The following is a 68,859-nucleotide window of genomic DNA, read 5'->3' as shown; positions in this document are numbered from 1 at the left end:
CAATTTACAAAAAAAAACTTTAATGTATTTTTTGCAAAGAATTATGCATATTTTGAAACTTTATCTATGGGGAGGGTAAATTATGTCAGCATGAGACAACTTCATTATGAAGAAGTTGCGCATGCATGACACAACTATGAATTTATTAAAGTGAAGTTGTGTCATGCTATCACAATTTCAGTTGTTTTAAACTAAAGTCGTGTCAGTTATGCACAACTTTAGTATAATCTGATTTAAACTAAAGTTGTGTCATCTTTGCAGACTTCAGTGTAATCTGATTTGAACTAAAGCACTAAACTCGTGTTACCATGTCACAACTTTAGTTTAAATAAAAAATTAAAATAAATATCGACTCCCACTACAAGAAAATCATGAAATAAAAACTAATTTTTAGTGACAAAAAATAATTAGTTTCTATAGTGACTAAATTAGAAACCATTTTAGAAACTAAAAAATTTTTGGTTTCTAAATTAGTTTCTATTATTGTTGAATGATTTCTATATTGATATCTAATTAGCAACCAAGGTTTTTGCTACCAAATTTAGAAGCTAAATAATTGGTAGTTAAAACCTTGATTGCTAATTAGATATTAATTTAGAAATCATTTAACAATAATAGAAACTAATTTAGAAACCAATTTTTTTTAGTTTCTAAAATGGTCTCTAGTTTAGTTACTATAACAACTAATTATTTTTTGTCTCTAAAATTGATTTTTATTTCATGTTTTTCTTGATGTGTCCTCTCACACTGAAATCATATCAAGCCAATACATCTTCACTTTCACAATTTCAAAATCGTGCCATACATGTTCATAATGAAGTTTTGTCATTCTGGATTACTTATCCAAATGAAAACACTCATTTTGATAATTTTTTTTAGAAATTGTACAACTTTTAAATTTTTTCATAATTTACAACCTTATGAGTACATAATCATATCATTGTCCAAATCTTAGCTGGCTAAAGGTTCATAATTCATCTCCTCCTTTAAGATCACATGGCCATGAGACACATTTTCTTTCCAAAAACTACAATCAATAAGAGATTGTTGGTTGCACATCATATTTCATGTATTTAACCATTTCCAACTCTTCTTGTTCATGTGAGCAAAATCTTGCATACACATGGGAGAGTGAAGCACATAAATTAGCGTGTTGAAATTCACTTCATTGAGAGGGGAAAGTAATAATAAATACCAATATTTTAATTGATGAATATGATTGCATGAGTCCTTTTTGTTTGCTTGTTATGTACAATAGGTCACCATCTGTTTGGCTACCAAAACCTACAAGGACTACTCACCTAAATGCCCTAAACTAGTACCCGTGTTTATTAAAAAAAAGAAAAAAAGAAGGAAATATAAGGAGATAAGAAAAAAAAAATCTCAGAACAGCTATTATTTAATTAAAAAGATATGAGTGAAGAAAAATTGCTATTAATAATTTATTTGTTATCATCTACTAATATCAATATTATTTTTTAAATCATTTACTATACTATAATAAAAAAATTAGAACTCTTAGTAAAAAAACCACTTATTTGTCTTTCATTTTAACAAAATTATGAATGTAATTAACATAATAATGAATTACTCATTCATCACATGTATCTTTAAAATATGTATAACATATATTAATTATGCTTTCCTTTATAAGTATTTTACGTGTCAATAAATTTTTTCATGCATTTTTAAGTGTGGAAAGTTTCAACCATCACTCACCTTCTTTGTCACACTTTTCCTCTCATTTCCATATCCATAGCAGTACATCTCTATCTCTGTTTTTTTTTTTGTTTTCTCCATCCCTGTTTCAATGGTGACAAACGAAGTCTAAATAAATGGTCCCTGAAATGGCGTGTTGAATATGCTTGCATGTAGGGTTTCCACCTATTCTACATTATATGACTTGCTTCCAAATCACATAAATGCGTTTTAGAACAAAACTGGGTGAGCATGGAGTTTAGGTTACTGTTTTAATTTAACCATTAATTTAAAATTGGAATACAGTTGTGTTAAATATGCGAGAGAAAAAATAAAAAATAAAAACCTGTCTTTAAAAAAAGTGCCCACGACATTACAGTTTTCCATATGTTACAAATATTACGAATCTATAATAAAATGTGTATATACTTTAACCATAGTTTTTTAGAATAATCTTATTAATTATATTCCAAATATATAATAAATCAATAAAATATGCTAGTCATAAAAATGGCAAGAAAATTAAAAAATAAACAAATATAAAAAAATAGTATTAGTACAAGAAATTCATTAGTTATTACATTAAATTAACTAAGTAATACTATCTTATAAACTAAAGAAACTCATTAGTTATTACATTAACTAAGTTAGATACTATCTTATAAACTAAAAAAAATTAGAAAACTATTGGTATCTAAAGTAATTTATATTATTAATAAAAAATTATAAATTAGTCTTTAAATTACATACTAAGATTTTATTTCCTAACTATTTTGGATTCTAAATTAATCTTTATATGATTGATTATAATACAATTGAGGAATTATACTAGTTAAGTAAAAGTAATTCAATAATGATTTATAATGTGTTATTTATAGAAAACAGAAAAAAAAAACATAAGAAAGGAGGCTTGGATTTTGTTTGAAAACGAAAGACACAATTTCATAATTTTACAAATTTATTTGTTTAAAGTGTTTCAAAAATTGTTTTTTTACAATGATTCTCATTCTTAGGTTAGTGTAGATAATAATAACATGCAATGTAAGTGATATAGAAAGAGAGAGAAATACACAATAGATTTTTATAGTGGTTTGTATAATAAAATAGTCTACGTCTAATTATCAATAAACGAATTGAGTTTCACTAAGCAGATTGATGTTGTGAAGTACAAAACTTATGTTGCATAACCACTTTTAACTAACATGTACAAGTATTGTTTTGTATCGTAACCACCTTTGACTAATCCGTTGAGTATTATTTGACTCGTAGTATCTCATGGCTAACCCATTTGAGTAATTTTTTTGGGAATGTAGTCACTCTTGACTAACCCCTTATATTATTATTTGGGCTCATAGTCATTGATGACTAACCCCTTTGAGTATTTTTTGGGCTCTTAGTCACTCCTGACTAGCCTTATTCAAGTATTCTTTGACATTTAGTCACTCTTGGCCAAAATCAAGTATTCTTTTAGATTCTAGTCATTCTCGACTATGTTTGTTGGAGATCCCACATCGACTAGAGATTAGAGCCTTTCATTGTATATAAGTGGGTGCAAACTTCAACCTTATGAGCCAGTTTTATGGGGTTGAGTTAGGCTTAAAGTCCATTTTCGTAATATGGTATCAGAGCTCTAATTAGAGCTCTGGTTGCTACATTTATCTATGGGTGAAATTGTTGATCCCTCACAAGATCTTTGTTCACCTTACCATGTTAGTTTATCAGATAATTCATCCTTGAATAGAGTTTACTCTCTCATTACACAACAAGAGAGGCAAGTTTTTGGTGATCAATCTAAGGCAATGATTGCTACTAGCAAAGGAGGTTATAATAACAATGCTATGATCTATGGCATGGGTGGTGGATATGGAAGAGGAAGCTATACTTCCAAAATTTGCAGTTATTGTGGAAATACAGGGCTTTTTTTTTTATGAAGGATACGGATACCAGAATTATAGAAGGATCCTAATATTAATTAAGTGTCGTTTCTGATTATCAGTTGTTTCTCTTTATAGAGGTGAATAACCTTTATTTTGTCTGGTTTGTTATGATTCTAGTATTTAATTATTGATTCTTTTCCTCTTTAGTTAAACCTAGAATGAGTTTACTACTTGTATATATTCATACCATTTGTTTTGATTTGAATAACAAGAAAGAAGAAATATTCATTCTCATATCCTTTGTCTTCAGTTTACTCTTTTGTTCATCTCTGTTCTCTTTTGTTCATCTTTATTCAATTTTGTAATATGGTATCAGAGCCATTTCGAGCCTATCCTAGCGAGTATTTGTTGGGCTTATCAGGCCACCCGCTATCGGGCCGCTATCGAACCACCCATAATATATAGTCCCCACGCATGAGTTGGCAGTCTCGGCGTGAGGGGGGTGTGTTGGAGATCCCACATCGACTAGAGATTAAAGCCTTTCATTGTATATAAGTGGGTGAAAACCTCAACCTTATGAGCCGGTTTTATGGGGTTGAGTTAGGCTTAAAGTCCATTTTCGTAATAATGTTTAAGAATATTCTTTGAATAACAACCACTCATGGCCAATAACCAAATATTATTTTCCAAACAACCACTTCTAAATATGATAAATAAATTATTTAAGTAGTGATAAGTAAATCATATGGTTGTTCACTATAGAGCGATAATGTCACATATACATGGTTTACGCATTTTCTATTAGTTTGCTAAACGCGAATAATGTTTTCTATGATACTTTTTGGGACATAGAGAGTTGGAGTAGAGTTTCAACACTATGCAATGTTGTCTGTTTAATCTTCTTCTTGGTGAATGAATTTAAATAGGCATTGAAGAATATTAATAAAGTTGTTGCAAATATGTTTTTAGTCGTTAGGTAGCTTCAACTCACTTAAATGTCTTCATTGTGTCTGATAAACTTGAACATGAAGGATGCATTACATGTACTCCATGCAACATTAATTTCTCTTTTCTTCTTTACGCAACATTTCAATAACTTTATGTACTTATCTCTTCTTAGACAATGTATATTTACTTGAATTTGTGTAAAACATAGAGTCATACGAAACATAGTTTTTTCAGTTGACAATACTACCATTAGTGAGTTGTTCAAGAAAACTACTTTAACTCTTGATCTAAGAGATCATTGATGTAACTTAATCTTTTAAATGGATATTCTTGACATGCGAGATAAAGAACATTCCTTGTATCATATAATAAATATATAAATATTTATGTAGTACGAAATTAACTTAAATCTATGTATGGTCTAAACATGCAATACTTTACCATGTGTAAAAGAAGATAATATAATGTTACATCGTCTAATAAACAAAATATTTATTTTTTACATAATCTTTTTGAATAAAAATTATGAAAGACGAAATATGACTATATTTTATATTTAATAATTAATGAAAATTATGAGTGTTGAACTTTTTTCTCACATTATCTAATACAAAATTTATATGATATTTAGTATGAAATGTAAATGATATTAATGTATTAATTATGTATTTATAGGAACATTAAATTTGCATTACTTTGATATTGATATTAACACTACAAGAAAAAATGATTTTAATGGGGTTTATTTTTACATTATCCAGGATTAAAACTTCTATTAAGTCATTTACACAAGGTTGCAGTTTCCCACTCTAAACCATCATTGGGAAAGGTGTTCCTAGGGTTTTCTTAAACCTCAGGAAAAGTCTTTCAGAACCCCTGTTAAATATCATGGGTTTAAGAACCTCCGTAAAATACCACGAGTTTCAAAACCTGCATAAAATATCATGAGTTTCAAAACCTCCGTAAAATATAATGGGTTTCAAAACTTTTGTTAAATACCATGGGTTTAAAAACCTCCGTTAAATATCATGGGTTTAAGAACCTCTGTAAAATACCATGAGTTTTAAAATTTTCGTAATGACTTGCTGTTTGAAATAACCTTCAACCCCATTTTCCACCATCTCTAACGATTCTCCTAACTTCTCTCTTCCACCGTAGACGCATTGCTCTCCGACAAAGACTCAGTGGCCGACGACGACAGTCCTAGCAAGGAATCACAATTCAGCTAAACTTATGTCTATTATATCTAAGGAGAAGAAACACTAACACTAGTACAAAAGCTTAAAACAAAGACACATTATTTAATGTGATTTTAGGGTTAGACGTTGTCTTTCCAAACACGGTGACATTTTTTAAATTAAATTGATTTAAGAATGCGGCTATTACAAATAGTTTCCTTCTTAAATCATTTTTTACCCTAATTCTGAAGTGTGCCACTTACGCTTTCATAGTTTCTTTCTTCTTGGCGCTTTAGTTTTCTCTCTGTTTCTGCTCTGGTGTTCCTATTTTCTTATGCGGGCTTCATTGTGTTCTCATGCCATTGTAAGTTCGTTTTGATCAACTCTCTTTCTTCTTCACCAATGTTTCCTCTCGTCTTTTGCGATCCTTCATTGTCTTCTTCGTGCCATTGTATGTACGTTTCGAGCTCTCTCCGTTGTTGCTGCCTTAGGGTTTAGGGTTTAGAGTTTTATTTTTTTTTTAATTTAAATAAGAATGCGGCTATTTTACCATAGCTACATTTATAAATGGTATTTAAGAATGCAGCTAAATAGTCGCATTCTTATCTCTTGTATTTACGACTACGTGTACAACAAATGCGGCTATAAAGCCGTTGTCTTTTAATATTTTTGCACCAGTGTAAATAATGCATTATCTTCTTCTTAGTCCAATATTGCTTCTTTCATCACCTTATTGCCCTAACTTGGGTCACAAGCCAATGTTTCCTAGCTCGGCAACAACTGATGTTTATCATTGTTTTATATATCTTAAACAACTGCATTATTTATCAGATGTGGGTTTCAAAACCATGTGTGTTCTTGGCTAAAGATTGCAAGAACATATTTTGAGGAGAAATTAATTTTCACTTTCAAAATGAATTAATTATTACATTCATTTTAAAATAAAGACCTTAATATAAAATGTTTCAAAATTATGAGAATTAAATATTTGCAATTATAACTAAAACTAAAATTATGCATAAAATATACGTACATCAAAAGTTAAAACAAAATAAGTCAGGTTTTTTGAAGTATAAGCTCGTAACAAAAAAAAACTATGAATTATATAAACCAAATACCATCAATCATAAGAAATATGCAAATACTTATTATCCAATATTAGTTGTTGAAATACTTATTATCCAATGTTATTTTGAGGAGTTTATAAAATAATTTTTTGGAACTTTAGAAAACCTATTTAATGTAAAGTTACACTTTCAAAATTTTAGAAAATTTAGTTATAAAATATATAAATATATTAAAACTATACAATTTTTAATTATTTATTTATTGAAGTTTGAAAAATCTAGAGTGTTTTATTGAGGTTTTATAATAAAACTTTGAAATTTACCGAAGGTTAAAAAAAAACATCTATTATTTTGTTGAGATTTTAGAATAAACCTTTGAAACTTAACAAAGGTTAAAAAGACTTTCGTTAATTTGCTAATGTTGTAAGAATAAACATTTTGAACTTATTGAAAGTTAAAAAAAGACCTCTGTTATTTTGCTGAGATTTTAGAATAAACCTCCGTTATTTTGCCGAGGTTTTAGATTAAACCTTTAGAATTTAACGAATGTTAAAAAAAACCTCCATTATTTTGCTAAGGTTTAAAATAAACCTTTGACATTTAACAAAGGTTAAAACACCTCCACTATTTCGCTTAGGTTTTAAAATAAACCTTTGAAATTTAACAAAAGTTAAAAAAAACCTTTGTTAATTTGTTGAGGTTTTAGAATAAAGTTTTGAACTTAACAAAGGTTAAAAAAACCTTTATTAATTAAATCAGTTTCTAAGATTATATTAATCTCCGCTAAATAACCCGTTAAATTTTTTTTTCTTGTTGTGTAATAGTTATTAAATTAGTTTAACTAATATACGTGTAATATGAACTTATATAGTTATACTTATTACAAGTGGAGGTAATCTAATTAAAGATAGTAAAAGGAATAACACAACCAAATTTGTTCTTCTATCGATACTTTAGTTATTTGTGAACATGTTGTTTGAGGATAATTGTAATAAGATATATGTTTATGTCAATAATTAGACTATGTATCCTTAATTTTTTTCAATTCCTGAATAATTTTTGTAGTGTATAATAGATACAAATAATTTCTTTGACTAATTATTACTAACTTTTATTTGAATATTTTTTAAATTTAAACAATCAAATAAACTTATTGATAAGAAAAAACATTAATGTATTTGTATATACAAAGTGAGCTTAGATAATATCTTAGATTGATTGTAACAATTGTTGTAGGTGTCGGTCGCTTGGTCGAGCTGCAGAAGGTTCTTTGATGATCAAATAAGTGCTCTGGGTGTTTTTGGATTAGGAAATGAATGTGTGAGAATTTGAGGGAGTGAATGTAAGAGGATGTGAGAGAAAAGTGTGAAGAAAGGGATGGTGTTTGGATTGGATGTGTGAGAAAAATTTATGGGAATTTGTGAGTGATGTGATGGTTATGAGAGATTTTTCATTTTTTTTAAAGATGTAAAATGTTACTTTACAAATTTAACCTTACCTATTAAAAAATTTAATAATGCAATGAGGTTTTTTTTTGTTTAAAACATATTCATAAATTTAAAAATTATAATTAAAAAAAATAAATATGTATTAAATGTAAATAGGTATAATTTAAAAATCATAATTAAAAAAAATTATGTATTCAACAAATCAAATAAAAGCAGGGACTTCACGTAATTTCTTAAAATATTAAACATATATTATAAAATTTGAAAATAAATAAGAAAATACCAGTTATTATATAAATAAATAAAAATATTTGTTGGATATAAGTGGGTGCAAACCTTATCCCCATGAGCCAGTTTTATGGGGTTGAGTTAGGCTTAAAGTCCACTTTATAATATGGTATCAGAGCCAGGTTCGAGCCTATCCTAGCGAGAGAGTTGGCAGTCTCGGCATGAGGGGTGTGTTGGAGATCCCACATCGACTAGAGATTATAGTCTTTCATAATATATAAGTGGGTGCAAACCTCACCTCATTGAGCTGATTTTATGGGGTTGAGTTAGGCATAAAGTCCACTTCGTAATATGGTATCAGAGCCATTTCGAGCCTATCCTAGCGGTCGTTCTGGTTTTATGAGGTTGAGTTAGACTTAAAGTCCACTTCGTAATATGGGGATGAGGTTTGCACCCAGTTATATACAATGAATTGTCCTCATCTCTAGTCGATGTGGGATCTCCAACAATATTATTTTTTAATATTAAAAACTTGTAATAATGAAAAATAAAAAATATTACAACAAAAAATATAAGGTAATTAACAATGGGAAAAAGTTTCATAAAAAATTATAATTAAATAATTTATAACTCATAAACATAATAATTATACACAAAAATATATTAATATAAATACAAAAAATTAAATAAAAATAGAAATTCAAGTAATTTCTTAAAATATTAAACATATATTATTAAATTAGAAAATAAATCACATCTTATAAATAAATAAAAATATTATTTTGAATATTGAAAAACTTTGCAATAATGAAAAATAACAAATATTATAACAGTAGAATAAATGAGGGCAAATTTGGAAATGATACATGCTGACGTGACTTTCCCTCTATATCTCTTCATCTTGAGAAGAGAAGATATTTACTGTTCACAGGATATCCTCTTCTTCTCTTCCCCACAAAACCCTGGATCCAAATAGCTGATATCCCCTCACTTCTTTGCCTGTGAAGAGTACATCCACTAAAACAAATATACCCTTATGTGTTAAGAGAGTGTAGAGTGTATTGTAAAACTGATAAAAACATACCTTATTCCATTTCAGAAGACTTATTTATAACATTAGTAATAGGCCATCTAGCATATATTTTCACTAAATCAGTGTTAGTTGATTTTTTAGGAGATAACCCTGATTTATAGAGAGGTATGTTTGGAGCATATCTTCAATAAATCAATATTAGTTGACTTCTCGAGAGATAACCCTAATTTATATAAATATAAGTATGAAACATATCTTCAATAAATTAGTGTTAGTTGATTTATCGAGTTGTCATATGATTAATGGGGTGTGACCCTGATTTGTAAGATGTTTTCTTAACCAATATTTATTATAATTGTGTTTTTAATGTAGTTAACAGTTACTAAAGTGACGTGACTCACCTGTCCGGACCGGAACAATTAATAATTAAAAGTTAGTTTATAGTGTAATTTTATAAATTTATATTTTTTTATTTACACATATAAAATTAAAGTTATTTTAAAAAAATAGTCATATTATTTTTGAAAGAAATAGTTAACATATGATTAATAAGGCGGTTAGTTTTACGTTGACGAAAGCAGTAGGAAAAGAAGTTATTGAAATCCGAGAATGGATATTTATTTCTACGTACCAATAATGACGATATATTAATCTCTTTTTGTTTTTCCTCGTTTGTTAACCAATTAATTATTTTCTCACCTGCATCTCTCTTGCCTTGTCCTTTTCTGTGTTCCTACGTAGCTGGGTAGGAGTTGGTACCACCTTTTATTGCACCACCACTTTTCAAACTCGTGTGAACCAAATTATAGTCCTAAACACATGTAAAAATCATACAATATCTGTTTTTTAAGTTTTCTGAAATAAATAATCTCCTTTTTATTAAGACAGAAAAAAATTTATTTGAAAACTGAAAATGTTAGTTAATTTAAATTTTAAAAGTAAGATAAATAATATGTTGAATATAACATCATCTTATGAATGAATTAATTTTATAAAATTAAATAAATGATTCTGTTCTAATAAGAATTTGTTAGATATTATTTGCAAAAATAACAAAGATTATTAATTTCATACAATTTACTAAAACTATTTTATCTCTTAGGCACATCCAACATTTATTAATAATTTTTTTTTTGCATAGTTAGATTTATATTTAATATTACATGTTTGACAACAGAAAACAGATTAGTTTCTCTTTAAATTAAAATTAATTCATTAGATAATTTTTTTAGTTTATGCATAAGTTTATTTTAATTTCTAAAAAAATTATTTCATTTTTCTTATTTATTTTTATCTTAGAAACTGTTATATTGGGACCCGAAAAATATCCCATTAATTCAATTACTAATAGTAGAAGAAATCTTATTTTGTTGTTAGTTGTAGATATTAAGGAAGAAACCCCTCTTCTAATTGTGTGTGATAACGTGTGTAAAATGTTATTTTTTTATGAATAATAAAATAAATTTGAGATTTCAAGAATGTTTCAATTTTTATAAAATATTTATTTTAAAAATAATGTTCTCATGGATAAGAATAACAATAATGATAAAAGAAATTTAGATAAAAACAATAGCTATAAATATTAAAAAGTGTTGTGTTTTTGTCTTTGTAAAAAGGAGCTAGTCATCTTTTCCCTATGGTGGAAGGAACATGTTTATGATTCTTGGATGTTTGTTGAAGTGATTAATGACAATATAACATGCTTTGTTGTACAATGATGGCTTGGAAATCATGAATCATTGTTTTATTATCTTTCCTATTTTATAATGTTTGTTGGATATTATAGAATATGCTGAAAATAAGGGATTGTGATTTATCGAAAATAGATGATTCAAGGAAAATTTATACGCAGAATCATTACCTGTAATAGGACCATATTCCCTTACATGCATATGTCATCATTGTGTGGCATTAATTTTTACTATTTATATTTGGTATGCTTTTTATTGAAGCACACATGAATATTATGAAACATTATTGTTTTACAAATTTTTTTAATAGTTTTTTTTTTTGTGTCTGTACATTATAGCATATTAAATCGTATTTTCACGGACTAATTTAACTTAAAGTTTTAAGAGTATCTCCTATGTGGGTAGTTCTTATTTCCAACGTTTAAGCAAAATACTTTTTTTTTTCTTTAAATATGACTCGTTATATTACATTATTTAAATAGATCATATAATTTTTTTTCAAGTTTTGCTCTAATTAATAGTTTTTAATCACATAAATAAGCTTTAGTATATAGCTTCTTATGAAACATAGTTTTTTTGTGTGTCAAGCAATATGTATTAGAGATATTTTAATACTTAAAAAAAAATTAACCAAATAAGCTCTTATTAAAAAATGATTATTTTTACTTAAAACAAATAAAGGTTTGTTAGAGTTTAGTTCTAAAGGCATGAAAATGAAAGGGTCGGAGAATATTATACTTTTGCATTGAAAATAAGCGGATAAATGAAAGATTACGAAAAAAAATATTAAGATAAAAATGAAAAACAGAATACGTTACCTTATACGGTGTCGTGGGTAGTTGTTAGGTGGTGGTTCAAAATTATATAAAAGAATACAAAAAAACTACAAAGAATTTGTCCACATAACAAGTTCTTTTCAAGAAAACAGTAATGGGAGTTTGAACACTTAACCGTCCACCCAAACGATATTAATAACTCATAAGAAACACGAAATATGATGTTTTTTAGAAGAAAGTTTAGAACATGGAAAGTGAGAAAGAAGTACTATGTAAGGATTTATACTAATTAAAACTACATACTATCAAATTCAACCTTTACATGAAACGCGTGTGTAAGGTCGACGAGATGAGTCAAAGCAGTACTGGTAAAAGCTTTTAAGAAGGTGCTATAATGGTGTAAAAGTTGCAAAATCTTGCTACATTATTTGGTATTTATTGACTTTCCTGGTCCATACAATGTATACAGAAAAAAAAATACTAAACCACTATTTACTGCATAATACCTAAGTTCCAAGATATTAAACTATGACCAACAGCTTGCGTACACTCCATCTCATAAATGCTACATGCCGAATTCTGTGCTTATATATGAAGCGTGCAAATGGCCATAACATATCGACCACCCCCTTCTGTCTGCAACTGCATCATTTGAAACTCCTAGTTTCAGCTCTCTTTCACTAACATTCATAGTATTGTCATACACCCTTTCTGCAATGGAGTTGGGGAGCGTACTGCACTTTCTTCAGGACAAGACCATTTTGATCACTGGAGCCACTGGCTTTCTTGCCAAAGGTATGTTATACTGCTAACTCCCTTTCTATGTTTTTGCAATCTTCTTTTTCATTTTTTTGTTCAAAGGGCACACAACAATTATATGTTACATGCAGTTTTCATGATATACTATATACTGTCATGATGTTGTACTTGGGTCAATGTGTGTTGCAGTTTTATTGGAGAAGATACTGAGGGTCCAACCAAATGTTAAGAAGCTCTACCTTCTCTTAAGAGCTGCAGACGCCAAATCTGCTACTCATCGCTTGCACAATGAGGTAACTGAACAAGATCAGTTTCTGCTCTGTGCAGAAATTACTTAAGGCCTATTCAGCTGGCCCTTTCCCTCTGTTTGAAAATTCATGGCATTCTTTTTAACCTTTTTCTCATAGTTATAAGCATCAACAGTTATTTATGATTATTATAAGCCACTAATTAAGGCTTCAAGTAGATACACAAGTGTTGCTATGTGTTGAATAACCATTTTCAACAACTAAATGTAACTTTTGAAGAAGTGCATTATTTAAACATACTTCTAGAAAGGGTTGTCTCACACAGTAGCAACCTTTCTCTCACCTGTCATAATATAATTAAGAGCTCGTGGCTAATAACTCCTAATTTTGTTGTTTTGGTGTAGATCATAGCGAAGGATCTGTTTAGGGTATTAAAGGAAAAAATGGGTGCAAATTTTAACTCTCTTATCTTGGAAAAGTTGACTCTGGTGCCTGGGGACATTTCTCGTGAAGATTTAGGATTGGAGGATACCATTCTAAGGGAAGAAATTTATGATCAAACAGACGTCATCATTAATTTAGCTGCAACAACAAACTTTGACGAAAGGTTGTATATAGTAAAAGTTCATAGTCTTTAGGTCTATTTAATGTTTTATTGTCTCGACTTGATCATTAATTATTTTCTTTCATTTCACATATACTTGCAGGTATGATATATCTTTGGGTCTAAATACCTTTGGTGTTAAGTATGTCATCAACTTCGCCAAAAAGTGTACTAAACTTGAGGTTCTTGTGCATGTATCAACAGGTTCGTATCAATTGATGAGCATAAATATTAGAAGTTAGGAGAAGTACTTAAGGTCACGTGCATAGATTATAATAATTATTGTTGCATCTTAATTGATTTCAGCCTATGTAAGTGGTGAGGGAGGAGAGGAAGGACTGATATTAGAGAAACCGTATCATTTGGGTGATTCTCTGAATGGAGTTTCTGGATTAGACATTAATGCAGAAGACAAGTTGGTTCGTGAAAAACTGACCGAGTTACAACAACTGGGGGCCACAGAAAAGGAAATTAAAGAGGTTATGAAGGACTTGGGTCTTAGCAGGTTTGTCAAAATCATTCTAAACCAATTTGTAGTTATTCCAATATTTAGTTCCTTAAATGTTTTTTAATGCTTCGAGTGATTGATGTTGAAGTTTAGTATATATTTGGTCAACCATGAAATTTCTGTAGGAGTTCCTCGTATGTGATCACAAGGAAAAATAAGAGTTTCTGTAATATGGAATACCAGACATTGTAGGACTCTTTATAAAGAGTTGATTCAGTTCTCATTACAAAGAGTGTGGAATAATTTAATGAAGAATATATTCAATTCTTAAGGTCATATAGATAAATAAATATATAAGTACATATAAGTGAAACTATCAAACCTGCCACTACTTACAAAGAACACATTTATATATATACAAGATTAGGTTATGTAGGGTCCCAATGCTGTATATATATATCTCAATTCACCAATCCTACACATGAATTATGTCGGCAATGACTAGTTTACACATATATAGTAGGAACACACACAAATGAAGGAATGATGTGATGAGAGTTTGTTTTTGTTTGTTTCATGTCTATGTGAACCACCAATAATAGGAATTAAGAAATGTTAAATTCACTATAGATTCTACTAGGTGTTTTCAAGAGAAACAAGTGTATAGAGTTTATGTCATAGACATAATAAATGTTGTGTTTTAGTAAGAAGATATTTTCATTTTCTTAAATAGCGTCTAAGCATTATTTGCACCATTCATTCGTGGGTGGTTGATTGAAAAAGAGTATGAAAGTAAAATAGCTATTATGCAGTAATATTGTTCTTATAATATTGATTTGAGTGTATGAAAGAGTGTGGAAGTACGTGTAATGAATTAATGTGGGGTTGTTTGGCTTGGTCCATTAAAACCCCGAATTGATTTCTTACCAAACCGTACTAACTCAGCTTTTCCCCATTGAAGAAGAAAGATGGGTGAACTTATGGGTAGCTATATCTTCTTACATAGGAGATGGAGAGTGATGTTAATTACAAATGCTGGTTCAAATAAATAATGAAGGAGATACAGAAACATAAATTGACCTACTAAACCCCACCACCCTCTCTTTCATTTATGGTTCCTTCATTAATAACCTTTACACTCCAACATGTGCTCAAGGGTCATCTCCAAAATTTATCTTTTGATGTTACCAATCAGTTGGAAAATTAATGACTTCTCACATGGTTCATTTCCTCACTCGTACGGATATAAATATTGCTTTTCAACATCATCTTGGTTGAAAAAAAATTCAAGATTTCACTTCTTTACTTTTGTTAAAATAATAAAACACATGTATTTCTATTATAATTTTATGAAAATAAAAAATATTATCCATGTATATTGTACTAGTTGGAAGTCGTGACATATTATCATTCTTTTCCTTTTTCTTTGCTTTAAAATACATGTATTGGAAAGTGAGTTTTTATCTTTGATATGTATTATTTTATGCTATTATTCTTTATTATTGATTAAAAATCTTTTGATACGTATTAATATAAATAAACCTAAATTTTTTCACCTTAATTAGGTTTTGTTAATTATTTTTTCAAATAAGTTGTGTTAACTATATTTTTTATGAGAAAAAATATATATTAAACGAAGGATTATTGGATTGTACAACTCTTGTCCACATGTATGTCCAAAGAATATAGCTAAAAAAATATCCTTCTCTTAAAGCATCGACCTATTTCAACATAAACCTGCCTTACACATTAAACTAAACTACATAACCGGTGGCACGAGTGTCTTATGAAAGAGTTTATTTTTTTATCAGAAAAAATAAATAAGTATGAAGTATTTGAAGAATAATAATACTCTCAATGAAGTGGAAGTACATTTACACCAGACATATTTTCAAAGAAAACATACATATATATATATATATATACTTATGCAATCAACAGCACATCATCATCACATGAATAGATGGATGGTAAGGTTTTTTCTAGCAAAACTACTAGATTTTCTCTTCAGCTTAGTTCCGACCACCGCTGCATATATGTATAGATTGTAGCAGTATATGCATAAGAAATTTGTAAATATGATATATATGCTGGTATAATGCAAAGCGAAGAGAGATACATAAAGAGAAATCATGGAAGTGTTGTAAGTGTCCAAATACAAGGAAAATGAGATATGAACACTTTTTTCATACTAGGACCCAGAGAGAGAAACATATATTTGATACAAAACATAAGTACAAAAGATAAATTTAATGACCCAATTATATAGAGAAGAATATATATAATACCTTCATGATAATTTGTGACCAATCCATAACAGATATAGACAGTTATTTTGGGGTTCGTTGAGAATCAAAATAAGTAGTTTAGTCTGAGTAGCTGTTCTGAAAACCAAATTGTTGTGTATAACTTATCAGGGCAAAGTTGTATGGATGGCCAAACACATATGTATTCACCAAGGCCATGGGAGAGATGCTTGTGGAGCAACTAAAGGGAAACTTATCTGTTGTCATCATTCGTCCTACTATTGTTACCAGCACATTCAAAGAACCTTTCCCTGGTTGGGCTGAAGGTGTAAGGTAAATCTTTGTTTTAATTTCTCACTCAACATATGCAAAGTATTTACATAGTCACACTTTATGTAAGTTTTGAAAAGAAATTAAAATAATGACACCTTTTATGCTATAGTCCAATTCAAATGACAAATTTCTTGTATTTTTTTGTTTTGGTGGTTCTTGTAACAGAACCATTGACAGTTTAGCTGTAGCTTATGGGAAAGGAAAATTAACATGCTTCCTTGGAGATCTCAAAGCAATTGTTGATGCGGTGAGGTTCTGCATGAAGCCCTTTGTTGTGATTTTAATTTATTATTTTTCTCCATATTCTGAACATCATTCAATAAGCAGATACCAGCTGACATGGTGGTGAATGCAATACTTGTGGCTATGGCGGCTCATGCAAATCGTCCTACCGATGATGTTATATATCATGTTGGTTCCTCTGTTAGAAAACCACTGAGATACAACAATCTTCAAGATTATGGCTTCAGATATTTCACAGCAAAACCATGGATAAACAAGGATGGAAGTCCAGTTAAGGTTGACAAAGTTACAGTATTGAACAACATGGACAGCTTCAGAAGATATATGTTTCGCTACCTGCTTGTGCTGAAGGTAAATGTTATAGACTTATAGTAGAGATCATCATAAATATTTCATCATCACTCAAACTTCATTGCAAGTTTTTACAATGAAAGGAGCTTACATTTTTTGCATCTATAGGGACTTGAGATAGCCAATACTGCATTTTGCCAGTATTTCCAAGGAACATATCTTAATCTCAATAGGAAGGTTCAGATCGTGATGCGGTTGGTGGACCTTTACAAGCCCTACTTGTTCTTCAGAGCTGCGTAAGTGTTGATTACTAGAATCAATCTCCATGGTTACATAGATATGATTCATATGATTATGATTTTGTTACTGCTACACGTTTATTCTAAAAATAGATAGTGTATAATACTAATCTCATCAAATTCAAGTGAGTTTGAGTTAAGAAGGTTTCCACTATGCATGCCCTCGTGTCTTATTTTGTCATTTTTTAAAGGCTTGAATGCTTCATATATATATATATATTGATAGATAGATAGATAGATTCATAAAGTATATAATTATTAGATATGCATAGCTATAGTTAAAGTAAATTTATGGTTTCTTTATTATGTACTAACTATGAATGTTGTGTAAGGTATGAACTTAAACAAAATGAATGCTATGACACAGGTTTGATGATATGAACACAGAGAAATTGCGAATGGCAGCAAGACAAGGAGGGGTGGAGACAGATTTGTTTTACTTTGATCCACAACACATAGAATGGGATGATTACTTTTTGAACATCCACCTTCCTGGTGTGGTTAAGTACATTTTCAAGTGATGAGATTATAATTTAAGTGATATATTATATTGTTTCAGTGAATTTGTACTAGATGATGAGTCACATCACGATTCTTAGGTTCTTGAGGGCAGCATAAATGGTGTTAGAGTTGGCAAATATGTTTCAAAAACTTTGATAAAGTGTATCCAATATCTCATATCATATATATTTTAATTTACTTGTCTCTTACAACAAGTATAACAGTGCACATGTCTTATGGATAAATCAGTTTTTCACCTTTCCCAGTTTTCTTTCTTCCTGAGAATTTTAAGGGAAGGCTATAGTAAACGTTCCTTTAAACAATCAGAATTTTATGGTAGTGTGGAAATAAAAAATTGTAGAAAATATAAAAATTATGATTAGTTCCAAGACTCAAATTCAATGAGTGTCTAATTAATAAGAATTTTATGGTAGTGTAGAAATAAAAAGTTCTCAAAAATATTAAAAGTATGATGAGTTCCAAAGACTCAAATTCAATGAGTGTCTAATTAATAAGCAAATGGTTTTTCTTTGTATTATCTCTCTTCACACTTCTTATTTTTCTTTAAAAACATATTCATTCGATAAATAAAAACTAATATTAGAGGTAAAAAATAATTAATTATTATAATAAATAAATTAGATATTATTTTATAAATTAATAATAAAAATATCACTAATTTTTTAATTTATAAAATAATATCTAATTTAATCAATATAATAATTTATTATTTTTTGTGTCTAAAATTATTTTTTATTTTTAAATATTTTATTGCAGTGGTTTGTTCCCTCTCTCTATTTCTACTTTGCAATTTGTTTCTATTTACTTCCCCTCTCATTTAAGTACGTGTATTTAGAGAAATATAGGGGTGAGAAAGCAATTTATTTATTGGTCCTTTATATCTGGCTATAATTAAATCCATCCATTACAAAATATAAAAATAACCATATATTAAATTAGTTATTTAATATTATTAATAGTTAATACTTTTCAACAATGGGTAATCTTATCCATGCATAATAAATCAACATTAATCAAACCAATTTTTCATTATTATATCTTAAATTTATCTTTTTGATATATTTTTTAAAACTATACCTTTAATGCTTTTTCTGGGTTCTGGGTGAGCGTGAGAGTAAAGTGAGTGTCAAATTTTTTCAGCTCCATACCAATTTGAATTTGCATTCTATCATTTTTTAAAAAAATTAAAATTATTCTCAACACTGGATTTAAAAAGTCGGAATTTAGAAAATATATTTAAAAAATTAAAATCTCTAAAAAACTAAATTTAGAATGCAAAAAATATGTTTTAGGAAAAAAAACTCCGTAACGCAAAATCTAAAAATACATTTAAAAAAGAATTTTCAAAAATGTATTCTAAATAAAAAGTTGCAGAAATATTTTTTTATCCACACTCACTTTTTATTTATATTTTTATCATTTTACTAATAAATCGGATGGATACTGAATTTGATATGACACAGAAAGAATATGACATTTTTGGATTTGAGTGTCTGAATGGAGGTGTGAGAGAGAGGGAGCAGAGAAGTGCAGTCAGAGGGTGTGAGTCAGAAAAAGTGGGGTGTCATGAGAGAGTAGCCAAGGGGGTAAAAAAGTGAGAAAGAGGGTATGAAGAGTAAAGAAATCAAGGTGGGCTATGGAGTACCTGACATGAGAGGGGGAGTGAACATTAGAACGTGAAAATAGACTAGGCAATTGCTTCCTGCACCCGATCAATTGTGATTGGCACCCGACACATTTTTGAAAATCCTAAAATGCCCTTATCTTCTTCATTTATGAAAACATTGAATGGTGAGGAAGAAGAAGTTCATGAATGTGTGAAGCTTTGGTTTGAGCTGCAAAAGAGAAGGTTGTGCTTCGTTCATTGTTGCTAAGTTGAGTGTAAGCTTCGTTTGCCAAGTTAATGAGGTAAGTAATCCATTTTCGTTCGATTTTGGTTTTTTTCTCGAGCTCAGCTGGTCCTGGATATCGGAATCCGGAATTATTTGTTTTCTGCCTATGGATATTAATATCCGGAAGTCAAAATTTTCAATATGGATATTAATATCCGGAACTAGTATTTGCCTCCGGACGCTGATATCCGTAGTTCATATTTGGCTTATGGATGAAAATATCCGGAACTAGTATTTGCCTTACGGATGAAAATATCCGTAGTTCATAATATTGCCTTACGGATATATATATCCGGAAGTTAACTGTTGATATTTTTTTGGTTATAATTTTTCCGGAAGTGAAGTGTTCATTTTTTTCAGCAACCGAATGGATACAACAGAGTCATACATGGGAGTTTTAGGGGAGATTGATGTGTGGGATGGATTAGATGATGTTGATCTGGAGCAGTCAACAAGTATAACGCATTAGATAATGAACACATGGCACATGAATGTAGTGAGGCATTTTCTACAAATGAGGTATGGTCAATGTTGGGTTGTGAATGTTTTTTTTATGAATTATTTTTAAATTTGGCATGATGATCAAGATGTTCTTTTAAATTTTTAAGAATGTTATTGTAGGTATTTCGTGATCGAGATGAGCTGTTAGATTGGGCGAGAAGTGTTGGCTACAAGGGTTTGTCATTGTTATATTAAGGTCAGATACATGGACGGGCCAACGAGGAAGGATGACCTATGTATTGTTAGGTTGTGAGAGAGAAGGTAAATACAGACGGTATAAAAAAGAAGTAGATGTCAGTCAAACTGGAAGTAGGAAGTGTGAGTGTCCTTTCAGATTGCGAGGCAAACCAGTCAAAGGTGATCAAGGGTGGAAGGTTGAATTAATTTGTGGTTCTTACAATCATGACTTGGCAGAGACAATGGTGGGTCATCCCTATGCTGGAAGGTTAAGTATAGAGGAAAAGGTTATGGTTGAGGATATGAGTAAAACTGCGGTGAAGCCAAGAAATATTTTACTAACCATGAAAGAGAGAAATGAGAAGAATGTGACAACGATTAAGCAGGTTTATAATGCATGCAATCACTGTTCACCGAAGATCACAACGAGGTCACAGAACAGAAATGCAACAAGTAATGTTGTTACTAGAGCGAGACAGGTACGTGCATTGGTGTAGGTGTGATGAGGTCTCTAATATTGTGCAAGATATATTTTGGACAAACCCAGACTCAGTAAAATTGGTGAACTCATTTAACATTGTCATATTAATGGATAGTACGTACAAGACGAACAAGTATAGGATGCCGTTACTTGAGGTTGTTGGGATTACGTCTACAGGTTTGACTTTCTCTGTTGCATTTTGTTTACTAGCAGCACAAAAAGGAAAATAATTTTTTTTGGGCCCTTGACAGACTTAAAGGGTTGTTTTTAAGAGTTGATTCATGCCCTAGGGTGGTGGTATGTGATAGAGATGTTGCCTTAATGAATGCAATTAGAATGGTGTTTCCTGAAGCTTATAATTTGCTATGTCGGTTTCACATTGATAAAAATGTGAAAGCAAAATGTAAAATGTTGGTGCATCCAAGAGAGGCATGGGATCAAGTAATGGAAGTGTGGGGATCTGTAGTGGATTGTGATATTGTTGAGGCCTTTGAAGATCGTGTCAATGCTTTTCGAGTTGTCTGTTCTCCATGGCCTATATTTGTTGATTATGTGATGGATACATGGTTGCGTCCACATAAAGAAAAATTTGTCAAGGCATGGATAGATAAGGTGATGCACTTAGGAAACACAACAAGTAACAGAGTTGAGGCGGCACACTGGAGCCTAAAGAGAGTTCTTCAGAATTCGATGGGGGATTTATGTTTCTGATGGGATTCCATCAATAAGATGATTATTTTACAACATAATGCAATCAAAGATTCATTCCAAAAGAGTTTGCATGTGGTTGGACATTGGTTCAAGGTTACAGCTTACAAAAAATTGTTAGGTTTTGTGTCTAAATATGCTTTGAACGTTATTTCAGAAGAACTTGATAGGGTTAAATCAGTGGGGTTTGATAAAAGTAGGTGTGGATGTAGTCTTACATGTACTCATGGTCTTCCTTGTGCGTGTCAATTGGCTTCATTTGGTGTTGGTAGCATACCACTTAAATCAATACATGTGATGTGGACTCGTTTAAGTTTTGAAGACATTGCTACTGAACAATCTTCAACTGAGTTGTCAATTGATAAAGAGTTTGAGGTCATCGCGAAGCGGTTTAAAGAGTTGGATGTTGCAGGTAAGGTTAACATCAAAAGCAAATTGCAGGATATTGCCTTTCCAGAGAAAACATCTATTTACGCACCAGATCATAAGGTGAAAACAAAAGGTGCTGTAAAGATGTCTCGTCCTACCAAATTCATGAGAAAGCGAATCCCTTCTTATTTTGAACATGTGGATTTCTTACACTCACAACATGATAGTTGTGCAAGCAAAAAATCTAATGAAGAAAGCTTACCAGAAATTGTACCAGCAAAATATATTCCTTTCCTTGATCAGTTCCCTGTAGGGTATCATCCATATATTGTTGATGTTGTTGACGTTAAGGCTGATGGCCATTGTGGCTACCGTGCTGTTGCTGCCCAATTGGGAATGGGAGAGGAGTCATGGGCTGTTGTTCGAATGAATTTGTTAAAAGAACTAAGTGAATGGAGACAAGAATATGTTCAACTCTTTGGTGGTGATGATAGATATGAATACTTGAAGAAGTCACTTCTAGTGGAACACATGTCTATGGTACCAACCACTAACACCATTTCATTTTTACATTGCATTTCTTTATTTAACTTTGTTTCTCAATTGTACTTGCAGGCAGTAACAGATAAGTGGATGACAATTCCAAACATGGGATATGTTATTGCAAATCGGTATAATGTCATTCTTGTTTCTTTGTCCATGTTACAATCATTGAGTATTTTTCCTTTAAGAACCCAAGCACCAAGTAACTTCCGTCAACACCGAATCATTGCAATTGGACATGTCCACAGAAATCATTTTGTCCAGGTATAAACTAAACCAATCAAGATTGATGTGGTAAATCAAGATTTGTGTACCTTATATTTATTACCTTTATAGGTCAAGCTCAAAGATGGTTGTCCAATTCCACCTACGGATATATTGTGGGCATCACATCGTTATCTGGCGGCCCAAACTTGGTCAACATACTACACTAGCCGAATACAAGTTTATACCCAACTAATGTCCATTAGACGATATTTGTAATTATAACATTTGTAATAGCATAATTTAGATTTATGGATGTTTAGTACATTTGCAATTGTCCTACACACAATGTTGAATTCACTGAAGTTTGTGAATACGGATATAAAAATCCGGAACTGCTCGTTGCTTACGGATAAAAATATCCGTAAGTCACACTTGTGCCTACGGATAAAAATATCCGGAAGTCGCAGTTATGCATACGGATAAAAATATCCGGAACCCACATTTGTGCATACGGATAAATAAATTCGAAAGTGTGTAAATTGTCTACGGATAAAAATATGCGTAAGCCAGTGATTTGTGTACTAAAATAAAAGTAACGTGAAGCAAGAACCGATAAGGATCATATTGAAACATATAAATAAGTTTCAGATACATTGTCATGGATAAAAATATTACATAAAAAGAAATCGTAATACATTTGACATATTGAGAAATCCTAATCAATCATTCCTACGTGCATGTCTCCTGACATAAACAGCTCTTTCATCAGTCGCTCCTCGTGCTAACATAATGGCTGCTTGTATGCCTTCCCAAACAGGGCTGCCCTCCACGACATCGCCATGATCAAGTAATGGCTGCAATGTCTCTATAATTCTACGACAAATACCCTACAAGCATGAATGACATACTATTAGAAAAAAACAATAGAAATTAATATGTTAACAAGGTTAGAGCATACCAGAGCAGGATGTGACTCCTCATGATGACTTGGCACTGCTTCGTGATGACGTGCATCTGAGGGTACCGGTACAGGACGGTCATCCTCATCTGTATTAATCACATATGGATGTGATACAGATCTAAACCAACCCATGTACTCTTGAACGCAAGCGTCAGGATGACGTGCTATGGCATAGTCATGTATGACATAATCATTGAAATGTAACCATCGACGGTCCATTTCATTTGTATCCGGATGACCATGTCCAATTACAGATGGGTTGCGAGGGATGATCTGTGTATAGCCATACTAACGCAGAACACGTTCTGGCATGTGCAGTTGTGTCCAATTTTCAAGCCTCAAATAAACACAGAATAAGGAAATCCACTCGAATGGACGTTCTTCCCTGTGCTCGTTGTATGGACAAAACCGAATGGAAGCTGGTGTCAATGTATCCAACTGTGATCGAACAACAACAATTGAAGTACCTTTTCCAGCATCATACAGCCTGCACCGAGGTTGATCTTCAGAATACAATGCTTGCATACATCTCATCCCTATAGACGGGAAATGCTCATAAATCCACCCCTGCAACAATGTTGCATAACCAGCTAGTTGCTTTGTGTTTGCATAACTACAATCTCCTAGCTGCTCATACATGTGAGTTAGGGCAGCTGCTGCCCAAGAATATCCTCCGGTAAGCCTCAAATCAACAAAAAATTCAAGATAAAACACACTTACTGATGTAGCACTCTTGTCCGCAAAAATAGTGCAACCGACAAGGTGAAGTAAGTATGCTCTGGCAGCCACAGTCCACTGCCTCCTTGAGCATGCATCTTGATACACTTCTCTTAACCAGCTCAGGTGCACATGAGCTCCCCGGCAGTGTCTTGTTTCTTCAGATGCAAGTGCACGGTCAACACGGAGGGCTTCTACCAACAAATCAGTCGCCGAATCAGAATCTAAGGTTTCATGCGTGTAAAACTGACCGACAATGGGTAAATGTAACAAATTTGACACATCATCAAGAGTGATGGTCATCTCCCCAACCGGTAAATGAAAACTGTTTGTCTCTGCATGCCACCTCTCTACAAAAGCACACAGCAGTCCTCGGTCTAGACTCTCATAACTAGCATGAAGCAGGCCACCTAAGCCAGACAATTCTACAACAGCTTCTATGCGCTCATGAGGTGCTCCTAACTTATTTATCTTCCTCCCATGTGAAACGACCTTCAGCTCACCACGATCCTACAATAATCAACATATATCATCAATAATCAGGAATACATAACAAATACAAAAATTTATTTTTCATTACTTACCAAACCATCCCACAACTGTTTGGTTACGTGATGTTCATAATTAACAAGTAAGGACTTATCCAATGACCCTCCTGGATAGCCTTCATCATCAACTTCAACTTCTTCTTGTTCAATATAATCTTCAAACTCTTCATTTGGAATTGAAGTACTAAGCCCACCCCGTTTTCTTCTAATCGATGCAGTTGGACGCACACGATCCAAATTAGAACTTTCTCCACCTCTAGTCCGCACCATCTTACATTTCATAAAAGTAACATTCAATCCAACATATATAACAAAATTATAACACATATAGTTTAAAACACTTGTGAAAAATTTCACACTAATACGGATATTAATATCCGCAGAACAATAACAACATTCCGGATAAAAATATCCGCAAGTCAAACGTAGCTTACGGATAAAAATATCCGAAACCCACTTTTGAATTACGAACAAAAATATCCGGAACCTATTCTTGGACTACGGACAAAAATATCCGCAAGCCACTATTCAAGTGCGGATGAAAAAATCCGGATGCCAATATTCATGTGCGGATAAATTTATCCGTAAGCTAATTCTAATCTACGGATAAAATTATCCGGAAGCAAATGGTGATCTGCGGATAAAATTATCCAGAATGCACTACTCTACGAAGAAAAAACGATGAACGGTGCCTTGACTTCTTTGACGATGAAGCTCACTCACGACGAAGCAAACCAACTCTGCGAAGGTGGCTCACGGTGGCTGACAGTGTCTCCCTGCAACTTCACGGTGGCTCAAGGTGGCTGCTGCTGCTTCACGGTGAAAGGCACAACTGAAGAAGAAGAACCCTATTTGTTGGGTGCTTGCATTGGGTGCAGATCATAATATATGTGTTTTTTATTTCATTAAGGATAATATGGTCTTTTCACAAATCTGATTGGGTGCAGGGAGAATGTGCCAATAGACTAAGGGGGTTTGTGTGAAGTAAGAGAAGGGATATGAGCAGAAGAAGATAAAGGTGGGCTAAGGTGGGTGCGCTGGGTAACAGTGGGGTGTGAGAAGGGAAGCAGTGAAGGTGGGCTGAGGGCTAAAAACAAAAGTAAGAAAAAAAGAGTGTGAGAAAAGGGGTGCGGGGGTGTATAAAGTAAAGGGGAAATTTTATTTTTTGTTTGTTTGTTTTTTTTTTTTTCCAACACTAAACAATCTTTTTGAGTTTTTGATGATTGTTTTTAAAAAAACAAATTTGATGGTATAGTTTTTTATTTTTCCATTTATAATTTTTTTCTTAACAACCAAATTTTAAATACTCGGTGTTTATAACTATGTAGTCAAATTTTGATTATTTAGTCAATATTTAACTGTTTTGTCAAGATTTAACCTATCTAAAGTCGTGTTAATAGGCCATTCTAAAGATTGATCTTTATTAATTTATTTTATAATTAAGACTCATTAAATAATTTTTTGTTTTGACAATTGTATAAACATTGTAACAAAAAAAATTTACAATCATAAAATATATTAGACGATGGGAACATTTAACATACTATAACTATATTTGAAAATATTATATATTGACGAGTATTACACTTGTAATTAATATATTGTATGCTGAAAATAGAGTAAATATATAAGTACAAAAATGGATTAGCTTATAACTTATATGTCCACTTAAAAAAGATTATCATAAATACTCATTAAGAAAATATGACGCAGAATACTAAAGAGTGATCACACTCAATTTTAAACCAAGATTTACATTATAGCATGCCCGTGATGCAGAATTATTTTAGAAGATTAGAGGAATCGTCACTATAGTTTTTTAAAGAAAATCTTTAAAAAAACAATCTTTGAAATTTGAATTTAAGTTAGTCAATTACATTTGAAAAAAATATTAACAATCTATAACCTTGTCTTAAGACAATTATTTTTAATTAAATGTATAAAATAAAGGTATTTTATAAAATATTTATTTTTTCTCAAAAATTAAAGAAAAATATATGTAAAAACTATTTAATATTACTTATTTTTTAAAACCATTAAAGTATTTATGAAATTATTGTTGATATTGTGTATTTTCTTTCATATACGAATTAGTATCTTTAGTTTTAACATTTTTAAGTAGCTTAATTAGATTTTATGTCTTTAATCAATGTCATTTGGAATATAAGATACTTTAAATGACTATATTTTATATCCTTAGTGTGAAGATACTGTAAATTATATATAGTATTATATATTGTTGTGTTAGTTTTATTTAGAAAAAAATTATTTATATTAGACTTATCGTGTCTAAAGTATATTTTATAATTAAATATAGTGAATAAGACGATACACATGATCACACATATATATAGGTCATACATACATTTTAAATAATTCATCTTTTAAATTTATCAACTTTAAATAATTTCTAAATACTATATTTAAATAACTATTATTAAGGTCATAAAGTTAAATTACTTAGTACATAGATACTCTGTAAAAACAAATTTAAAAAACTTATTAATTTTTATTTTTATCTATTTTAATAAAGATACATATTTTAATTGATAAACACTATATATGGTGGGTTGGACAAAGGTACCAGGGGTGGGTTGGACAAAGGTATCAGGGGTGGGATGCCAAATGGAGCATGAGTGGGTTGGAGTGGTGAACTCCAAGTCTGGTGGAGTGGTGCAGGGACACTGTGGTGGTAAGTCGGAATAGAGAATGATGGCCCTAGTGGTAGTGGAATACTAGGGGGTGAGAAAATGGTGAAATATGTGTGTGATGAGGTGATATAGTGGAGTGGGGTAAGCATACCAAAAATGCTGATGGATGGAGGAGAAGGAGTGGAGGAAGATGGGCTAGAAGACGGTGTCAATGAATGAAATGAAAAACGTGGACTCCCATCATCATACGCTGATAACAGATCGGAATAAAGGATGCTTCCTAAGTCTATAGTTAGTTGACCATGCATCAATGTGGGAAATCCACACCTTGCTGGACACGCCTAACAATGGAACCATCCCTCCCTCTAGTCCTAACATTTTTCCTGAAAAAAAACATTTGTTGATAATATTAGTGTAATTATCTAATGATGATATGTTTGTTTATAGTTTATTGAAAGTATCATATGTTAGTCGTCATTGTTATCAAACTCTGAATCCTCATTGCCTATGTAGTTTTCTGAATAATCTTCATTTAAGAGGTTAAGATCTTTACCATTTTCGTGATTATGTGGTTCAATATCATCATCATCAAGTACTTCGACATTAGATGTGTTAGTTAAACATTCTAAATGTTCACTTCTCGTAATTGGTAAGACATTAGATGTCTCATCAACTTGATTTGCCAATTCATCGTTGATGTTGTCAACTTGCACATGTCCTCGGGGTTTTGTTTTGATTGGGACGCACCATCCACAAAGATTTTTACATATGTTTGGGTAACTAACATAATAAACTTGTATGACCTTCTATAGAAGAATAAATGGATCATAGGATCCATATCTTCCCCTTAACTTGATTTCAACTAGATTATACCATGGATGAAACCTAGTCCCAACATTAATTGTAGGATCAAACCATTCATAGTAGAATCGCGAGATCTTCTTATTTAGAAGCATACACCAATTCATATATATAATGAATTATAGCATAAAATTCTTCTTCTCCTACGTCAATGACACCTTTAACATACGAGTCAATATTGGTTGTTTTCATACCATCGACCCATGTCTTTGTATGAAACTTATTTCCATTAACCAAGTACATTTTCCCTAATGTTGTCTTTGAATTAGGTCTCAAAGAAAGTCCCTTCAAGTGTGTTACATTCCTTTCATCATAAACTTGTGTTGTAGTGATAAGAGAACATTACATTTATTTATGAAATTCTGATTAAATAAGAAGCACATATGGGTTGACGTTACACTTACGTAGCTCTTAAACCATTCAGGAAAATTGTTATGTATGACTGTTGAAGTGTCTTCGTCATTGATTGAGTAACTTGTAAGAACAATCTTCAAATATTATTAAAGTAGTTAGCGAACTACACAACCTACAATAATTTAATTTAAATTATGTACAATTAAACTTACTCAAGGAATGGTTTGACCTTATCGCAACTGATGAGGACATGAACATGGGATGAACGATTTTCTTTATCACTGAACCAATAGTCTTTGCTAGAACCACTTGGGCGTCCACCTTTATTCAAAATCGAAAATGTGTATTGGACTTCCTCATTTGTATCTGTTCGAGGATCATTTTCCAAACTTGTATTTGAAAACAAGCTGACACATTTGAAATAATGAGAGTAAAAATATGTTATCTCTCAGTGTAGGTAGAATGCACATGTTGATCCTTCTACCCGTTCCAAATTACCCATCGATCCCTTTGCATCTCCCATCATCCTAGAGCAAAGTAGTAATTGTTAAGGTGCTCCATTGAATCAAAGAAAGTTGGTGGAAATATTCTTTCTAAGGATGATTGGTATGTTTTCTTCCATTCTGACAAGATCATTCATCCTTAATGTATTAGAACATAAGTCTTTAAGGAATTGACTTAAGTCAGCAAGGGCACTCCAAACAAATTCTCACAATGACCGAAAACATTTTAGGAGTAAACACTCCATGAAAATATGACAGTCTTGACTTTTCATGCCATGCATACTTCCCTTGTCTTGATTTGCACACCTTGCAATGTTAGAGGCATAACCATTTGACATTTTTCAACTTGTTTGTCCATTTATAAATTGAATTAGCATCTTTCTTTGAGAATGTGTAGTTGGCCTTTGGCTTTGCTCACTTTTCATTTTGTAATTGAACCAACTCCAAGTCTCCATGGACATACAATTCAACAACATTCATTATGGCCTTTTGATTGTCCTTCATTTTGTTCTTAACGTCCATTATAGTGTTGAAGACATTATCAAAAAAATAAAAAATTCTATGTGCATAACATCAAGATTGTGCCTTAACAAATTGTCCTTCCAATATTGCAAAGCTCAAAATATTTCCCTTTTGTCCCAATTATGATATTGTTCATATCCAGACAAAGTTTCAAATGGATCATCTGTCACTTTTGGGAAGTCACGAAGAAACTTCCATAATTGATTTCCGTTTAAGAAATAAGATGGGTCATCAATTTCAGGTCTGTTTTTAAGGATTCTCCTCTGGCTCCTCCTGAAATGATGATTGGTTGGCAAAAATTGTCGATGATAGTCAAACCAACAACTCTTACCCTATGCTTTAGTGTAAATGCTTTTATGTCCTCCATACAATGAGGACAAGCTAATTTCCCTTTAGCCCCCCACCTAGACAACATCGCATATGCTAGAAAATTATTAATTGTCCACGTCAAATAAGCTCGCATGACAAAGTTCTCTTTTGTTGATATGTCATAAGTGAAGACACCCTCACTCCAAAGTTGTTGGAGGTCATCAATAAGTGCAAGTATACATCTATTTCTTTTTGTTGTGTTAGTAGGACCAGGTATGAGACAACTTAGAAACATATATGGCTTTTTCATACACATTTCATAGGGTAGGTTATAAGGAGTGACAAATATCGGTCAACAAGAACATGGAGATGTTGAAGCTTGTATATAAGGGGTGAACCCATTAAAACATAATCCCAATCTTATATTACGGGGCTCAACTACAAATTTTGGAAATACACTATCAAAATGTTTCCAAGATTTCCCATCAGATGGATGTTGCTATACACCATCATCAGCTATGTTTTGAAAATGTCATCGTATTTGGCTTGCTAACTCCATTGAGGTATATAGTCTTTGTAATTGTGGTATGATAGGCAAATAAAACATACTTTTTATTTACATTCTTTTGTATGTTTTGTTTTGACCTTTGAAGGCAAGTAACTGGGATGACCATAAAATTTTCACTCATTTAGTTCGATGTCCTCCTTGTAATACAACATGCATCCAACTTCACATCAATCAATCTTGACAACCTTCAAGCCGAGAGTAGAGACAACTTTTTTTGCTTCATAAAAAGTCTTGAGTATGCAATTCTCTGTTGGAGCTACATCAAGTAACATTTTAATGAAATAATCTAAACTCTTTTCAGTTGTGTGCCAATTGGTTCGAGTGCCCAAAAGCCTTATGGCTATTGACAATTTAGACTCAGTTGCTCCATCATAAATGGGTTGATGACCAAATGCTAAGATATAATAAAACTTTTGATAACATTGACATAACAACTTCTTGTATCACTTTTGTGTATGTATGCTTTGTTCACCATTTTGGCTAATGATCCAAAGTCATCATCACGCCTAATGCTATCATAACTGGTGGTGGATGTAATGTTTAAGTTAACCTCATTTGTCTTTGTCTCTCTGTGATAAACTTGTACCCTCTAGTTGGGTTGAAAACCATGTTGAAGCAGATAACTCCTGACATGAGAAAGTTTGGGAATTTTCTCACAACAACATTTCACACATAGACACCTTATCCTTCCATTTGGTATGTATGAAACTTGATCCATTGCCCTATAAACAAAATCATGAACATCATTTATGAAGGGTTGCCTCAATCTTTTTCAAAAATCAAGCATTTCATACATCCAATCTTGATCCATTGTTCTTCATGTTGATGATGAAATTATCAACACTCAATAGTATACTTATACCCTACAAACGACCTAATACACAAATCATGTGGATATTAGTGTCCAATGCACTACATCTGTCACATGTGAATTTTGTTGTTCAAACTTAGTGTAAATATTTAAGACATACTAATTCATGTAATTAACTATTAGGTTAGTGTAAGAATTTTGTATACGTAAATCCTATACGAATAAGATACAATAATGTTCGAGTTAAATATAATACAAATTCAATACATCTTGTGTAGTTTAAATCCAATTTTGTAATTCATACATCATCATTCATACAAAGTAATTTTATTTAACGTGTATGTATAAACACCTCTATAATTTTATTTAACGTGTCTATAATTTATACATCTTAATTTCATTTAACGTGTATGTATAAACATCATAATTTTATTTAACGTGTATGTGATTCATTCGCCATATTATTTTAGTATACATTGTATAAACTAATATACAAATATAAAAGTGTTTTATTTCATATTATTTTAATGTTTATATAACAATATCAAATAAAATATATGTTTTTTCTATTTTAAAATAACTTACCTTCATTTATGTGGCTTTATTAGTTTATAAAATAAATAAGTATCCTCATCTTTAAGAATTACATGTAGTATTCAGTTAGCATTGACACAAAACACTAATATAAATATAAAAAAGTGGATCAACATTTTTTAAATTAAATATATATAGTATGTATATTTAAAAAGTAATTATTAGCATATATAATTTGACAAAAGGTTTTCCAAACCAGTGGTTAAAAGTCACTGTGAAAAGAGAAAATTAAAGTGGATTTCAATAAAATTTGAAATCAAAATAATCAAAAATAAAATAAAATTTAATTTAATTTAATTATTTGATAAAAACAAAAAATATAATTAAATATAATAAAAATTAATAAAATTTATTTTCTTTCTTAATTTAATTTTTATCTATCATGATTTTTAATATATTTTAGTTAGTTGAAACTTGAAAATTAGTTCCATTCTCTTTTTTATACAGCCTACAAAGTTGTATTTTTACTTTATTAAAATGCACAAATTTTACCTAATAAAAACGATTAAAATATAAATATATACATGTATTAAATAATAAAAATTGAAAATAAATTGTTAAAAAAAATATCCAATAATAAATTTTTAATAAGAATTTAATTATTTTAAAAATGTAAAATTATTTCTAATTAGTACTTTAACTTTTCAGACCCTCTCTCTTTGATATTCCCACTCCTAGCACTTCACTATTTGCAACATGTTTTGAAAATTCTAAGCCCATTCTGCTGCCCATATGTTTTGCTCTCTGCCACACCTGTTTATTTTATACACCCACTAGCTTTTAATTTCTTTTTAAAAAATGTATATATATATATATATATATATATACTCACACATATATATAAAATAAATATTTCAAACAAAATAATTTTTTTTAAAATTCAGTACTAAATAATGTTTTGAAAATGCTTAATTATTTTGAAAAATCTAAAATTATTACTAATTTGTACATTAACTTTTAAGAACCCTTCTCTTTGATATTCCCATTCCCAGCACTTCACTATTTGCAAGCAAATGCTTCCTACACCCAATCATTTTTAACCTGCACCCAACATATTTTTTTAATTTCCAAAAATGCCCTTAATTCGGGAAATAAAAATCCGAAATTGAAAATAATATATTCTGAAAAAATAAATCTGGAAGTGATTATTGAGTTCTGGAAATAAAAATCCGGAAAAAAAATTAAAATTCTATTTCGGATAAAAAAAATATGGAATTGAAAAAAAATACAGAAAAAAAAATCTGGAAAAGTAATTATTGTGTTTCGGAAATGAAAATCTGGAAACAAAAATGAAAAACTTATTCTGGATAAAAAATCCGTAATATAAAATTTCGTTCTGGAAAAAAATATCCAGAACACATATTTCAGAAATTTTTTTTAAGGACAGTTTCGTCTTTTCCACTGAGATCGGGTGCATTGATATGGTGCAGGAAGGAATTGCCCTATTTGTACCGTGTTTTGAAACGACTGGGCCCATTATGCTGTTCAAGAGTTTTGCTATCTGCAACCCTGTTTATTTTGTTTTACAAAATAATTTGTAAAAACAATATATCTAGTACTAAATTTTTAATGAGAATGCTTAATTATTTTGAAAAATATTAAATTATTACTAAATAGTATACCCCCCTTTCTTTGATATTCCTACTCCCAGCACTTTACTATTTGTACCACATTGTCAAGCTTGGGCCCATTAAACTGGCCCATAACTTTTCCTATCTGGACCACCCTTATTATACATGCACTCAGTTTTAAAACCTGGGCTCATTCAACTGACCCATCTCTTTTACTATCTGCGACCCCTGTTTATTTTATATATCCACCAGCTTTTAATATCTTTTAAAAAATATTTATATAATAAATATTTTAAACAAAATATTTTGTTAAAAAAAAAAAAAAAACTAGATACACTACAATTTTTTTATTCAAAATCTAATTATGAATAAAAGCCCACAAGATTCACTCTCACATAACTCACAAAAATCCCTCCAAATTTTTCATAAAAAAATTCCAAACCAAACCAAACAATAAACTAAAACAATCATAAACAACAAAATTTCCTAAACGAAACCAAATCATAGAAACAATCATACACAGAAACATTCATAAATAGATACAATCATAAACAACAATACCCAACGATCATAATTGTTTCTTGATAGCTAAAACTACTAGGTCAAACTGAAGTTTTGCAATTAAAAAAATTTACCTTTCAACAATTTAAAATAAAGAGAGAGCTGGACTTGCACCTTCGAAATTGCTATTTATTGGGGATTTAGAAACTGGGAGAAACTAAAGGCGGAGAAACAAAATTGCTATTTATTAAACACTTTACGTCGACTCATGCATACGAATAAAGGATGCAACCACGAAAAAAGACTTCGTGTTGACTGAGACCAATGCAAAACGACACACGGATACACTTCGCATCGACTGTGACTGACATAAAAATGACTCATTAACACACTTTGTGTCGGCCTTAACCGACACAATAATTGAGGCACACTTTGTGTTGGCCTGACCGACACAAAAACAACAATTCCTTTAACATCGGCTAGGCCGACGCATATCTATAATTTTTATTTAATTCTTAACCTAAAATTTTGTTATAAATGTAATTAATAAATATTTTACTACATTAATATTAATAAGTATAATAAATTATACTTTAATATTTTTATTATATTAAATTAATATTTTTATAAATTCGTTCAAATTAAATAAATCAACCAAATTTAATGGATATTTAATTCAATATTTTCATAATATTTTGAACATTTATTTAAATCTTGATAAACTTAAATATAATTTTTAAGCAAAATAATTTAATTTATTCAATGAAAAAAAAGCTAAACATTGGATTGGAAAGACATTCAATTTTATTCTTATTAGAAAGACAAGTTGATTCTTTTTCATTTATTCTTATTCGAAAAGACACTTTGTTTCAGAGTGTGATAGACAAATGCTTTGAAAAAATATGAAATCGCTTCTAAGTGCTGATTGATGTAGTTCACACTAAAGGTAAATATTGATTACCCAAGATGAAAACATATGCAATTTTATTTCTTTTTGAATTTTGGAGAAAAAGTATTCGAAGTAGTCCAAATAAAATAATGGCATATTTAAGAATTAAGCATCGTAAAATCACTAGATGTCAAACACCTATTATTCATGCAATCAAGATTGTTTTACCTGGAACACAATTTATGGTTCTTAATGAGACCGTTTCATTTTTTGTTGATTTAATAGGAGGTCAAGGACATCCATTAAAAGAAGCTAAATCTATGAATCTGTCCTTGAATGCATTGGGGAAGTGTATTAACACACTTACATGGAATAATGCTCATGTGCTATTTCGTGACTCAAAGTTTACTACACTATTATGTGATTTATTTGGAGGACGTCGCATGGAGGTTAGATTCAGTGAGTATAAAAATTCATGTTTTCTTTTTGTTTATTTCTTTTATTACTATTACTATATTCACATTAAAATTTTCAATTATTGCATGTTATGTCCTACATGGTTGCTTGTAAAACACACTGGTATCCTACATGTTCCTGCATAAGAGAATGAAAAAGAGGTCCAACAATTAAAGAATAATTGTGTTATATATTCAATTGCATGTATAAAACATGTGGTGAAGTTTGTTAATTTTGGGTATTGTAGTAATCTAACATCTAAGAATAAATTACTCACTTACACTCACTTTTAATGTTTGTATTATATACTTTGTGGATAAATTTTAAAATGAGTTTGTACTTCATTTCTCAAAAGTCACCTCTCAAAAGTCCTTATATATTACACATATTATGAGATTCATATTTTCTTAAAGTTACCAAAACAAAGTTTTTTCCTGACTTTTTTTTCTAAAATTTACTTTCAAATTTTACCACAATAATTGTTTCTTTATTTTTAAATATATCCATTAAATTTTACATGAAATAATTCATGTCAGATTTATATCTCTAAAATATGTATAATATTTTATATAACATTTGCAAAAGTTAAATAAATATTATTTTTATTTTTCTATTTTTTCATTTCTTTCTTAACTTTTTCAAATAATTTCTTTAAATAATTTTAATATTAAATTGACAGTCTTGATTTGAGAAGTGTGTTGAAAATTTTAGACAAACTAAAAATAAGATTAATTCATTGTAAACATAAATAATTGATCCTAAAACATGAACATATGATTTTAAGAACATTTATTCGTATCATTACTGAAGTTGATATTGACACGACGTTGGGCATGTGCAACAATCATGGTAGTTGTCCGCTTGATGGATGTGAGGAAAGAGTTGAATAGTGCATTGGCATTGCGAAATGAAAACGAGCAACTTCCTGCAACATGGCTCGCATGGAAATTCTACAATAATGTTGAAACGAACGACAAGTATGCATCCTTTTTTGTTTTGATGATATTTATTCATTGGGTTACGAGATAACTCATTTTTTGAAACTCAAAATAAACTCAAGCTACCACAAAGCACAAGAGAGAACTCATCAATGCATGAGAATATATATAATAACATTGAATCATATTTCTCACTTAGAACATGATAATCATACCACGTAAGATCCTATATAACATATAACACTCAAAAGTTGCCTTCTAGTTATCAATTGTTGAGCAGCAAAAGTGTTAAAAATATATACACCAACAATCAAATCAATTAAACCAATCTTATTTTTGGTTTTTATGTCCTATATAATACACTCGGTTGAAAAAAATATTAGTTCACAATGAAGAAAAGATGTGAGCTTGGATACAAAGGTAAGATTGAAAGAAAAATAGGAACATATATCACATCAAAGAGACAAATGTTTTTGATTGAAATGTTGATGACTTTCTACGATAACTGCACCGCGTTTGTTAGAAGTAATAATTGTTTTTAAGGATGAATATCGATCCCACAAGGAACAGTGAATCATCGAGTACAATATTCGCTAAATATAAAACAGAACAATAAAAATTTGTTTGGAAATTGTTATAATGGCAATAATTAACAAAAAAAAAACAAACCAAAGAGTAATTGCGACAATTGGAAAAATGGGGATTAGGTTTCATCTGTTTTACTCACATGTATTTTGATTAACATGTTAATATTAATTTTTTTTATTGAAATTGATGGTCGTAGAAAATTCACTTATATTAATCCCTCGCATATAAAATCCTTAAGAATGTTTCCTAAATATCAATCTCTCGCATATTTATAAAAATAACTTAGAATCACAAATTAACATTTCAAGTCTATCCATAACACTCAAATATGTTAAGTATTGTTGTTTAGGTCTGAACCCTAAAAATACCTATCGATCAGATTTAAGATTCTCAATTTGTCACGGAAAGTTAAAAGTAAAACAACAATACCAATAATTAATCAAGAACTGAATATTAATATATAAGATATCACCTCAATACATAAGAGTTTGAGCAAATTACTCCCAATCCCAAAGGGTAGAATTAGTCATGCATACTTCTAGCACCTTCCATTCTCCCAATTGGGTTTCAATTCACTCTATGGTGTTTTCCTCTCAATCTGACACCCTAGGGTTGAGCCTCTAGCCCCCTATTTAACCTAATTTTCTAGGGGTAATGAGCTAAGTGATAAAACATAAAAAAAGCCCAATCTATCTACCGCATTCTCGCTTGAGTGAGAATCTTCTGTTGCAAAATTGGCTTTTTCGACACTTTTCTCCATTCTGGGATAATATATGTTGACGGCTTCTCAAACGAGACTGTTTGTGGAGCAGGAGTCGTCATCGAAGGACCCGATGATCTCCTCTTGGAGTAAGCCCTCCAGTTTGGGTTTAAGGCCACCAATAACCAAGCCGAGTATAAGGCTATCCTTGTTGGGCTAAATCTAGCATATGACATGGGACCTCGCGAGGTAACTTGCAAAAGTGACTCCCAGGTAATGGTCGGCCAAATCAAAGGAGAGTTTGAAGTAAAGGAACCCCTACTCCAGAGATATTATCATACGGTCAACAACATCATAACTAGGTTTCACAAAGTGACGGTGGAACACATCCGTCGGCAGAAAAACAAGAAGGTCGATGCGCTATCTCAGCTAACGACGACCAAGAAGAAAGGCCACCACATGTTTGTCATTCAAGTTTGGCTAACACAACCTAGTGTGGCAGAGGTCGAGTGTCTAGCTATTACCGAGATCGAGACCTGGATGACCCCGATCGTCAGGTACCTTGAGCACGACACATGCAAGCCAGAGGAAGAAAAGGCGATGAAGCAGCAATGTTCAAGGTACACTATGATCAACCAGAATCTCTACCGTAGAGGCTACTCAAGGCCATTATTAAAGTGCATCACTGAAAAACAGGCAGAGTACGTCCTCAAGGAGATCCACGAAGGAGTCTACAGTAACCATTCGGGAACACAAACGATGCCTACCAAAGTCCTCAAGGTCGATTACTATTGGTCAGTCGTCTAGGGTGACTGCGCAGAATTTGTGAAAAAATGCATCAAGTGCCAGGAATTTGGTCCCCTACACCACCTCAAGCCAGAAGTACTGCATAACATGACATCCCCATGGTCGTTCGTCATCTGAGGAATGGACATCATTGGTCCCTCCACCTTGGGAAAGGGACAGGCAAAATTCCTCCTAGTCAAAGTGGACTACTTCACCAAATGGATCTAGGTCGAACCACCCGCATCCATCTCGACCAAGAACGTGCAAAACTTTTTATGGCAAAGTATTTGTGTCGGTTTGAAGTGTCGCACTATAATAACTAATAATGGTCGACAGTTCATCGATTAAGGACTCCAGTCTTTCTACGAGGACCTCGGTATCAAGTCAATAACCATCTTGGTCGAGTATCCCCAGACCGACGGGAAGGTTGAAGTTGTAAACAATGTAATCCTGAACGAATTGAAGAAGCGACTTCGCAAAGCAAAGGGTCGATGGACCGAGGAGCTACTAGAAGTCTTGTGGGCATATCGCTGCACTCCCAAACATCTACACAAGAAAAACTCTATAGCCTAACATACGAAACTGAAGCTATGATCCCGGTCGAGGTAGGTGAGCCTACCATTCGAAGGCAATTGTTTGACCTGACTCTGAATCAAGAAAGTCTCTCGGTTGGCGTATATCTACTAAACGAGCTCCGCGAAAATAGCAAAATTTGTGAGGCCACATGCAAGCTTTGGATGGCAAGGTGATACAACATAAAGGTCCGATCGAGGAGCTTTCAGAAAGAAGATCTTGTATGGAGAATGAGAAGCGAAGCAAGGAAGAATGACGGCAAGTTCTCATCCAATTAGGAATGCCCTTTTCCAGGTCTGAGAGGTTACAACTGGGGGGGCGTACCACCTAAAGTGGCTATCAGGAAAAATTGTACCAAGGACGTGGAATGTCACGCACCTCAAGTTCTATTACAATTAAACAAGCAAAACAACTTACGCACTTTTTCCTCACCCCGCCGTTTTTTCCCTAGGAGAATTTTCGGTCGGACAGGTTTTAACGAGGCGTTTCTTTCAATGCTTTACAACTTTAAGTCAAATTCATGCATCTCTCAATGCTCGGCTCGATCAAGGATGTAGCCTTAACCGACATACCCTACTGATACATAGAAGGCTTGGTTCAGTCAAGGATGTAGCCCTAATCATCATACTCTATTGATACCTAGAAGGCCTGGTTCGGTCAAGGATGTAGCCATAACCGACATGCCCTACCGATACGTAGAAGGTTTGGTTCAATCAAGGATATATCCCTAACCGGTATACCCTACCGATACCTAGAAGACTTGGCGCGGGTAAGGATATAGCCCTAACCAGCATACCCTACTGACACCTAGAAGACTCGATTCGATCAAGGATGTAGCCCTAATCGGCATACCCTGTTGATACCTCAAAGACCCGATTCGGTCAAGGGTGTAACCCTAACCGGCATACCCTGCCGATACCACAAAGACTCAATGCGGTCAAAGACGCAGCCTTAACCGGCATACCCTACCAACACCTTGTAGCCTCGGTTCGGCCAAAGATGTAGTCCTAACCGGCATACCCTGCTGAAACCCAAAAACATTCACAAACAAACACAGTCGGATCAATGACTTAGTTTGTTCAATTAAGTTACTCCGACCGCTTACTTGTTCAATTAAGTTACTCCGACCGATTACTTAACTTGTTCAATTAATATAGCACATATGAAGGAACGGTTGATTCATTAAAACAAGCATCCTCAGTTGAAGGAATCAAAAAAGCTAAAAACCTAAGACTAACTAGTCTTCGTCTTCAACACCCTCGGTCGGGGCAGTTGAGTCGCACTCTGCAAGGCTTGTACCTCATGGGTCGGCAAAATCAGACCCTCGAACACATCCATGTTAGGGTCGAAGTTACCTGATGGGGGTGGACCGTTGTAGAGGACGTGGGCCTGGCGGATGCCTGGAAGAAACTTTGGCTGCGCATAGGCAAAGTGTCATCAATGTTCTTGTCCAAGTCAGCCTCGATTGCCTCCTTCTCGGCTTGCAGATCAGACCTCTCATTCTCCAACAGCAAGATCCTTTGGCCAACCTCCTCCAAGGCTTTCTTCAGTTGGGCATTCTCAACCGCCTTCTCCCTCCACTCGAGCTTATTCGCTTGAACCTCAGCGATCTCCCGCTCGGCCACCTCCTGAGCGAGCCTCTCCTTATAGGCAGAATTCGCCTTGAGAGACTACTTCAAGTTATCTAAAGCCTCGGCCAACTCATGCTCGAGCTGAGAAATATTCTTGACTCGGTGGCCCCGAACGTCAGCACCCAAGCGGGCCAGGACAAGCCCTTGGCAGATCATCTCGATGCTGCCTTGAAGCAAGTCATCTTTGGGGACGAGCTGGATTAGCTCTTGTGTGGAACGAGTTAGACGATCTTCACACCCCTACAAAATTATAAGTCACCCCCAGGCATCGATAGGGGTAACCTCAAGGCCTTGGGCGTAGGCTCAATGACAGCAGGGGGAATGGTTGGTTGAAAACATTGGTTGACGGGGAGTCAATTTTAATAGGGGAGTGGCGCGAAAGAGGGGGTGACGGCATTGTGCCCGGGGAGCGAGTAGTCGTTGCTATGTTATCCCCCTCCCTAAGCCTTTTCTTGCTCTTATCAAAGGGACTGGCACGAGCGGCTGACTGCCTGCTAGCAACCAAGGTCTCCAGGCTCGAACAACCTTTCCGTTGTGCGGCCCTCTTCTTTGAAGGTTTTGATCAAATTATTAACCTGAGAAACTTCCTTGCTCATGATTTTTGCATCAACCAGAAGGAGAGCATTAGTTGAAGAGTAAATATTTGGCCGAAGCTAAAGAAAACTAACATATTCTCGAAGGTCATCCAACGGTAAGATGACGCATACACGGTCAACAGGCTCCGTGCAGGGAGTTTTCTTGGAAGCTTATCAAAAAGAGAGAAAATATCTCGCTTCTCGACACTCGGGATCGGACGAGGCTACTACTTGAACTTTAAGGGATTCCTAGTCCAAAATATAGGAAACCTCGACCGACTGACTTCATCAAAAAGTATTGCATGCCCTCAGACCGGATGAAAACTTTAAAAAATTTCTCTTTGAAGTTTTTGTAAGATGTGGTGTATGAACTAAACAAAACGTTACCCACCCGACTGATGAGTGAATGCCATACAACAGGCTCGGACGGGTGGCAAGTATAATAACTTAGAAAAGATGAAGGAGTGGGGTACAAATGAAAAATGTCGCATATCAGGCAAAAGGCCTGAAGGAACGCCCAAGTGTTTGGATGAAGCTGAGAAGGAGTCACGTTGAGCGCTTAAAAGACGCCCATCGTGAAGTTGTCAAAAGGAAGGGAGAAATGTAAGTTTGAGAATAAACAAGAATACATATAGAAAAAAAGGACACTCAGCAAGAGACCAACCCAGGCATATGGTGTCGGCCGACAAACAGGGCTCAGCGATCAGAAAGTCGAGACAAGCATATGCCTTTAAAATCGGGACCCTATCCAAAAAGCATAAACAGAGGTCCCGGTCGTAAAGGCATAGGTGATCCTAGTCACCTTAGGATCCATCCAGTCAAGCCCTAGAAAGGGAGATGACAGCTCAGGGAAACCCGACCGGTCAGTAGCACCTCCCAGGTCGTCCCTCCTGGCCATAACCTCCATAGGATGCAACACTTGGATTGCACCGACCGACAAAGGATTGGTCATGGAGAAGTTGGACGGAGAAGATGAAAGAGACGGAGACGAGGACGAGGACGAAGACGAAGGACGCAGATACGAGGACGAAGACGGAGGACGCAAAGACGAGGAGAAGGGGGAGTCAAAGCAGAAGAGTTAGGACGAGACAGAGAAAAGATGACTAACCTCAACCTTACTCTTAACACTTAAAGTCATGACCATCGGTCTACTCCACGAGTGATAGTTTATGGATAGTTTATAGAATCAAGGACTGACAATACGAGGGGTGTAGCAAAATTTCCACATAATGAGAATAAAGAACACTTTGTGCATTTATTCTTCTACCGTATTGAAAGAAAAAAAAATAGAAAGAACTAGTAAGAAAAGAAAAAGAGACAAGATCATGTTCACACCAAAGCCACTCTTGTAAAAAAATAGACGAAAAGACTTATGGTGTGTTTGAATTGAGGAGAGGATTTGAGAAAGTGAATTTAAAGTGATTTGAGAACAAAGTGTGAAGAAAGTGAGGTTGTTTGGATTTGAGTATATTAGAATGAATTTACGAGAGAAGTTTATTGAAATTTGTAAATGATGTAATAGTTGTGAAAAAAAAATTAAAAGGTATAAAATATAAATTTACAAATTTATCCTATCTTTAAAAATATTTGAATAATAATAATAAAACAAAATTTATTTATTTATTTCTATTTTTTGTAATTAATATTATTATTATATAAATTTATTTCTTTTTTAAAAATATTTTTTTTATTATTATTATTAATTATTTTTATTAATGATACTATTAAATGTCTGATTCAAATAAAATTATTTAATTATTTTGACAGGATAAAGGGTAATTGCGTAAAGAATAATTGCATAATTTGTTTATATAAAGTTGGATTCCTGCTAGTTTCACGTAATTTTTAGCTAAAGAGTGAAGAAAGTTTTTTCAATTTCTTTACCTTTCCACACTTTTTTTCTTCACAAATTATTAAATGCAAACAGGAACAATTCTCACAAATCTATGAATGAATAGTAATCACCAAAAACAAACAAAGCATTAGGTAGAACACCTATGCAAAACCCTACAGAGAAAAACAAAGCCACCTATAAAAGAAACAATAGAAAAATCTTATTCAATGAATTGTATAGTGTTATATAAAATATCATGTGATTATGTTCCGTACAATTATTTTTATTATATAAACTAGTAATAATTTTTAAAGAAATATCAACCACATATTATTATTTCGTTATATAAAAATAAAAATATTTTTTAATTGATTTATTTATTGTATAGTACTATATATCATGTGATTCTGTCCCGTACAATTATTTTATTATATAAAAAATATTAATAATTTCTAAAAAAATATCAACCATATTATTTATATCTCTATATAAAAAAGAAAAATATTGTTATTAATTGCGGTAGTAAAGGCTTTTGAAACCCTTTTTTTTCCATCTTGGACATATATATATATATATATATATATATATATATATATATATATAACTTCGAAAAGGATAGTTAATGGCCTCAAAATAGATTGAAAGGTCTTGTCATGGGTATAGGTATCTATACGTCTGGACAAATCAAATTTATGGTTATTAACTTTTTTCATAAATATAATAAAAAAATTGTAACTTATAATTAATTTATAAAAAAGAAAATAAAATATAGAAAATTAATAAAATCATGTTTTACAAATTAATTTATAAATAAGAAATGGTTACCCATCACATTTGACAAGCTAACCATTAAGTAATTCATTAATGAATACGTTTAGTTCCAATTTAGACCATCTATAATATATCTATAAATTCCCAACTCCATACTCATAATTGGTGAACACGTGGCGTTCATAATTAAGGTCTTAATAAAACCAACACACTCCAACAAATCATTTCAAATATTTAACTCACTATTTTCTATTTAAATTTATAAAAACAAACAAATATCTTTAAATAAAGAAACACTAATTTAAATTTTTAACTCAGTTTTGTTTTTAACTTGAATAAAAATGGATTTCGTTTTAGTGACACAATTTTTATTTGAACAAATATTATATCAAAAGCATTTTGAAAAGCACTGTTTAATTTTAGTTTAAAAACGAATTACTTGTTTGAGCGAAAACTAGATTAAAAACAAATTAACTTACTGTGTTAATTTCGCTTAAGGGAGATATGTTTCGTTTGGACAAAATTATTATTAAACGTGATTGGTCAATAAAAAATCATCTTATTTAATAAAAAATTCATCTTATTTTCTAAAAAATTCAAATTTAAAACTTAGATCTCAATACGATAAATTAAGGTTTTTCTATTAAATTTAAAAACTAAATAATTGGTAGTTAAAACATTGGTTATTAATTAGATACTAATTTAAAAACTATTTAATAATAATAGAAATTAATTTTAAAAAAAATATAGTTTCTAAAATATCTCTAATTTAGTTATTATTGCAATTAATTATTTTATATCTAAAAATTAGTTTTTATTTCATGTAGTGTTAACTCACTAATAATTTTTTTATTTATAAATTTTTAACTTATTAATAAAATTTTAGACTTGACCTTATTTAAATCACTTCCATTCTTATGTAACTTAACTTAATTTTATTAAAGAAAAATATACTTTTTATTTTATTAGTTAATTAATTTGCTTGCGTAATAGAACTTGAAGTATATGTGATATTTTTTAAGCATATTTTTATTTATAGGTCGAAATTACATAAGACTAATAGTAAAATTTTAAAGATGAATTTATTATATACAACATTCGTGAAGAACTAAAAGTGAATATATGTGTTTATATACCTACACTTACCTAATTTATGATAATGATATATAATTAGACTAACTAACATCCAATATATCTATATTTCAAACTTTGTAGTTATTATACATAGACTTTATTTAAACTTTTTTTTACTTAAAGAGAAGAACTTCTATATGGTAGAAAAATAAATAATTTGGTTGTAATATTTTCATTTAAAATTTAAAAATGAGCATTTTGCCTTTGAAGAGTATATAAGATGAGCTGTTAATGAATTTTAATAACTATGATTAATTGCTGATAAATATTTTTTTTTTAAAAAGCACTCATTCAATTCAATCTTTCCTTTTATGATTGAGAGTGACAATTTTTCCGTACTAAGGACCATTTGACACACTACCTATCATTGATGGAACCATTTTTCTAACCATCGCATCAGATGCTTACAGTTACGTATTTAGAAAAAAAATGGAAATTTGTACTTTTCAATAAATTTTTAAACGTTTAACCTCTGTTTGTTTATGTCGATTATATCCAAGAGACACTGTTGGATGCAATAATCATCACTGGATTTAGTTTTTGTTTTGTTTTAAGGGCTGTATTCTTGAAGAGGAAGAAGAACAAGAATATCAATGGTAGAGATTTATAGAAGAGGAGCGATTGAATTCGAATAAATAGTTATTTTTTTTCTCTCCTTTTAAATGCAAAGGCAGAGTGGTGGTGTTTTCTGTTATGTTTGTTATTTTTTTTTACTTTAGGGTTTAGAATTTAGGATTTAAAAACTAGATTTTGATTTTGGTGATTTTGAACGGTTAGATAAGAGGGAGTAAGGATAATTTGAGGTAGAAGGAAAAGTTCTAATTAATTGGAAGATTAAAAAAAGTTGTATTAATATATATTAGGTTGGGATGAGAAAAAATGATTATTATAAATAGATGTATATAATATAAACAATAATACTTTTATTTCTATTATTTTTCCATCATAGTGTATGATATTTCATATTTTGTTCTATATATTTTTTCTTCTTTATAAATAAATTTGTTGTACAAATTCATTATACATATAACATTTTTCATTATAAAATATCATCTAGCATATTTACATGGTTATGTATCTACATACAATCTAATTAAATAGACAAAAACTTTCAAAATGTATAAATAAACATAACGGTAAATTTGTATATACTTAGATAATATTATTTTTACGATTATTTTCATGTTTCGACAGTGTTAAATAACTTGTATTTCTTCCGAAAATAATTATTCAACGGTGTCAAACTAAATTATTCAACCGTATTGAAAATAATTTACCATATTATATTAACTCAAATCTACACAAAAATACCTCATATTTTATTATTTAAATATTTTTAAATGAAAAAATAATTTTATAAACTTACATTTTACATCTTTTAAGAAAATTAAAAAATCCCTCACAAAAAATTATATCACTCACAAACTTCAGTAAATTTTTCTCACAAATACACACTAACATACATCAATCCAAACACACGATTTTTTCACATTTTTTTTTTCTCAAATCCTCACACATTCTCGTATCCTCACACAACTTTAAAACACATTCCTCATGTCCTCACACAACTTTAAAACACATGTAAAGACAATTATGTAAGAAATTATCTTCCTCACATATGAAAAAAAAAAACATGTAAACCATATCAAATTTACATTATTATCCTTCAATATTTTGAAACCTAACACAAAAATGAATGAAAAAAAAATATAATCGATTATTAAAAAATGGCCAACATAATTCACACAATTGATTATATATATATAATATATATAATAAAAATAAAATATATATTAAATAATATTTTAAATAAAAATATTAAATATTTAAATTATTAATAAATAATAATAATTAATTATAACTATAAAATAATAAAAATAAAAATACTTTTATAATAATTTTTTATATAATAATATTATTAATTATAAAAAAATAAATATAATTTTTTTTTAATTGAAACAACTATTTCTTTAGATAATTTTTCATGTTCTTGTCAATTTCACATATTTTACTCGAAGTCATTTGTAAGATGATATTGGAAACAACGTTTTACTACATTTTCAAGTTTTGGTGGATATCTTTTAGATATACGTAATTAAAATTATATTTTTAAATTAAAACAAGATAATTTTATAAAAAAAAATTAATGTATCGATAATTATACATTATTCGTAATTTTCTTAAAGTTAGTTATTATAAGTTATCAAAAATAATAATTTAATTATAAATAATTAAAATTCATAAATATATTAATCATATTTTATTTTTAATTATTTTTAAATATAAGAATAAATTTAAAATATTATTATTTTATTAATTATAAAAATATCATTTCAACTACATATATCCCATCATTCACAAACTTTAATAAAAAAAATTCATACATATTTTAATCCAAATAATCTAAATTTATTTTCTATTCAAATTTATTCATTAATTCAAAAAAAAAACATTAACAAGAGGCTTTTACATAATGTATGTAAGATTGAATCAATTCTACTTACAAACTATTTTTGCAACTTGCACTAAACCTAATTTATCTTAGAATTTTATTTTTCTTATTTTTACTGATTAACCATTATTTAATTAATAGAGTAAATTAATATTATAAAAATAAATATTAAAAAAAACTCAATATATTTTTACAGGTGCAAGAAAACCAAATGTAACCATAACGTTTACAAAAATTAAAATCCAAATAAAATGCGCACTATAGGAACAAATTTTGTATAGTGCAATTATATGGTACTGTATGGGTTGAAACAGAGATATTCGTCAACATATCTAACTTCACACGCTACTGAAGATGGAACCAAATTCTGATAACTTGTCATGAACCAAAACTCAATAAACATGTAGTATTAAATAAATACAAAATATTAATCAATAATATAAAATAGAGAATATATTTTATAAAAGGTATTGTTTTTATGGTCCAAAATTAAAAACAAAAATAACCAATCTTATATCTCTTTCATAAATTTATTATAAAAATATATATTTTTGTTAACTAAATATATTTCTTATTAATTATGATATTTTAACTAAATTATAATATATTATAGTTTTTATCTATTAAAATATATCTTAAGACAATAGTATCAATAATTATTAAGAAAGTAATTTATCATAAAAAGTTGGAAAGTAGAAAACGAGAAAATGTATATTAATAAATATTGTAAATATAAAAACAAATTATATCAAAATATTTAGTATTTAAATTATGTTTCATATATTTCAAAAACAAATGGAAAGTTTAAATCACTAACTTTAATACAGAAACAATCTATACATAAAAGCAGTTATAGAAAAATAAGAAAACTAATATTTAGTTCATCAATGGAGTCTTTACAACCACAAGAGAGAAAAAGAAATCTACAATAAGAAATTATTATTTTATAAAAGAGAAAGTAATTTAGAAAAAAAAATATAACTTAAAAAAATAAATCCGCAAGATTTTAAAAACATTTTACATCGGTAATGTAATATCCAACTAAAAAAAAAATAAGAATATCATCACATTTTTTTTTTCATTATTTTCTGTTTTGTCTAACATAAATTGATTACTTAACATCTCTTATATTTATCATATGAGGAAAAAGTATTCCTTCTATGGACTAAGGAAATGACACCCGTGTTTTAATATTTAATGATGATAATGAGGTTATTTTCATTTCGTTATTATTTCATTTTAAATTTTTTGTATATTATTATAAATTTTGTAATAATGAAATTTTATGATTTATAAGCCTATTTTTTTATATAATTAGTTAATATTATTTTTAAATTTACCTATCACATCAAATTTGAAGATAAATTAATTAATATTTTTAATAAGCAAAATGTGATCTTGAGGTACCTAAGCTTTTTTTATCACCAAATAATGAAAATAATAACGTGTTACATTTTTAGATGTTGTAACTAAGGGTGGTAAAAAAATTCAAATTACAAAATTCAATCCATAATTATCAATATCTATATTAGTTTTAATTCATTTAAATGGATTTATTTCAAATCTAAATCTATATTTTTGGATTTTAAATTCAATCCATTTAATTGGATATGGATTAGATATAGATTAGATACATTTTTGGATTATCCAAATTGCATTTTGAGATGAATTTTGACTTGTCTCGATCAAAGTTAAGCCAAGACAATCCAGCCGAGCGGGCCCTGGCCGATGTTTAACCAAGCAGTACCAGACCCATATCGAGTCGTTCGGGCCCGGACCGATGTTGAGTCATCCGGACCCGGACCGATGTCGAGTCATTCGGGCTCGGACCAATGTCGAGTCGTTCGGGTTCAGGCCAATGTCGAATCGTTCGAGCTTGAGCCGATGTCGAGTGGAGCGGGCCCGAGTCGATGTCGAGTGGAGCGGGCCCGAGTCGATGTCGAGTTAATTGGACCCTGGCTAATGTTGAGCCGAGCGAGCCCGGACCGATGTCAAGTCGAGCGGGCCCAGGCCATTATCGAGCCTTCCGGGCTCGGGCTGATGTCGATTCGTTCAGGCTCGGGCCGATGTCGAACCGAGTTGGTCCGCGTTCAGGTTGAGTCGGATTAGGCCCGGTTCGAGTCAAGTTAGTCTGTGTCCATATCAAAATGGATTTAATGTAATTGACAAAGTGTATTTAATCTAATTAACAAAATGGATTGAATCTAGATTTATTCCAATTTAAATAGATTTGAAAAATATCCATTTAAATTTGATCTAGTTAAAATGGATATGGATTTTAAATCCAATCCACTTATTTGGATTTGGATTTAAATTGAATATTTGAAAAATTCAATCCATAACCAGTCCTAGTTCTAACTCAATTACCATATGTTTTTTTTATTGATGGCAAAAGTTATATATAAATATGAAAAAAATATCCATATACTCAACACCCTACTTTTTTTTCTACATTGTCGTAAAAAAAATCACTTTTTATACAATTATTTCTTTATCATCACATATAATTATCTCTTTTGTTGGGTTAAATTAAATTGTTTGTCCACATATATGCAGGTTATTGAGAAAATTAAATTCATTGATAATATATTGTTTTGCGTGTATATTTTTGTTATTAAGAAGTGAATTTTAAGTATATTTTAAATTTATAAAATTAATTTATAAATAAGGTTTATATTTATTTAAAAATTATAAAATATTTTTATTTTTAATTGATGTAGAATTTAACATCATCAAATCTATTATGTTCAAATGTGTTCCACTAAAATTTATATATATATATATATATATTATTTTTATTTTTATTTTTGTAAAAATATAATTAAAAATAATGCTATAAATAAAATATCAAAGTGCTAGGTTGACAATCATACACCATGTTATTTTTTTTTATGAAGTTAAGTCATTTTGAAATTATATTATATCATATCATATTATAATTATAAATTAATATTTTATAAATTATTAAAGTAACATTTTTCTAAAGCTATAATTAGCAAATGCCCATGTTTTGTGTGTGTTGGAAGGACAAATAGACAACTTCTTAAATGCATCTTAAATCATCCCTAACACTCATAGAGTTTAATTTATTAAAATTGCTGCATCATTTATTGGGTTGGGTGACACTGGTAGGTGTCATTAAGGGTTCTTATTCTTTCTATATATATATATATATATACTTATCTAGTTATATTGTACAAGTAAAAAGCATTCCTAAATGATCATCTTCACCATATAACTCTCTCTCATACATCCTATCATTTCAACATCCTCTATCTTCTCCAAATCTTATTCTTAGATTTCTTCTATAATTTCTACTTATAGCAGTTAGTCAGAAAAGATGTCTGAGTTCTTCAAGGGAAAGACCATTTTAATGACTGGCACAACAGGCTTCTTAGCAAAAGGTACTACTAAATACACAATGCATCTATAATAAATAATTTGAAGTTTTTCACCTGCCACTGAATTTGTCTATTACATGCAGTTTTCTTGGAAAAGATTCTGAGAACCCAACCCCAAGTACACAAACTGTATCTTCTGGTCCGAGCAAAAACCATTGATTTGGCTGCACAACGCTTCCAAAATGAGGTTAATCAATACTATAATAGTATACACATGCTTGCTATATGAGTATATTTTATTACAAAAATAGCTTTCATGAATAGTAATTCTCCCAAGAAATAATGTAAGAAATCTTTGTTTGAGGAACATCTGCATTTCATTTATCTTCCCAGAAGATAATTCTTTTTTCATTTCTCACTCTCCATATTATGTTATCATCAAAACCATTACTTATTCTCCCTTCCTTGCTTTCTTCTTTCAAATCACTCTACAACCATGATTCCGTTTTTGCACTACTTTTATGTGTTGGGCATCTTCATGTCTCATATTTATTTTTCCATAGGCCTTCTCACTCCTTAATCTTCATTTCCATTTTGCTAAGAGAGTCAAAGAGTTTTATATCTTTAACTCCAAGTTCACCTACTTCTTTTGTTTTAAAACTATCCTCCCATTTATCTAATTCAATCTTCCTATTCTCAGAAGTTGGTAATTTGTAAAAAGACAAAAGGAAGCTATGAGAACAAATTTTATGATCCAAAGTCTACCGCAAACATTAAGAACGTACCTTCCCATTTTGATAATTGTTTCTTGGAATTTTTTTCAAAACAGGTTGCCAAAAATTATATTTTCTTGGATTTTTTCTCACTGTCATGTCTACACAAGTGAAAGTAATATTCATACTACTATAATTAAGGATTCAAGATTACCTTTCTAAATTTTGTCTCTCAATATCCAAACCTTTAGTCTTGCTTGTGAAAATTCACCTTAAAAACTTAAGCAAGTTCACTGAATTTTAACATCACTTAGGAATAATGTGTCATTTGCATATTATAGTATGTTCACTATCACCTCCTTGGACCTCACTTTAATCTCTTCCAACATTTTTCTTCTAATTGCTTACCTTACAATCCTTGAAAATCTTTGGACAATAACAAAAACAAAAAACAAAATCAAAAGATTACCTTAATCTAATTAATCCACATATTATTACAACCTAATTTATCTATCATATAGTCCATAAAGTCTTATGTGACTGAGTAATATGATTTTTCATAGTTTACCTTTATTATGATACAATTCTTCTTTTTACAATTCCCTTCTTTCACCAATTCATTTACCATCAAGACACTATCTAACAAACATCTAGATTCTATCTTTTATGCTTTGTTTGGATTCAAGGATGAATTTGAGGGGAAAGACAGTAGAAAGTGAGGTTGTTTGAATTAAGAGAAAGAAAGTGCAAAGTTAAGAGAAATGAAAGGAAAATTTGTAAAAGTTTGTGAGTGATGTGATGAGTGTAATTGATAAAAAAAATTAATTGATGAAAGTGTAAAATTACAATTTTTTCTTTGTGGTTAAAATTAATTTAAAATGAAATAAAAATTCTTATTTGTACATAGAACTTGTGTTTGATTAAAACATTATTTTTGTTACGGTTAAGTACAAGAAAATCATTAAATAGAAACCAATTTTAGAGACATAAAGTAATTACTTACTATATTGTGACTAAAGTTAGTAGTTAAAACTTGGTAGCTAGTTAGTTATAAATTTAGAAATTGATTTAAATTTTTTTAATAATAATAGAAACTACTTTAGATACCGATAATTTTTTTAGTCTCTAAAATAGTATATAATTTAGTCGATATAATAACTAATTATTTTTTGTCTCTAAAAATTGTTTATATGTAATGATTTTCTTGTAGTGGGTTGGTGATCTCAGTTGAAAAAAAATTTATATAAATCATTTGAACTTGTGGATATCTAAAAATTGTTGAAAATGAATTTTGATAAAATGAAATAAAAAATATTATAAAATATTTAATAAAATAAACCAAAATTGATTAAAAAAACCCAATGCCTAATGAGTATTAAACATAGAACCGTCCAATAATATATGATGGAAAAAAAGAGTTAAGTTACAATAACTAGGCGGAAAAAAAAACAACAATTATGTCATGACAATTATGTCAAATCATTAAATCTTTGTTAGAGTTTATCAATTATTTGATGAACTCTCTCAAAACCTTTGTTGACATTGATGTTTAAAGTATTTAAGTCTAACCCAAATGCAGAATACCACACATGAATAAATAACAAATGATGTTTAAGACTTACTTGTTGATAATCTATGAACCAAGCACATGATGTTTGACCCACATACAACACCACACCAACATGCTCCTTCATCAAAGCACCTAGACCAAAACGTTCCTTCACCAAAGCACCTACACCACAATAATCATACAAGTCAGCCTTCAGTTACCTCCAAATTATGCATAGTAAAAAAATGTGAGGATATATGTGCTACATTTTGAAGCATAATCGATTATTACCCATATAATTGATTATCTTCATCCTTCAAACCTCCATTGTCATTTCTTTCAGCCATGACACCTTATCTCTACACTTCCAACAAACTCCAACAACCACCCTTCCACATGCAAGTGCACGAAAACACCTCCACGAACAACAACTTCCTTCAAACAAAACTCCACCACCTCAACTCACATGCAGCTCACACACACCACAAACTCATCTCACACGAACAACCACCAAGTTTTCCAAAGAAGAACGAAAATGGGAAGCTTTACCAAATCCATTCACGAGTATTTAATGGAGTTTTCAAACACTCAACTTCAATAGTCAAAGGACTATTTGCCTCGTTTAGGAATCTTTGCATGCATGGCCAATGTGTAGATCATGAATCTCTATCATGCATAGTGTAAAAGTGAAGGGCACTTTGGTCTTCTCATGCACGTCCAATTGACTTTCCCTCTATTTCTTCACACTTGAGGGTGACACTTCCTTGACCCTTTCCTCTCACATCTACACTCATATTTCCTCGCTAATCAACTAATACAAATATGTGACTTTCCCTCAAATCCATCTGCGTAAACAATATGTATCCATAAACAAACATAGTATTACACCTTGCACATACATATTTTTCCCTTGCTTTCTCTTCCAAACTTATACCCTTCATACTATCTTTTACCATTTTGTGCCCTTCTCGAACTATCTCGGGTTGAATCTCCATGCCTACACTATCTTAGTCGATTGAGGTGTATATTCCTATTCTCATCCCATATATTTTCAAGTCTCCTCCCAATTTTTGTGATGTTCGCAACATCAATAAAACTTGATCAAACCAAATTTTTGTCCTTTCATGTTAAGATTTTCGATATATCTAAAGATCTCTTATATTCACTCCCACCTTTAAAAATTCTTCCCATATCTTTTCCTCCAAAATTAATTGGGAAGTGCGAGAAGAAGAAGGTGTCCTTTGCTTCTCGCATGATCCCAATTTTCTATCTTCCCCCTCTTTCACTCAACACCTTTTAACCTCGGGATAATGAAAAATCAATTTTCTTACTAAATTTTATCATTGACTCATTTTCAGTTATTCATATTGAATTGTGGCATTCATGCATTTCTTTAATGATCATATTACAGGTCATTCGCACATATTTATTTAGAGTGTTACGAGACCAATGGGGCAAAGATTTTGATTCTTTCATTTTAAAGAAGATTGTGGTCATATCAGGAGATGTTTCTCTCCATAATTTTGGTTTGGAAGATGAAAAGCTCAAGATTAAGATGTTTGAAGAGATCAACATTATTATAAATTTTGCAGCAACTACCAAATTTGACGAGAGGTAAATTATCTAGTAGGAACCAATAATTTTTTCTTCTTCATATTTTGATTCATTATTATTTTTCTACAGATTTGACATCTCAATAGATGTAAATACAATGGGTGTCTTACACGTCTTAAACTTCGCAAAGCATTGTCCTGAGATAAAGATTTTTATGCAAATATCAACTGGTAATTGTAGTTGATTATAACTTGATCATAATGTAATATAGGTTACTATATTTACCAAAACATTATTCAGTTACCATTAAGCCAATTTCCATTAATAACACATTTTTTGGTATGAATAAATGTTAGCATACGTGTGTGGAGAGATTAAGGATGAAAAAACAATTGTGCAAGAGAAACCCTTTGAGATGGGTCAGACCTTGAAAAAGTCCTCGAAATTAGACATAACTGAAGAAATGAATTTGTTGAAGAAGAAGATAGATGAACTTCGATCAAAGAATGCTACTGAAAGCACAATAAAAAATGCATTGAAAGATTATGGAATTGAAAGGTACATCAAATTCTTATTTTGTTATAACGCTGATATTCATTAATCTATAAATGAAATTATTTTTGTGATGTATCAGAGCAAATTTGTATGGTTGGCCAAATACATACGCATTCACAAAAGCAATGGGAGAGATGCAATTGGTTCATCATAAAGATAATGTTCCACTAATCATTATACGTCCCACCATGGTTACTAGTACCCTTAAGGACCCATTTCCTGGTTGGATTGAAGGCTTGAGGTAAATATTTTTAACATTGTCTCAAATGTGTATTTCATTCCAATTATTCCACTTCCTAGACAACAAAATAAACTCTTAATTTATCAATTCTACTTAAAGTTAAACTTTTAGAGTTTATTTCATCATGTTCAAGATTTTCTTTAAGAGAAATTATAAATTTATTTATTTTGTATTTGCAGAACTCTCGACAGCATAATATGTAGTTATGGTCAAGGGAAAATAACAAACTTTCTTGGTCATCCCAAGACAATTTTGGATACGGTAAGTTAAATGTATAAATTTAGTTTTGGTTATATGTATTAATCGATACTTAAATGATTATGTAAAAAATAAAACATCAAAAGTTTAAACTACTTATCATTTAATGTGTTCTTTTATATATCTAAAAAGCATTGGTTTGTTTTGCAAAACATCTATGGATGTCTAAAGAATAACTCACTAAATTTTATTTTTTTTGTTATAAAAATATTTACCTTATAACATGATTTTGTTGAAAAAAAAATTACTAGTTCAGTTTTGTGTATATACTAACTACTATGTAATATTATATGCAGATACCTGCAGACATGGTTATCAATTGTATGATGACAGCAATTATTGCTTTTTCAAATCAAACTCCCAAGAATTTCGTCTACCACATATCATCATCATTAAGAAATCCATTCAGAATTGCTGATGTTCATGATTACTGCTATCATTATTTCATTAAATTCGCGTTGAAAAACAAAAATGGAAAGCCAATAATAGTGCCCAAGCCAAATTTGATATCAAGTAGGGCTGTTTTCGACATTTACATGACAATTCGATATGTTTTTCCACTAAAGGTTTATTGACTACCAAGTTTAACTAAATAATGAAGCAAAACTACAATAATATGTTTTGCTAATCTTTTAAGGTTTCATGTTGATCTTTGTGCATGGGTTTGATATATTTAGGTCTTAAATGTGGTGAACAAAGCGTTTTGTCAATGCTCTCGAGATGTTTATGACGATAGCTACAAAAAATTCAAAAGGGTGACACGACTAGTTGAAGTATACAAACCATACCTGTTTTTTAAGGGCGTGTACGTGTTTTTCCTTGTCTATAATTACTAGACATGGTACATGAACTACTTTTGTTCGTAACCATCATTCTCATACAAATTACTTTCGGTTTCAGCTTTGATGATTCAAACACACAAAATTTACGAAGAGCAACAAGTAATAACATTGAGGTTGCTGCTGGATTGAACTTTGACCCTAATAGCATCAATTGGAAAGACTACATGATGAACACACACATTCCTGGTCTTGTAAAGTATGCGTTGAAATGATCTTAGAAATTATGCTTTGAAATGGTTGCACACTATAGTCTTGGTATTTTTATAAAATTTTATTGTTCGGTTTACAAAATAAGAGTGGACTATCACAAAAGAGAATTGAGCATTATTCATTCCATTCATTATTTAATTTTACTTTTACATTTGGGATTTCATTTATGTTGCGAATGTTTAAATTGTTAAATGATATCACTCTTCATTTCACAATCATACTTCTCATTTTTGTTGTCAATGTGTTTTTTCTTTTCTACAATTTGAACCATGCGGTCTTAATTAATTGTCATACATTCAAACTATTTGTATTCTTATCATTACAAGAAAATTATTAAATATCAATTAATTTAGAGAGAAAAAATAATTAGGCTTTATAATAAATAACTTAGATACTATTTTATAACACTACAAGAAAATGATCAAATAACAACTAATTTAGAGACCAAAAATAATTAATCACAGTATTAATTAAGTTAGATATTATTTTATAAACTAAAAATTATTAGTATCCAAAGTTGTTTATAATTTGGTATCTAATATTAACTACCAAAGTTTTGACTACTACTAACTACTTTAGATTCTAAATTAGCCTTTAATTAAATTACTAAATAATTTATAATCTAAAGCAATTAGTACCTAAAACCTTGGTATATAAATAATCACCAACATCTTACCTAATTGTAGTCATTAAGAAACCTCCACTACATAACCCAACCTTGTTTAGCACCAAATTAATGCATGATTAAGCCAAAAGCATGTGGATAAATTCCAAACAGAAAAATCCATAGTATCCAGCAATACCATATGTTTAGTGAACACGTGAATTTCTTTCTGCACCTCCATATTTTGTTCCTGTCCTCCATAAATATTTCAATTCCAAAATTACCATTGGACAAAAGGTGTAGGATCTGTTTTTTCTTTTTTCATTTCTGAATTGTATAATCCATAGACCTTACAAATTCTAAAATTCATAATACAATTTTGTATTGTATTATTCTAAATTTTATAGTTCAGAATATATCAAATACAACACTACAAGACAATCATGAAATAGAAATCAAATTTAGAAACAAAAAATAATTAGTTGATATAGTAACTAAATTAGATACCATTTTAGAAACTAGAAAAAATTTTGGTTTCTAAATTAGTTTTTATTATTGTTAAATACTTTCTAAATTGGTATCTAATTAACGACCAAAGTTTTAACTACCAGTTATTTAAAATCTAAATTTGGTAGCAAAAATCTTAGTAGCTAATTAGATACCAATTTAGAAACTATTTAACAATAATAGAAACTAATTTAGAAACCAAAACAAAATTTAGTCTCTAAAATGATTTATAATTTAGTGACTATAACAACTAATTATTTTTTGTATCTAAAATTGATTTCTATTTAATGATTTTCTGGTAACATTTCGAACTCTAAAATTTGAAGTACAAATTTATATTCCGAATTCTAGAGTTCCGAAGATGGGTGCCAATAAAAAAGATGAAGAAAAGGAAATTGTCATTTCATTTCATGTCTTCTCTGGAGGAGGTGCAAGAAGAAAGTGTGGAGGTGCAGGAAGAAATTGCTGTCTGTATATAGTAATAAAAGCATCAATAAAACCAAACTGAAGGTAACTTTGAAAATAAATGTTAATTATTATAAAAAAAAATAGTTACTATTGACTAGTTGATTTAGTTTTTGCATTGATTTAAATGTGTTTGTTTCAATTTCATAATTTTCTACTACATTTGTTTCACTTTTTTTATATTTTATTATGTAATTTTTTTCTTTATTACACATAGCGAGGACAATGCGAGTACAAAGGTCAAATAAAATTTACTCTGCGAGAACCATAAAGCGGAATAATGTGACCGTGCGTATAATTTTTTTTTTCCATAAATAATAGTGTATATGTTAAATATTTTTATTTATTATTTCATTAATATCATAATATATATATTATTGATGTTTGAAAATTGATTATATTCCAATATTAATAAATTTAACGGGTTCAATAATTAAACTCTATTATCTTCAGTTATGAATAATTTGTATTTATTTAGACTTACATTTACTTATAAATAAAAATTTAAATTTATGTATTTTCTATTTTAATATTTTTTTACATTATGATTTTTTATATATTTATAAATAGTAAATATTTAATTTTAAAGTTTTTTAATTATTTAATATCTTTTTACTTAAATATTTTTTTTAGAACAGACTATTATTTAGGATAAAAAAAAGTTATCATAACATTCACTAAAAAAATTAAAAATAATTTGGAGACTAAAAATAATTAATCACTATATTGACTAAATTATATACTATTTTATAGATTAAAAAATTAGTTGTATCTAAAGTGATTTTTATTGTTAAAATAAAAAATTTATAAAATGGTTTTTGAATTGGTATCAATATTGGATACCAAGGTTTTAACTATTATTATTTTAGATTTTTTAAATTAGTTTATAAAAAACTAATTGAGGCAAATTTAGAATATAAAATAATAATTAACTAAAATTTTGGTAAGTAATAATTAGATATCAATTTAAAAATTATTTTATAAATTTTATTAATAATAAAAATTACTTTAGATACCAATAATTTTTTTAATTTATAAAATAATATCTAATTTAGTCAAATAGTCTGCTCTACACTACAAATTTTAAGGCTTTAAATAGGAAAATTCTTTCTATACCCAATTTTTTTAATCCTGTATACTACATAGTTTTAAATTTTTGAAAATATCTTTCATTTCATAAGAGATTGTTGTATTTTAGAAAAGTGAATTTGGAAGAGATTATTGTATTTTAAAAATAAAAATTAAGAATAGAATTCAAAAAATCAAATCCCATTATGGAAAACAAAAATCTGCAAAACAAATTCGTTATGGAAAAAAAAATTAGAAACATATTATGAAAAAGGGAGACCAAAATATATTTGTATATGTATCCTCGTTTTATTTTATTTAGGTCTTTTTCATCTTTTTACATTAGAATAGGGTGCAGTTATATGGTGCAGAAAGTAATTGCTCTTAAAAAATGATGACTTCACTAAGTAAAAAATTAAAGATTGTTTCTTCCTACTCTTCCATATGTTCTTTTCTCACCTCTATAAATTTGTGTATCTCAAAAATGTCCCTTTTAATATTCTGGATTACATAATTTGGAAATCTTTTTCCAAATTTGTAATTAGTTTTTAGATTATGTGATCTGAAAGTCTTTTTTCAAATGCGTGATTAGTTTATGGATTACATAATTTGGAAGTTTTTTCGAATATGAGATTACCTTACAGATTATATAATCCAGAAGCCTTTTTTCATATGTGTGATTAGTTTCTAGATTATATAATCGGAAAGTCTTTCTACATTTGAGAGTACCTTCTAAATTATGTAATCCGAATATATTGCAAATTACATAATCCAGAGGCTACTCTCAAATCTAGAAAAAAAACTTTTGGATTACATCATCCGGAAGCTATTTCCAGATTATGTAATAAAAAATATCATTTTTTAAAAATATATTTTGAAATTACATAATTTGTAAGTTATTTCCAAATCCGAGATTAGCTCCTGAATGATGTAATTCATAATATATATATATATATATTATTTTATTTTAATTGCCCTCTGGATTTTATAAATCTATAGACGTGGTATAAGAAAGATAAATAAAATATTTTCAGATTTTGTAGGGAGGTGACACAAGAACATATGGAGATGGAGGTGCAGGAAGAAGCAGTCAAAACGAAATAGTGGGCCTCTAGAGTAATCCAGAAACACTTCATGAGAAAGACTTTTGTTTTTTGCAGCTCCCCATTTTTCAACCTGCAATCCCATAGTTGTATGAGATGATTGAATTGTCTTTTATTAGCTTCAACCTCACTATACCTTACCACTTTCGTCACCATTCTCACTCTTGTCGCATCATCACCGCTGCAGAAGAAAAGGAAAGGAAAGCACCGCATAGGAAGAAGAAGAGCGAAAAAAAAACTCATTCTAGAATGTTCTTTCCAGAATAAGGTTTAAAGATATAGTACCTATTTTTTTATATTCAAAATAACCAAGCAATATAACTAAGTATTCAAATGTGTAAGAAATAAAGTTCAAGAAAAACAAAAATTTATATTATATTTAGTTGTTTAATAATAAATCAATCTATTTCTTACAAACTCTTACAAGAATCAAATGAGTACACTGATTTTGAAACCCTTCCACCTTGATAACCCTAAAAGTTACTCAGACACAAACAAATAAAACCTGGACAATGAAGAACAAAGAAAAGAAAAGCTTCAAGAAAAACTTTAGCAAGAGCTCTTTAAAACAGTTTGTCAAAACTATTCTCTAAAAGACATCTCGAGTTTTCTATATAAAAAAAATATACAAACTACTTTTACTTAACTAATATAAACAATAGGTTAAATTCTGTTTTATTCAATTGAAAGAGAACGAATTGAGTTTCACGATACATTTGATCCTCATAGTTTAGTTAAATAATCTTATATTAAACAATTTAAAAATATATTTTAAATTACATACTCTAAAAATACATTTAAGATGGCATAATCTAAATAAATAAAAAGTCCATGTCATATTTAAAAGAGTTGACGAAGCTAAACAATTTTTTGATGAAATATTGAGGGGCAAGGAAGATTACATAGAAGTATTTTCCCACATAATAAGTAAAACTTATGCACAAATATTTGCACATTATCGTGTTCATTGTTTGGGTGTCTCTAACAAATTGGTCATCAGTGCCACATTTTTTTCCAGTTGATTATAAAAATGAAAAAGAAGTAATGAGAGTGGGAAAACATGTAACGAGAAGAGAAACAAAGCAGGAAAAAAAATACGAAAATGATTCTTTAACAACTATGCAGTCTACAACTTTTACTAAATATTAATATTTTATTCGGAAAAATCCTTAATTTATTGAAATTTTAGGAAAAAAAAACTAATTCTTTTTTGTTGTAGTTTTCTTTAAGGGTCTTCTTTTCTTTCTTTCTTTAACTTTCTATGTCGTTGCAAATCTTTTAGTGTAAAATTTGTTTTTCTTACTGTGTTGATTTATATTTAAGTGCAATTTTGAATTATTATTATTAATAATATTATTATTACTATTCTTATTGACATTATTATTAAAATTATTAATATTAATAGTGACAATAATTATAATAACATTATTAATAATAGTAATAGTAATTATAATAATATTAGTAATAATATCAATAATAATAATTAAAATAGTATTCATAATAATAGTAGGAATTACAATAATAATAAAAATATTAATAATAATTATAATAATAATAATAATTTTAATAATAATATTAATAATAATAGTATTAATTTTAATATTAATATTAATATTAATACTAATTGTAATATTAATAATAATAATAATAATAATGTTAATATTAATAATATTAATAGTAATTACAATAATATTCTTTCAACTTAGTGTTATCTATCTATCTTCATATTCTTACATTTTCAATTTAACCTAGTCAAATATTACTATAAGAAAAACATGAAATAAAAACCAATTTTTAGAGACTAAAATAATTAGTTGCAATAGTAACTAAATTAGAGACCATTTTAGAAACTAAAAAAAAAAATTGTTTTCTAAATTAGTTTATATTATTGTTAAATAGTTTCTAAATTGGTATCTAATTAACAACCAAACTTTTAACTACCAATTATTTAGTTTCTAAATTTGGTCTCTAAAACCTTGGTTGCTAATTAGATACCAATTTAGAAACTATTTAACAATAATAGAAACTAATATAGAAACAAATTTTTTTAAGTTTCTAAAATGATCTCTAATTTAGTTACTATTGCAACTAATTATTTTAGTCTCTAAAAATTGGTTTCTATTTCATGGTTTTCTTGTAGTGTTTTTTTTTTATCAGCAATAAATAAATAAAATTAAGAGGGATACTTCAGGGGTATCCCAACCCGTATACATCAACCACATAGTTACTCTCCCCTTTATGGCTTAGGGATACAACCGTTTTGTGGCATAACCTGCTTAAAATAAAGCTGTAACCACAAAACAACAAACCAATTTGCACCATCATGACAGAGGACCTACACGGTTATGACAGCAACCAAAATGATTTTCTTGTAGTGTATGTTATTAAATAAAGTAAATATTTATCGTAAACATATTTTTGAATTGGATTTTCTTGACATCATTGTTATAATTTTATTTAAAATGTTATTTTTTGGTATGTTTAAATGAAGTTTGTGATTAGCTTTAGTACGAAGGCTTTCATTTATTGAAGTAATGATCAATTGGATTCGAGTAAGGTTGAAATTAATGTGTTAGTCATTCATAAAAATTGTTTAAGATTAATGTGTTAATCATTCATAAAAAATTGTTTAGGTTGGAGTGATTTGGTCAAAGTTTGTACACACTAGTCAGAAATGACAGAATTAAAACAAGAGAGTTTATCACATGCTTTAAAGGACAAAATCTTTTATTCATAATTCTTCGTAAATGGACAAGTGGACTTGTTGGAAAAAATATCACAACCTAGACAGTTTGCGTTGATCCAAGGGTATTTAAAAATTATGTTTGACAGATTTTACATATTCATATTAAAATACTTGATACCAAATATTCCACATAACAATACAAAATACATTGTTTGAAAAATAAATTTACGTAATAAATAAAATGTGATAAAAGTCTAGTGAAAATTATGTGTGTGGTTATAAACTCGAAACCAAACTCATTATTTGTAGTATACGTTATTTAACTTTATAAACAACATAATATAGTAGCAGATGTTTGGACTTAGATTACAGTGAGATGACTATTGTTCTTTGTTGCAATGTAGAAGAAAACATTGCACCTTAGATTCCAAACCTATGCTAAAATAACTATTCACTATTTGAGCTACCACCAACTATTTTGTATATAAGTGGTATTACTACCATGACCAATTTTTTGACTCCTCTGCTATTGAATGCCGAATCAAATATAATAGAGTCATAATGTACAAGAGTTCCATCATCATCAAATAACGCAATTATATTTATTTTATTTGATATTGGTAAAAAAAATAAAGAATCATAATGGATGATTAAGGTGAAACTGTCACCGCCTGCAGAATTAAAAAAAAAAAAAGTAAGAAAAAAACTTTAAACATAAAAAAACCTAATAAGACTGGATTATAAGGATAGATTTGCACCACTTATATACTATAAAATATTTTTACCTTTAATAGATGTGTGATCTATAACATCTCAATACTTGTCTGGGAGATTTGTATGAGGAGTTGATAGCAATGGTCTGCTAAGCTCAACAAACTTTGGCTAGGATAAGTTTTAGATGACTTTGATACCATATCAAGAAGACAACTTTAAATCTAAATCAACTTTATAAAATTGGTTTATGAGATGAGGTTTGCACCCACCTCTTTCTCTTTCTCTCCCTCTCTCTCTTAAATTTTGAATTTTGAATTATGGAGTAGTTGTAAACATAATTCACAGTATTGAAAGAGTAATCTTTTTATCACCTCTCCCAACTTCAAAAATTAAGCGAGAGTCACCCCTCTTTTGAGTTATTCAACCAAGTATTTCCCTTCAAACCCCATTCTTCTCCCTTTCTTTTTCAATAGTTCAGAAAAAACACTTACGTCATCCAAGAACCTTTCTCCGCAATGTCATTAAACATGTAACTTTCTCAATTCACGTTAGATCTAAGAAGTGAACCATTTTCCCCAAAAGTGTAATTATGTGTATGAAAAAAGAAGAAGAAGAAGAAGAAGAAAGTTTTATGCTTTCAACAAAAAGAATTCTTTCATTCTTCTTATGTATGCACATTCTCTTCTTCACTTTACCTAACTTCTTCGTTACACTTTTTATGATTATATATTATTTATCATTATATTTATTTGTCTCTCATTTCTCCTCTATTTTCTCTGCAAATTTGTTATTTTCTTTGCAGATTTGTTTTTGCGTATCTTCGTGCACTTTTTTTTCTTTCTTCTTTATTCTTCCTAGGTGTGCTTTCGTGTCAATATTATGTGTGCGAGTACACATTTGAATATTTTGTGTAACTTTTTGTTTTTTTATCTATTTTTTTTCATTCTCTTTGAACTTTTATTGAGTTTTTTTATACAGAGAAAATTTAGAGCAAGAGAGAAAACAATGGAGATCACCAGCGTGAAGGTTATGATCTCATGATTCTTGCAAATGCTTTCAACAATGAAGATCACTTCGGCTACTTCCAACATCACATCATCAAGGAGTTAATCATCTTTGTCGATCTTACCGTCGCCAACCGCATCCCTCAAGGTCAATGTTAATCTGTACAATTCAAAGGTTCTTTTTTCTTAAATGTCATTTCTTAGGATTTCTTTCTTTTACCCTCATTGCTCCCTTTGATAATAATAGAAATCGTAAATTTTTGTATCAATATAAACGTGTTTTTTGATCTGCGGTGATTTATTTTATTTCTCGAAGAATTTTTTATTTTTATTATTTATCGAATTGTGAATGATTGAAAACGTTTTTTTTTTTCAGAGTATAAAATCACCTACAAGAAAAAGTCATCTTTGGGATGAGACATGCTGATATCTTATAAATTATGATCTGCCATCTCAGCCAGATAACTATCATCTCCAACGAATTGGTTGCAGTGGTCGGGTTGGGAGAAAGGGTGTTGCTATCAATTTTGTGAGCAGTGATGATGAGAGGATCCTGCTTGACATCCAAAAGTTCTATAATTAATGAGATGATTGAGGAGCTGCCAGCCAATGTAGCTTATCTCATTTGATTTCGTGTCCCTTCATTGTTGATTGGTATGATTTTTGTTATGGAGGCCTCTGTCACTATTTCATTTTCCATGATCTGTATATAAAAAAAAATCCTCAATTACCATTTTATTTTATTCCAATGTTATTTTTATTATTTTAAAAATATATATGAGAAGATATTTATTATTTTATGATTCTTTTATTTTTTAAAATTAAAAATTAAATTTTAAATTTTAAATTTATCTGACAGGGCCTTTCTCTGGCAAGACTTGAACTTAACTCCAAACCGGTGATTTTGAAATGGGCATACTTCTCTAATTTTGGGTTTACCAGAATGCGTTGCTGCAATTTTGAAATAGGCATATTTTATTAGAATAAAATGTTATTATTCGCATATTTATATTAACAATATAAATTATAATACATTATGAATAAAAAAATATTATTATTATTATGTAAAATTATTATATATTAATGTAAAATGATAATTTAGGAAGTAATTGATCATCTTTCTAAGTGTTTAAATCTTTATAAATTTTTTTAATGAATATTATATATATATATATTTTTTTTTTGATAATTACTTATTTTTGTAGATAAATGTGTAAATGCATTTTCATTTAACTGTAGGGATTCCTTGTATATTATGTTCTCTTTAATATGTAATAACAAATAGTGTAAATAAAATATTCATGTATACTTATCTTTATAAACATAAATTGTACCGGTATGGGCGAGGCCGAGGCCCACCTGGCTGTCCGAGGCCGAGTCCACTTGACCGAGACCAGGGGAACCTGGCTGAGACTTAAGAGATTTGGCCGGATGACGAGGCCGATGACCTACCTGGTCGAGACCTTGGAAGACTTGGCCAAGACCTTGGAAGACTTGGCCGAGACCTTGGAAGACTTGGCCGAGACCTTAGAAGACTTGGCCGAGACGATCGAGATCACTGGAATTTGGCCGAAGGCCGACCCATACCATGATGACTTGACCGACAGCCGACCCATATTACAGTTAACGCTCAAACCAAGATCAGCGAAGTTAATCTCTATCATTAAGAATTAGATAATGCAACCCTAAGCAGTATCCACCTCGATAAACGGGCCCAACAAGGTAGGCCCATTAGAATAATATAAATAGCACACATTTCAAGGAGTAAGGTATGTCATTTACTATTGTTCACCTACCTGAGAGTTGACCACCCGCTTTACTGACTTGAGCGTCGGAGTGCCTTCGCAGGTACTCCCACCATCCGGTGTTCAGCCGAGGTCGAGTGCCGAAGGAAAAGCAGGAGGACGAGAAGAATCTCAGCTCACCACCCAGTCACCTAACCGACAGAAGGAAGGAGAGAAGACTTCAATAGTTCTCTAGGTCCCATCTCCATAGCAGGAACATAAATAAAATAAATACCTGATTTTTTAGATAACAAAATATCTTTATAAACAACATTTTTTATCAAATTTTCATCTTCTTTAATCCATTATATTTTATTATATCATAAATATTAATAAAATATTTAAAATCATAATTAATTATGTAATTAATATTAACGTAATTTTTATTATAATAAACTTAACAGATAAATGAAAATATTCATTACAAATAAAATATTTTTTTTCATTTTTATTTTTTATTCTAAATTTAAACAATTTTACTTTACTATTTTTTTACATGTTTCTTTTATTTCTTCTTTTCCAATCCAACAATTAATCAATGTTTATAGATTTTGAATAATAAAGAATTAAAATAAAATATAAAGACTAAGAAAATCACCCATTTTAAAAGAATAATTAATAATTTTAAATTCTAAAAAGTGAAAATCTTATTTGAAAAGAGAAAGTATTCCTTTATTTTATAAATTTATTTGCTGAATTTTTTCTCTTTTTATCCTATCATATTATTTATTGCTTGGTTTTCTTTTTAATCTTCTATGCTTCCTTTGATCTTATTGATTGATTGCTTGAATTTTTTATACATAAATTGAGAAATATTTAATTATGAAAACTAAGCTAATTTATTATTTTATAAATTTCTGTTAATAATATTTTATCAACTCTTTTATGAGATGATGTGTTTTTTCAACATTCTTCCAACAGTATTTAAAAAAAAAAAAAAACTATTGATACCTCACTAAAAATAATATTACTTACTCATGTATCTGGAAGTATAATTGGAAAATAAATACATTTAAGTATATGCTAAAATTACTCTTAGAAATAAAATTATTTACACTTGCTCTTTTGAGTGATGAGAGATGTTACCCCTACTTTCCCACTTTCATTGACATAAAAAACACACTAAATTGGTTTTGTTAGCATTCTTTGTAGAGAGAAAAAAGAATAACAATTTTCCTTTCTCTATTTTGGTTAGAGTCTTCAAAGTGGAGAATCTCCAAAAATTAAAACACACACAATTGTAAGATCTTCACCAATTATGGTATCTCATCCATAAATTGCAACGCACAAAGACCATTTCTGTTATAATAGTACACCTTATACTCTAGAGAAAAAAAACATCTTTTCAATCATTCAAAATTTAAATTTTAAAAATAAAGAAATCACAAAATAAAAATATCTCTTTTCATATATTTTTAAAATAATAAAATAAAACATAAATATAAAAATATCATTGAAATAAAATAAAATAGTAATTATGAGGGCTCTGTAATAAAAATCATACCAATCAACAATGAAGGGGAGATGAAATCAAATGAGATCAGCTAGAATGGCTGGCAGCTCCTCAATCATCACATTAATTATAAAACTTTTGGATTACAAGCAGGATCCTGTCATCATCACTGCTCACAAAATTGATAGCAACACCCTTTCTCCCAACCCGACCACTACGATCAATTTATAACAACTTAGACTGGCTGGACATCGATACCACGAACCAAAAGATCTGTGCTGACAACATATCTATTCGCATTTTTTATTTTTTTTATTTATATATTTATATTTAATATTAAAATTTGAATAAATAATATTATTATTCGTATATTTATATTAATAATATAAATTTATAGTATATTAAGAATAAGAAAAATATCATTATCATCCTTATGTAAAATCATTATACATTAATGTAAATTAGTTTAATCAATGTGAGTGATTGATTATCCTTTTAAGTATTTCATTCTTTACAAATTTTGTTTTATTCTAAAGTTATCTTTATACTTATGTTTTATTTTATTATTTAAAAGTATATGAGGTGTACAACTGCA

At 30.1% G+C, this 68,859-nt stretch overlaps 4 protein-coding genes across 5 annotated transcripts; 3 read left to right on the top strand and 1 right to left on the bottom strand.

Annotated features, from left to right (window-relative positions):
* Positions 1-12,352: 12,352 nt before the first annotated feature.
* LOC137828401 (alcohol-forming fatty acyl-CoA reductase-like) lies at positions 12,353-18,131 on the top strand. Its single transcript, XM_068634963.1, has 10 exons — positions 12,353-12,739; positions 12,893-12,996; positions 13,356-13,558; positions 13,659-13,759; positions 13,862-14,060; positions 16,421-16,582; positions 16,748-16,829; positions 16,910-17,176; positions 17,285-17,412; positions 17,783-18,131. The coding sequence occupies exons 1-10, from the start codon at positions 12,661-12,663 to the stop codon at positions 17,934-17,936; spliced, it is 1,479 nt and encodes a 492-aa protein (XP_068491064.1). The 5' UTR covers positions 12,353-12,660; the 3' UTR covers positions 17,937-18,131.
* A 1,242-nt stretch (positions 18,132-19,373) lies between these two features.
* LOC137833741 (uncharacterized) lies at positions 19,374-23,091 on the top strand. The gene is made up of 8 exons (XM_068641949.1): positions 19,374-19,479; positions 20,278-20,348; positions 20,451-20,505; positions 20,745-20,986; positions 21,199-21,600; positions 21,793-22,605; positions 22,681-22,872; positions 22,945-23,091. The coding sequence occupies exons 1-8, from the start codon at positions 19,374-19,376 to the stop codon at positions 23,089-23,091; spliced, it is 2,028 nt and encodes a 675-aa protein (XP_068498050.1).
* A 973-nt stretch (positions 23,092-24,064) lies between these two features.
* Positions 24,065-25,311, bottom strand: LOC137833724 (protein MAIN-LIKE 1-like). The gene is made up of 2 exons (XM_068641948.1): positions 25,078-25,311; positions 24,065-25,003 (listed from the first exon to the last, which is right to left on the bottom strand). The coding sequence occupies exons 1-2, from the start codon at positions 25,309-25,311 to the stop codon at positions 24,065-24,067; spliced, it is 1,173 nt and encodes a 390-aa protein (XP_068498049.1).
* Positions 25,312-50,806: 25,495 nt separating this feature from the next.
* On the top strand, positions 50,807-57,025 carry LOC137830210 (fatty acyl-CoA reductase 1-like). Of its 2 annotated transcripts, XM_068637404.1 has the most exons (10): positions 50,807-51,017; positions 51,098-51,201; positions 54,628-54,830; positions 54,900-55,000; positions 55,127-55,328; positions 55,405-55,566; positions 55,746-55,827; positions 56,121-56,390; positions 56,502-56,629; positions 56,725-57,025. In XM_068637404.1, exons 1-10 carry the CDS (start codon positions 50,954-50,956, stop codon positions 56,876-56,878), a joined length of 1,470 nt encoding a protein of 489 aa, XP_068493505.1. In that variant the 5' UTR covers positions 50,807-50,953; the 3' UTR covers positions 56,879-57,025. The 2 variants fall into 2 exon arrangements, with proteins under 2 accessions (XP_068493505.1, XP_068493513.1); XM_068637412.1 differs by lacking the exon at positions 56,121-56,390 and having other exon boundaries at positions 50,808-51,017.
* Positions 57,026-68,859: the final 11,834 nt, after the last annotated feature.

This window comes from Phaseolus vulgaris, chromosome 11, assembly GCF_000499845.2.
Source record: "Phaseolus vulgaris cultivar G19833 chromosome 11, P. vulgaris v2.0, whole genome shotgun sequence".
Lineage (NCBI taxonomy): Eukaryota > Viridiplantae > Streptophyta > Magnoliopsida > Fabales > Fabaceae > Phaseolus > Phaseolus vulgaris.
The sequence above is the reverse complement of the archived record's forward strand: the minus strand, read 5'-3'. Positions and strand labels throughout refer to the sequence as shown.

What these genes read in the sequence shown, in the direction of transcription:
- LOC137828401 (XM_068634963.1), top strand. Translation starts at nt 12,661, where the DNA reads ATGGAGTTGGGGAGCGTACTGCACTTTCTTCAGGACAAGACCATTTTG. An exon ending in ACAACAAACTTTGACGAAAG is followed by an intron (nt 13,559 to 13,658) that starts GTTGTATATAGT and finishes ATATACTTGCAG; the next exon opens with GTATGATATATCTTTGGGTC. An exon ending in GGTTGGGCTGAAGGTGTAAG is followed by an intron (nt 16,583 to 16,747) that starts GTAAATCTTTGT and finishes TTCTTGTAACAG; the next exon opens with AACCATTGACAGTTTAGCTG.
- LOC137830210 (XM_068637404.1), top strand. Translation starts at nt 50,954, where the DNA reads ATGTCTGAGTTCTTCAAGGGAAAGACCATTTTAATGACTGGCACAACA. An exon ending in AAAGATTATGGAATTGAAAG is followed by an intron (nt 55,329 to 55,404) that starts GTACATCAAATT and finishes GTGATGTATCAG; the next exon opens with AGCAAATTTGTATGGTTGGC. An exon ending in GATATGTTTTTCCACTAAAG is followed by an intron (nt 56,391 to 56,501) that starts GTTTATTGACTA and finishes TGATATATTTAG; the next exon opens with GTCTTAAATGTGGTGAACAA.
- LOC137833724 (XM_068641948.1), bottom strand. Translation starts at nt 25,311, where the DNA reads ATGGTGCGGACTAGAGGTGGAGAAAGTTCTAATTTGGATCGTGTGCGT. An exon ending in AACAGTTGTGGGATGGTTTG is followed by an intron (nt 25,004 to 25,077) that starts GTAAGTAATGAA and finishes TGATTATTGTAG; the next exon opens with GATCGTGGTGAGCTGAAGGT.
- LOC137833741 (XM_068641949.1), top strand. Translation starts at nt 19,374, where the DNA reads ATGGATACTGAATTTGATATGACACAGAAAGAATATGACATTTTTGGA. An exon ending in AGGCATTTTCTACAAATGAG is followed by an intron (nt 20,349 to 20,450) that starts GTATGGTCAATG and finishes ATGTTATTGTAG; the next exon opens with GTATTTCGTGATCGAGATGA. An exon ending in TTGTTACTAGAGCGAGACAG is followed by an intron (nt 20,987 to 21,198) that starts GTACGTGCATTG and finishes TTTGTTTACTAG; the next exon opens with CAGCACAAAAAGGAAAATAA.